The sequence below is a fragment of the Carex rostrata genome, chromosome 11 (assembly GCF_964058835.1).
Source record: "Carex rostrata chromosome 11, lpCarRost1.2, whole genome shotgun sequence".
Taxonomy (NCBI): Eukaryota; Viridiplantae; Streptophyta; class Magnoliopsida; order Poales; family Cyperaceae; genus Carex; species Carex rostrata.
Window position 1 is genome coordinate 1,533,875 of NC_135928.1, and position 72,089 is coordinate 1,605,963.

The following is a 72,089-nucleotide window of genomic DNA, read 5'->3' on the forward strand; positions in this document are numbered from 1 at the left end:
AACCTGTGATGCCCTACTCAAGCTACCTTTGGATCCGAGAAACCCGTGTCCGTACCAACCCCCCACTCGTGCGGGTTTGACCCGTACCCACACACCACACTGCGTGGTCTATCGTGCACCGTGCCAAAATTAATTATTTTTTGCTGCTAAGGGGATTTGAAGAGGGGTCGTATGACATGTCACCCATAAGCCTCTACCACTACACTATTTCAAACTTGTTATTATAAGAGGGTACTTATTCTATTTAATGTATATTTTTCGCTATAGTGTTATATTTTGTTATTTAATTTTTATAATACAAGTATTTGAGTTAATAATATAATTAAAAATATTATATATAATATGCATATCGTATTCTTAATTTTTAAAAAATACCGTATTGTATCCGATACGATACCCGTACCCATATTCATGCAACATAGCATCTGACTAGTGTTTTGCAAACGGGTTGGGCAAGGCGCACTGGGTTAAACCTGGGCACGGGCAAGGGTGGGCACGGGCGACACGAGTACACGGGTGAAACGGTCCCGGTAACACGGGTTTTTTTTTCAAAAACCTACCCTTCCCGTTTCAAACTCGTGCCTGTCTTGGGTTCGGGGGCAGGGCGGTTCGGTTCGGTCCGGGTTCACGGGTAGACCGAGTTTTTTTTTGTTTTTTTTCCTCTTTTTTTGTGAACCAATAAATTATAAATCCAAATTCATTTAAACTAAAATTCATTTGACATGGTTGCATATTTGAACTCAATAATTTTTGTTATAATAAAATATAGGGAAAATAAATCAAAATTACTAATTATTTTAAAACAATGTTGCTTAAATCAATTACTTTAAATATAAATCAAAATTACTAATTATTTTAAAACAATGTTGCTTAAATTAATTTCTTAAATCAATTACTTTAAAATATCTTAACTCAATTACTTTAAAACAATAAAATATAAATCAAATTTTTTTAAATCAATTACTTTCAAAATAATTATGAATTATTTTAAAACAATAGATTAAAAAATAAAACTTACCCTCCTCTTTTATTCCGGGCTTGGGATCGGCTATGTAAAATAACATAGGCGGAGTTCTAACTTTTTTTTTGTTAGTAATTCTTCTTTAAAATGAATAATTTAAAAACTAATTGAAATGTTTAGAAATTTATAATTTAAAAAATAACCATAAAGATTAAAAGATGTTAGAAATTGATACCGACACTGCCTATCTAGAAGTTCTCATTCATATACCATTGTTCGTTTGATAGGCCTAAATTATATACATATTCGATATGATTTTTATCTTGAAATAACACCAAATATCTTGTATTTTGAATATAAAGTGAATAAAATACACCTAGGATCAAGTTACTGCATTCTTTTTTTGTAATTTGTAGAAAATGAAGAAAATTGAAGAAAAATGCTCAGTGCAGACGCACGGTTTGTGATATGACCGCACTAAGTACTTAGATGGATTTCTGGATGCGCGCTAATTTTAAAAATGTATAATAAGCTATGCATAAAAATCCGTGAGGACGCACAGATTTCAATGCGGCCGAAATCTGGTCACACAGGTAAAATCCGAGCCCAGTGCAGGTGGCCTGGCCGCACTGTAGCTGAACGCATAACTGGAGCCTGAACTTAAAATAGCCATAACTTTTGACTCGTAACTCAGTTTTGTGCTTATGACCACTTTTCGGAAAGCTAGCAAGAAGATCTATAACATGAGGAACTAAAAAAAAAGAAAATTTGGGATCAGTCGGGGCGCACTGGACCCGTAGACAGCCAAAATTACACGTTTTCAATACGGTTTCTATTTTTATCGCACCAAGGACCTGTTTTGACAGTCAAATGTGGACAAGACAATCTGGGAAATAATCCAAATATAACACTCACTAACTCCACTTCCTAGCCTCTTAATTGGGCATAACGCTTGGTTATAAAAGAGGAGGTTCATGCACATTCAATAACACAACTCTCATCTCTATCTCTCACCCCTGGGTGCATGTCCATCCATAAAACACACACTTAGCGTAAAATTCAGCAGCCAAGGAAAGCTTTTCTAGGATGGAGAAGAAGGAGATTCGAGCAAGAAGTCGGCAAGATTGAGGGTTTTGATCCAAGAAAGGGTGTAATCATTTCTTCTTATTTTTGCCAATTTTTGTAATGGATCTCTTCAAGAGGGAGTAGATCTCTATCTAGGGGTTTAGGTCAATGCATGAACTTGTTTAATTCTATTTTATTTGGATATTTGTTTTTTTTATGATTGTTTTATGGGATTTGATTGTTAATTTTTGTGATTTATCATTTGTGTTAATTACATAATTAGTGCTTGAATTGTAGTTATCCCATTTTGGATTCAAAAGAACCAAAATTGACTAGGATCAATAGGATAGTACCAAATTATGAATGCAAATACCTTAGGTTTGGATTATGATTTAACCAATTTGTAATATAAACCAGAACTACAGAAATTAAGGTTAGGGACTTGGTCCTCCTAACCGTGAAGTCAAATCCTAATTAGGACATCTCAAGTCGAATCGGATATTGGTATGATGGACTTAATCGTGAAGTACCAATATTTGAGGAGATGAGAGACTAATAATAGCTTATGGTCTAGGTAGCTAGGGTGAAGGACCTAATCGTGAAGTCCGAATTACTTTGACACGTTATTAATTCACGAAAGTGACCCTTAATGACATATTAGGTTAGAAACCTCATCAAATCATACATGAACTTAAACAAATACCGAATAGATGGAATTATCAAGGGATTGTAGACCGAATACCCCTAGATCTTCTCAACTAGAAAGCAAACCAACTTTTATTTTATTTGTTTTTATTGTTTTAAATTCCTTTCTTCGGGTATTGAACCCAACTTTAGGATTGATAGAACAAAACCCCCCAATTTACTTTATTTACTTTAATTTCTTTTATTTTCTGAAATTAATTATTAAAGTCTAAGCTAAGTATTTACCATACTCTGTGGTTCGACACCCAAAGTACTACAAGGATAGGTTGTGCGCTTGCAACTAACCTTTCTTTGAGTATTTAGGTTTATAAATTTAAAAGTCTAAAGAGTATAAAAAAATTCTCAATTCCCTATCTCCAAAATACTCATCATCGCTCTCTTCCGCACCGTCTGAATCCGAATTAGCCTTGGGCTGCGCCTCGGTACCGCTTTCTTTAGTGTCGACTTCGAATGATGATACTTGTTGATCTTGATGTTGCTTGCAATTTTCAGTATCAATCCAATCCTTCAAGCACACAAGTCTCTCAAAAACATGTGCATCCAACTTATTGCGTTTATCGGAGAGGATCATCTTCGCCGAACTAAAACAACTTTCGAAATGGACGGTTGACACGGGCACAACAAATACATCGCGGGCCATCATCGCCAGTATTGGATAGGTCCTTGCATTCCTCCTCCACCACGCCATAATGTCAACCTGTTCACTTTCGTTGCGCATCGAAGTATAGCTCAATAACTTGTTTGTGAATGTGTGCGGTTCGCTCTCAGACTGAAAATCTGCTAACAATCCATTACTACTAGTGCTCCTAAAAGTGAAACTATTAAAAAATAAAAAAAAATAGTGGACAAATCTTGTTGCTAGCATTATCGAATGAAATAGAAAAAATCTTGTTTTTCATATCCCTCCTAAGGTTATACTCTTGTAAAACCTCAATAATGAATTTGTAAATTACATTTGAAGTGTGCGGGGAATCCAACACTCGAAAACTTAAAACCATTTTTTATAATACCCAATGATCATCGATCCAATGCCCGATAATATAAAAGTACCCAAATCCATGTTTACTGGCAGTCCATATATCAGAGGTAATTGAGACCTTATTATTTTGATATGCAAATATAGCTCGTAGCTCATTTTTGTAGTGGTAAACTGGTTTTTTTTTTATTTCATTAACCATCTTTCTATGATGTAACCTCTTCTACATTGGTTGACCACGCCCCCGAATGTCCAACTGGGCAAAACTCATTGTCACACCCCGGAACAGGGGGTCGCGCAGTTTTGTTTTAAAATGCGGTTTTGTTCATGCATGCGGATTTATATTTATATTATTATATTTTTATGTGGGTGGGCCTGATTCTATTAGTATGCGGGGGGTGGCAGGGGGGCGGCAGCCCCCTGCGAGCGTTGTCTGAGGTTACGAAGCACCGCTCAATAGAGCCCGGAAAATTTTATTTTGGAGAAATCAAATGGTATGAAAATCCTTTAACCGACGGCCCAGATTAGTCAAATTATCTTATGATTTGATTTAAAACAAGTTTGGTTCGAAACCGAATTAATTTGACTAAGTTATACCCTAAAACAGCATTTTTCAGAACCCATTGCGGCCCGCAATAGGGCTGTTGCGGCCCGCAACACTTCCCAAAATTTCCAGCCTTTGAAATTTGCCTCTGTCTCCATTCATTGCGGCCCGCAACAAATTCCAAAATTCCCAGCCTCTGCAAAGCGCTTCTGCCTCCATTCATTGCGACCCGCAACAAATTCCAAAATTCCCAGCCTCTGCAAAGCGCTTCTGCCTCCATTCATTGCGGCCCGCAATGACCTGGTTGGCTTTTTAGGCTGCGAATTTTTCTCTGTCTACTCTCATTACGGCCCGCAATAGGGTTATTGCGGCCCGCAATAAGGGTACTGTTTTTCATTTCTTTGCCCATTTTCGTGAAATTTCACCTCGTTTTCAAACCCGATCAAATCCCCGTATAACTAAACAATTATTCCCCATTCACTAGAAATTTTAATGACGTTTAACATGCAATTTCAACATTTAGATCATAACAACCATTTAAAACATACCGTTAGGGTTTTATAACATAATACGGTTCGATAATAACCTATACATCAAAATAACCGACTACGGGTTCAACTACACATTCAAAATGGCATAAAAAGGGTTTGGCATAACCTATTAGCTCGGCCTATACTCACGAGTCGAGCCCGAGTCCCACTTCACTCGCGTTTACCTGCACATATCAGTTCAAAGGGAAAAATTCCCCGAGGGGAGGGGGTGAGAAAACCTGTCATCCGTTTTCTCAGTGCGGAATTTTAAAGGGCTACTGGATTTGTGAGAAATCCATCACCAGAACTAAATACACTAGCAATAGGGCATCTATTTATTTATTCACCAATAATAATAAATGCACATGTACCGGGAATAGATTCAAACGGATTTCAATTCACATAAAATCAACATCAATCAACGAATTTCCAGAAAGATTTGGTTTCACAGATATAATATATATAAGTCTGGTTATGAGGTACAGATATCAACTATCGGTCACCTCCGGCTTAACAGTTCTATTTTCTGGTTTCAAGTCATACAATCTCATCAATTCATCACTTAAAATATACACGGGCATATTCCGCGAATATGCAACAGAATATCACTTTTCTCAAAAAGAAATCACTGACACTTTCACTGAGTCACTGAACCACAGTTCTACCTAAAATTACACTGCACTTCCCTTACCCAACCGGTACTGGGTTCACTAGGGCCATTCTCCAGATGCGCATAAGGGTCCTGGATGAAAGTCTAGTAGCTAGCTAGACTTTCCACTATGATACACTGTTCACTTCACACAATCAATCCAAGTCATACTGTGGTTCCACTCACTTATTCAAAATGACAGATCAACAATCGATAAACCGTACCAACATGAGAATCATAACAGTTATACAATTCAATTACACTAATATTACAATTAATGCAATGCGGCAACAAATGCTTTCAATCAGAGATTCAACATGCTATGCACAGTTTATTTAAATCAAGCAATCAACATAAATATAATAATATGCACCGTTATTTAGTTCTACGAATAAACCCCAAAACAGATCTCGTGAACCCCCGCACCTGGTTATGTAGGGCACGGAGAGGGTCCGCGATCTCGCGACTCGGTAAGCTCGTCAATCCCGCTAGCCGTGCTCGTTAGGATCTATACATAGGTCAATTTATTAAATTCCGGCACTTTTACAATTTAAACCCTAATCGATTTTTGGGCAAATCCGTAAATTGGAAATTTGGTCGCACTTTGGAACACGGAATCAGTCAATTTACACTATAGAAATAACAAAGGCACGGAATAATCAATTTGGTACGATTCTACGGGTTTTCACCGAAACCCTAAAACAAGGAATCAAGAAACGAGAGAGAAATAGAAACGAGAATTACCAATGGAACGGATGGATGTGCGAGATTTGAGCTCCTTTTCCTAGATCTCGGTTTTCGGGCAAAATGGTCACCGGGGTGTCTCTCTCTCACTCTCTCTCTCTCTCGTTCTTTCTCTCTTGGCGGAAACAAAGGAAAAGAAGAAAAGAGATGGGGGCAGGAAAGGAAAGGAAGGAGGGGAAGAGGAGGGAATGACAAGGGGCCCCCACTTGTAAGTGGTCTTTTTGCAAAATAAACCCTCCACTTGTTCGATATTGTTTAAATGATTTATATAACACCTATTGTTCCTCTTTCTTAACACAATTAATCGTATAATTATTGTTCACCATCCACGTCACTAATTTCGTATATACGTATATATATATATAATTCGATTTAACCACTTATTATTTTAATTAAATCTGAATTTTAAAAGTTCACAGTGTTACACTCATGCAACCACCCATAGCTATTGGTTGTTCTTTGTGGGTAATGTATCGGGCCAATTCACTAAGCATTTTTTATTCATCGTATTTTGGGTTGGTTATGGAACCATCTGGGTTCACAAGGGTTTGGATTTGTCTCGGTCCAGCACTTTCACTTGGAGCCTCACCCTTTTTTTTGGTGCATTTTGACATGTCTCTTAAAGCTAGTCATACCAATATGTTTTTTATACTCAAAATTCGGTCTCTTGCAATTTTTTACCTTACATTCTAGATATTGCATAGTGCCATCCTCCAGGTAGGTCACATTATACCAGCTCACCCACCACTGATTGTATTCGGGTTATTTTTTGGTCTTCTTTCCTGCTGGTTCTTGTGGGGGGACACTTGTCGAAGGAGGAACATCTTCGGCTTGAATTTTAGGGACACTTGTCGAAGGAGTACCTCCTATAGGGCTAGGGGCAGTGAATTGACTCGATGCTACAGAAGAAGTGCCTCCATATGCATACGATGGTGTCGATTGATTTCTTGTGGAATGAATATGTTTGGATCATTTGAACTATAATACGGTGCACTCATTTGGGGGGGGGGGGGGGGGGGGTGGGTTGTTGATAATTTGGTTGTAGCATTTGGTCCATTCTTTGATAATTTTGTGGATAATTAGATGGTGGAATTTGGGAGGAACTACCAGCATAATGACATTAGGGAGGAACTACCAGGATAAATATGTGACATATCGACGTCAAACAATTCATGGGACACTCTCGCGATATATTCTTCCACCGATTCGCGATGAGGAGTTGTCATTTTTTAAACCTATTCAAAAAAATAAATGTAAATTACTTAACTTATTCAAAAAATAAATTTAACATATTTATTTAACCTATTAAAAATAAATCCGAATTTAAAAAAATAAAATCTAACATATTAAAAAATAAATCTAATTAATTAACATAAATCTAACATTTCAACAAATTTAGTCTAATAATCTACCATATTAAAAAATATTTCTAACATTCAAAATATAAATCTAACCTATTTTTTTAACATATTAAAAATAAAGATGAGCTACGGTGAGTTGCGAAGTAAAGCGACTATTTTACTTCACGCTCATATTTTGCGATTTTAAAGTTCAAAACGTCGATCCGCACCGTTCATCTTGTTCTACATATTGAAATGTGCTTGGAGACCAAATTTTATATTTTTTTGGAATTTTTTTACTATTTATTAAGCAATTTTGAAAGTCGCTGATCTGATGGTCCAGAAAATTTTACTGTTTTTACTGTTCACAGCAAAACAACAATTTTCAAAAATGCTTAATAAATAGTAAAAAAATTCAAAAAAAAAATGTAAAATTTGGTCTCCAAGCACATTTCAATATGGATTAAACATCTAATGGTTCGGATCGGTCGTTTGGACTTTCAAAATAAAAATACGGCGTGAAGTAGAAACGTGTTTTACTTCACAACTCACCGTAGCCCATCTCTTAAAAATAAATCCGAATTTGAAAAATGAAATCTAACCTATTCAAAAATAATTCTAATTACTAAACATATTCAAAAAATAAATCTAACCTATTAGAAATAAATCCGAATTTAAAAAACAGAAATTAAAAATAGAAAAAAAATATGTTGTTGCGGCCTCTGTTTCAGCCTGAAACAGAGCCCAAAATAGCATATATATATATTTTTTTTTATTAATTTCTGTTTTTTTAAAATAAATCTAATATTCAAAAAATAAATCTACCATTCTCAATAATAAATCTAACCTATTAAAAATAAATCTAACATTTTCAAAATAAATCTAACTTATTTTAAAATAAATCTAACATTTAAAATCAAAATAAATTCAAATTAAAAAAAACTAACATTTTGAAAAATAAATCTAATCTATTTAAAAATAAATCTAACATTTTCGTAAAATAAATCTAACCTATTCAAAATAAATCTAATATAACATATTTAAATTTTAACATTAAACAAATTTTAATCTAATAATCTAACCATATTCAAAAATATTTATAACATTCAAAGATTTCTAATTATCAAACCTATTCAAAAATATATCTAACATTATAAATAAAATATAACATTTACAATCAAAATAAATCCGAATTTAAAAATAAATCTAACCCATTCAAAAATAAAATCTAACCTATTTTTTTAACCTATTCAAAAATAAATCCAAATTTGAAAAATAAAATCTACCTTATTCAAAAATAAATGTAGTTACTTAACATATTCAAAAAATAAATCTAATCTTTTTATTTAACCTATTAAAAATAAATCCGAATTTAAAAAATAAAATCTAACATATTAAAAAATAAATTTAATTAGCATACTCAAAAAATAAATCTAACATTTTTAGCAATCCACTAACATTCAATAAATCTAACATAAACTATATCTAACATTCAATTTAAATTCTAAATTTCTCTACAAAAATAAATCTAACAAAAAATAAATCTAACATCAAATTTAAATTTTAAATTACTCTACAAAAATAAATCTAACATTCAATATTTCAATCTAACAAAATTTAATTTCGAACAATTTAATCTAACAAAATTTAATATAACATGAAATAAATGTAACCTTTAATCTCACGGGAAAATCTTGGAGAATACCTTCGTAATTCCGTTTGCGTTTGTGTATTTGTAAAATGAATTAAATTAACAACTATATTTTTTTAACAATAAAATTAAAATTGGAGAATAATGAAAATATTGAGATTGAGATTGAGAGATGAAAATATTGATATAGAGATGTGAAAATTTGTGAGTGATGAGGGTTTATTTGTAGAGTTTTGTTTGGAGGGATTGAAATTTGAATTTAAAAAAAAAACTGAAAAAAGGGTCAAATCAGGTAGGCTTTTGTTTGGGGGAAATGGGGTATGAAATTTGAATTTTTTTTAAAAAAAATCTAAAAATAAAAAGGGTCACGGGTAGGGACGGGTACCCGGGCACGGGTTCACGGGTACACGGACCGGTCCGAACGGGCACGGGTGTAGCTCGGTCTGGGTTCCCACGGGTTTGTTCCCTAAATTTTGTGACCGGCCCGTTTCAAACCCACACCCGTGTACCCGTGCATACCCGGGGCAGGGGCACGAGCACGGTCCGGTCGAGTAACGGGCATGGGCGGACCGGACCGGATTTGACCCACCCGAGTTTAATCAATACACTACCTATGACGCACTCACAGTGATATTTAGGCATATGCTTCTATGTGCATCATAAGTAAAAAAGATGTAATAATTACATTTACAACTAATTAATCGAAAGACTTAATATTTCTCTTATATAAGCTATTAATTTTTTAAATAAAAAATAAAATAGGTATTTTATAAATTTAAAATGAGTTTTAATATAAAAGTCAATAATTTTGTGAGTTACTTGAAATTTAGAAAGGTAATATGATATAATGAAATTTACAGGAGAAATGCGTAATTTCAAAATTTTTATGGGGCGTGTATAAAATTCTCCCTAAAAAATAATATTAAGAATGTTAATTATTATGATAACTATATTAAGTACGAGAAACAATTGTTTTATTGAAAGAAAAATGCAAAAGTCAAGTCTTCAAATTTTATTAATTTGGATATCATGAGTGTTATAAAAAAATATGACAGAGATATTTTGACTTCATATGTATAGGGGTGGCAACGAACCGAACCGAACCGAACTTACCTTAGGTTTGAGTTTGGTTTGAATTAATTTTGAACCGAACCTGGTTTGATTCATTTCGAACCGAACCCATTTTGAATCGAATTAATTGCGAACTACACATTTTTCGAATCGAACCCAAATCGAATCACGAACTAAATTATTTTTTAGCAGCCCTAGTTATACCGGTAGTTTATACATTATTTTTTTCTCGCGGGACAAAATTCACATGGCTTCCTTTTACCGGTATGAACTATGAAATAAGTGTTTTTAAGTTGAAAAATTGTTCATGAAAAAGTACATCAGAGACGGCTTTCCTAGTATGAACTATGAGAGACGACCGAAGAGAAAGGAGAGACAGCCATCTAGGCCGGAGAGAGGAGTGACAGCCGGAGAGACAGCCAGTCGCCGAGAGCGTCGGCTAGATTTTAGAGCTAGAGGGAGAGTGAGTTAGGGAGAGGTGGAGAGAGAACTAGGTTATTGAGATTTGAGAGTGAGGGAGTGTCGGCTAAGTTAAATTATGACTCTCTATCTTGGATTTTAATTTCATCAGGTAAATGGATGGCAGGTGATTTTATGAGATTCGAACCACAAAAAAATCACGAACCTATTTCGATCGAACCAGGCTAGGTTTGAGTTTGGTTTGAATTAATTCCGAACTGAACCTGGTTTGGTTCGTTTCAATTCGAACCCATTTCGAATCGAATTAAACTCGAATCAAATCCGAATCGAATCACGAACCTCGAATTTTTTTGCCAGCCCTACATATGTACGTATATACCAATCATGCACTTTTTTGTTGTTAATGTATGAAATCAAAATAACTCTGTTAATATCTTTACCCAAACAAATCCTGTGTGTCTAGGCTTCTCACATGTTAAAAGCACTAACAGACCATAATATTGATTCCATCATAAACTTCTACAGGATACTACTACCAAACTATCCTTTAATTTCGTTGTCTCAGCACTCAACAACTAATATATATTTTGATTTTCCTTGCAAAAAGTAATGATATGTTGTGGGTATAACACAATCTCAAGTCTCAATTTGCGCATTACGCATCAATTAAGGTATGTATTATGTCACATGTACTGTCTTTATAGATCCCACTTCTAGAACTAGTCGTTCAAAGAAAGTGATACCGGAACAAGAAGCAAAGAATTCTTTGGTTGATGCATACTTTTGGAGTGACAGAACATGTGTTATAATGTTTAACATGATAAATATTTATTTATTAAATTATAAGAACAATATTCTTTGATGATAATTGAGTTCAGAGTTTTTATTTTTGAGATTCGCGTATAATTATCTGATTTTTTTTAAAGATAAAGATGAAGATAAATCTTCCACCTCTAAATATCTATTAAGAAATTTTCATCTGAATTTTTAAACATTCGAATTATAAACATAATATTTTGCCTTTTTTTTTTTTACAAAACATCATACCAAAAATTAAGAAATTAAACATTCAAGTTAATCGGGCAAGCGTCCTATTATGCCACACGCTTGATTTGAAGATTTTTATATTTAAAAAATCGGCCAAAGTTTTAACAACCAATTCAATATCAGAAATTATCCACAGCCTTTTGTCCACCGTTTGTCCACAGCTTTGACTTGCGCGAATACTGTAAAATTACTTCTACATGCTGTATAATTATACAATATATCACATAAAATATATCAGTCAATCACAAAACATCCAGTAACTATTTGAAGTGGTCCCATGATAGTTAGAAAAATATTACAACGAGAAAAGAAATGTACTTTCAAACTGTACTTTCAGAAATTGCAGTTATAGGAAGTTATTGGCAGTTAGAATTAGTTATTAGCGGTTATTGGCAGTTAGAGTTAGTTATTAGCGTCTGCACTGGGTTGAATCTTGTATACTGTAAAATTGAATCTTGTATACTGTAAAATTTTCAAATAATACTGTAAATTTTCAATTGAATCTTGTATACTGTAAAATTTCTAAATCTAAACCATCAAAATAATACCATGTATACTATAAGATAAAATGTAAAAAATGTTACATTTCAGCTTAAACTATAACCTGCAAAGAATCATGTATACTGTAAAATTTCAAAAATATAAACCATAAAATAATACCATGTATATTGTAAAATTTCTAAATCTATACATACATCCATCATCTGTTCAACAAAAATATGTTCACCACACAAAAAATTTGTTCACCACAAACAAAATCTGTTCACCACAATGTTTGACTCTGGTGATTCTTCAATTCCTACATCTCCCACAATATCGGGTTTGGCATTTAAATCGATTTCCACAACCCTAATTTTTGCAACACTATTCACGCTTGAATTTTCACTTGCCAAATCTTCATTCAAATCAAAAGCCATTGGGGCAAAACTATAAAAATCAATACTAAAGAATGTTAGACACAAAAAAAAATATATAATGATGTACATCAAAATGTTCATAACACTGTATTTGTATATCTTAAATACTGTAAATTACTTAATATAACATGTAACATACACATATCATAACAAATAATACAAAGTGCATATCAAAACATTACTTATATACTGTAAAATTTGTCACCTATACCGTAAACCAAACTCATTTGTAACATAAAATGATATATATAACATTTAAAAAATAACAATATATATCATGTAAAACTGACTTGCGTCAATCCTGTAAAATTCCTAATTCAAAACTGTAACTTATGTCAAACAATCTAATAACAATTTTCAAACATAAAAAAAATGTCATTTCACTTGCACCAATCCTGTAAAATTCATCATTCAATGCTGTAACTTAAATTACAAATCTTATAAAAAATGTCATTCAAATTTTCAAACATTCAAAAACTAACAGTACAATATGAAATCATTTTAATATGCACCAATACTGTAAAATTCATCATTCAATGCTGCAACTTAAATAACAAATCCTACAAAAAATGTACTTCACATTTTCAAACATCCAGAAACTTTCATAACAGTTTGATATCCTGTAAAATGAGACATATATATTGTAATTCATATATATATGTACTGTAAAAAAAGACAATACAAAATCATACGAAATTACAACATACGAATAATATTTAGATAAAAATTCAGTCAAAATAATAAATCTATTACTGCATACAATGAAAAAAATAATTTCAACAGAAAAACTTACTAGATTTGAATATTGTCGTCTTTTATCCAATCGAAATACACTCTTACATCGCGATCATGTTTAAACAACGAGATCGAGTCAGTAATCTAAAAAAAATCATCATTGCGAATGAAAAATCGTCAGTGCCGGAGAAGTTCGTCGGAGAAAATAGTAAAATCAGCAGCCACCGTTGGATCAACAATTTTGTAAAATACTTAATAAATAGTAAAAAAATTCAGAAAAATATAAAATTTGGTCTCCAAGCACATATTAATATGGAGAACAAGATGAACGGTTTGGATCGACCATTTGGATTTTGAATTTTAGATTTATGGTCCAATGCACAAACCCCTCCATGCATTGCAATGCACCATAGCCCATCTCGTGAATAAATATGTATTCAGTAATTTATATTTTTTTCATTTGGAAGGTGAATATACAGTTTTAACTTTTAACACTTACATAAATAAGGAAACTTAAGCCCCCTTATTCTTTGGGTATGTTTGGTTGGATTCATAATAGGCTATTTTTTTAATTAGAACAAGTTATTTGCCATTTTGATTGTGTTAGAATAACTAGAATAGGTAACCAAATTTGTTTGTCTTATTAGAACAAACTATTCTTACAAAAAAATTAGAACAAGCTATTCTAATAAAACAAATGCCAATTTTGTTATTCTAGTTATTCTAAGATTGCAAGCAAACAAATTCACTTCTCTTTGTCCTGATAAGGGGCGGAGGCATGTACAGTGAATGGGGATCAATTGATCTCCTCTTTTTTTGTATTTAATTATTTATGTATATTTTTTCATATAATTTAGAGTAAAATATCATGATAAAGAGTGAGTCTATGGTACTATGCATATCACGGGTTGTTACCGTGCTACGGCTCTATATTCAAGTTTTCAAATCCTAATGGTCAATCCAAACCGTTCATCTTGTTCTCCATATTAATATGTGTTTGGAGACCAAATTTTACATTTTTTGAAAAAAATTTACTATTTTTTTAGATATTTAGAAAATCACTTGATCTGAAAATTCTGGACCATCCAAAAACAATGATTTTCAATAAATCTAAAAAAATAGTAAAAAAATTTCAAAAAATGTAAAATTTGGTCTCCAAACACATATTAATATGGAGAACAAGATGAACGGTTCGGATCGACCGTTAGGATTTGAAAACTCGAATATAGAGTCGTAGCACGGTAACAAATCGTAATATGCATAGTACCATAAACTCACTCCATGATAAATGTATTCATATTTGATCAATATAGTTAATAAACTTATATTGAACAATATTTCAGTATGAAAATTTTATATGATCGATTTCTATTCATATTTGATCATTATAGTTAATAAACTTATAATATTTCAGTATGAAAATTTTATATGATCGACTTCTAAAACTATTTAAAAACAAAATAGGTTGAGTATCAAATTGTGGCTAGGTTAACTTAGGTAATTAGGCAAGCAGTCAAACTTTGTAAAAACAAACTAGGTTAACTATTGGTGCTTTACCTTATACTGATTTCTTAATAAAATCGGTGAGATATCTTCATTTTTTTATAAAAAAAAAGTATATATATTATTACCTTCTCATTCCTGGATCTTTGATTCAGAGGAGACTGTTGGATGTTCGATCAAAACTGTTCAATTAATATAAAAATTTGTACAAATAATTTTACAGTTCATACAAATCAAATGCACACATATTTTAATATGAATCGAACAATTCTAATTAAACATAAATTGAATTAATTTAACATCCATCGAACCGCTCCATAGCCTCATACGAGTGACTCATATTGATCTGGTTGCACCAAACCGCATATTGAGACTTGGGGGGTCCGAATCTCCTAAAGTAACTCAACTTTTGGGTTTTAGTTCGAGACAGTTTGATTTGAATCCGTCGTTCAAGATTACTTCGCGATTCAAATTTATCTCTCGGGATGTGTGCGCTCCACTCATGGATTCTAATCGGACGACCCCGATTTAAAATTCAAAAATTGAGTTGCTGGATCTGAACTTGAACTTGGGAGAATGTGTATCCTCTATATTAACTCAAAAGGGAATCTTATGAGTTAATCAAATATCAACCGTCTGATTTTAAACGGAGTCAATTTGGCACATGTTTATAACATAAGGGGCCTTTCAATATTAGTGCGAATCTAATTTGTTCGAATCTTAAAACAGATTGGACAGTTGATTTTGATTAACTCAGAAGATTCATTTTGAGTTAATGCAGAGGATATGAATTCGACTTGGGAAGTTGGGAGGGGCGATCAAAGAAAGAACACAGTCAGATAAACAGAGTTGTGATTTTCGGCCGACACCAGGGACTTTTTAGTACAATCACAAACCCACATGCCTGGAATAGTGTAGTGTCGAGCCCACCCGTCTGTTTCCCAAATGGCACACCATTTTATATGTCAAGTACAGGGAACTTTCTATGCTCCAACTCTAGAATTTATGCTCCACTGCCATTGTCAAAAAATTTCTTCTTTTTAGTACATCTTTATTGGTAAAATTGTTAAAAGTTTCTTTGTATTGTTTATTTTTTCTTAGTTTAAATCGTTCTGTAAAATTTCGCTTCTTAATTTCGTCACTTTTAAAAATGAGTTGCTCTGTATTTCTAAACACGCGACTTTATTATACTAATAAGCAATAAGTGCAATGCAGTTTGATTTTTAAAATTATATATTATAATAACAAATTTAATATATAGTCACAATATACACAATTCTTTTTCCAAAATTTGAATGTACACCTTGTTGTTCAAAATTAAAATAAGTCAGATATAATTTTACAACAATAAAAATAAAATATTATACCATATTTGTTTAGAATAAAATTGAGCCACCCTTTGACGAATCCAACAAATTCATGTTCAAAACTTTCTTTTTGTGTCTTGTATTTTGTATTTAAAACTTATTGAAGAAAAAAAGTGAGAGATGTGAAAATCTTGTAGCGCGGATTTTAGTTCCAATTTAGAATTATTCATAACAATTCGATTGAACATTCTATTTTTAATGCGACATCATCCGTGTTGGAGATCTTGAAACTCAGGCTGAAAATCCTTCATGAACACTAAATGAAAATTAGAAGGCTAGACATTCAGCTTTCTATATTAAGAAAAAGTTAATGACAAAGATTTTTTTTAATAATTATCAATGTATAAAAACCGCTCTCAATATTAGATCCATCTAATAATATAACTTCAATTTTGTGCTATATATTTCAAAAAAAGTATACAAAATTTTCTTAGCAACAATTTGATACTTTGTATTAATAAATTCAGTTTAATTTTTCTTTCATTATTTAAAAAAATTAAGTTGATTTATCAATAATTAAAAACAATAATATGAATTGCAAATTGCATTTCTAATACAGTGATAATGAATTTTGTCTATGTATAAAAACATATATATTAAATTTCACAATAAACACCTAAAAAGATATAGATGTTAGGAATTCATGAGATCTTTTTTTGTAAATAAAAACACCACTAATTTTATGAGCAAGTTATAAAAAGCTTATTAGCATGGAAAAGCAAGTATTTAAAAGTTCAACAATTGCAGAGTATTCGAATGATACCAATTACAGGGGAGTCGCCGAACAATAAATTAGTAGATTCCTCTCGGCACGAGGCTGCAGCGCGCGGGGGTCGACACGTCTCCTCCGTCCTTTCCATCTTCCCATTGACCGATTTAATCGCGTCTTCTTATAGTCCTCCCCTCACAACAAAAAAAAATGGAAAAGACGCAACCAAAAATAAAAATAAAAATAAAAAAGAGAAAAGAAGGGAAACAAAACTCCCCTATGAAAGAACGGAGGTATTAGAAAATTGATTACTACTAATTGATCTATGATCGATTTTTCCTTGCGAAACCTCGTCAATTTTCGTTCAGGTGAGATTATTTCTACTAATTGCTGTATGAATGATTGTTTTAACGAGAAGACAGTACCAGGTCGAAATTACATGGTGGAGAAAGTTAGTGTTTAGTTGTTGGATTCTTTTTTAATTTTCTAATTTTAATTGGACTCCTTTTTTATTGCCAGCTTTAAGCTTTGCTAGTTCATTATTAGATATTTAGAAATTATCAGACGCTAGCTGTTTTGTAAAATCATAGTTTAAGGACACTATAACTGTTTTATTAACCCGCCTATAAAGATGCAGGATAAATTTTTTTTTTTTTTTTTGAAGTATTAGACTTTTGCCAGGATCATTTGGTATTCTTATATATGTTCTTTTTTTTTAACCTAATCTTAGGTTTTGTTGGTCCAGGCAGGTTTGTTCTATAAGTGGAGCCATACATTAGTACGATTCGTGTTCTTTTTAACAAAAAGTATGATTCATGCATGTTTTCATTAGTTGTTATGTTCATACTTCTAGTCTTAATTTAGATGTAAATTCAAACATATATCAAATATGGCATTAATGTAAGAGGAGAAAACATCTAGATATTAGTGTCTTTAAATTTTATGACACAAAGCAGCACCTTCATTTTTTACAATTAATCAAACAAATATTGTACCTTTGAGTTACATTCTTTCTTTTCTTGAATTATTTGATCTAGAGTTCTATTGATTACATATTTTTTAAATATCCATGATGCATATTGTAAAAACATTGTGTACTAAAAATGTAAATGTTAATCCTTATGACTTTATATGCCTTATCATTGAAGAGCAAAGTCCTAGTGTCATTAATTGACTCATTTTCATGCATCATAGGGAACATAATAATATTGTTTGCTTTTGTTCAATCCATTTGTTTATTATTAAAAAGGATTACTAATTTCATGATGCATTGTAGGGATTAGGTAATTACATATTTCTTTTATCCAATCCATATGATTAGTACTTAAAAGCTGAACTTTTTTTATTAAAAGCATGCTGTTAAGATAGCCAGATCTGTGATTTTTCTTACAATTATAATTGTAACACAGTACATGAATGCTCAGTTGTGCTTGTTAGACACTTCGTCTAGTATCCACAGTGTAAAGTAAATATAACAGACATCTTGCATTTCTTTGTTGAACTGAATTTCAATTATTCTTTGATGAGTACTTGGGTACATTCACAGTTTAAAATTCGTTCAATTCAAATATTCTTTGTCTGGTGAATTAATGTCCTTGTGAGCTTCATATCCCAGACAAACCTAAGGTTTAACCTTTTCTTTTTAACCTAAAATAGGTGGACACAAGAAAGTGCAGTATCTTGTGAGCGATTCAGGAAAGGAAGGCACTAGTTGGGTTGACAACGAGAGAGAGCACGCTGGTCGGCATTCATACAGAGCTAGGCATGGTTGTCTACCGGTGTGCTCTTTCCCGTTATCATCACACTTTATGTAACACTTCCATTTCTCGGCACAATTTCAGGTATGGGGTTTTATTTTCTTGTTTCATAATTTTGTCGTTCACTTGTTTATTCGTCTTTATTTAGTGACTTAATTTATGCATGCATGGTAGGTAAGAATGAATATTAGCCAGTTGCATCAGTCTTCATTTTTCTTTAATCCCTTTAAGTGCCAGCTGTGTATTGCATATATATATTAATGTTTTAATTGGAATTTGTTATTGGGGTCTTACTGCCAATCTGTCGATGATTAACTTAATATGTTCATTTGTTGTATAATTACCATCGGATGCTCTTTGTTTTATCCTCTTGGTACAATATGAGTTACCTACTATAGGAGTTACTAGCTCTGGATGGCAGGAGACAGAAACAGCTAGCGTTTATGAAACTTTTAGATAGCACGGATTGCATTAGGAAGTCAGGTAGATAATGAAAACTTGATTAAGTCCGCAATTTGTGTTATAAACTCTACATATAAAATAGACTCCATCAATCTAAGCAAACGGCTTCATAATTTTAGTATTAATTCTCATCATGGCTTGAAATATTACAAGAAAATAATAACTCTTTAATCTGTCTTTGAGTTCTCAATTATGAAAAATAAAAATTATACTGTTTTTTTATTGTGGTGAATAATTGAGGTTTCTTATGTGAATTGTGTAGTGTTTACATTTGACTTTTTTTTCTGAAAGAATTTTCGTAGTCCTTTCTTGTAATATACTGTTATTATCTACTCTCAGCAGCATAAAATTACATATTTAAGATGGGGGCACATAAAGTTAATACAAAGAAAAGAAAAATGCAATTGAAGTACTTATTGTAAATTTTAATTAGCATTACTTGTAGTGGTGCCAAAGTGATTTAGAGTTTACCTTGCTTTGTTCAGTGTCAGAAGGATTTAAAGTTTGCAGTGATAGCCAGTTAGTCAAAACTACGGAATAGTGAGAACTATTAGAAAATAGTAATTGAAAGGGCATTAACAAGACGAAATGACAATATATAAACTGACAAATGGATATGATACGTCAGAATCAAGGCAATGAATACGAAGGACGTAGGTTTAGGGTTTAGGGTTTAGGGTTTAGGGTTTAGGTTTAGGGTTTCTTGTAATCTGTCTTTGAGTTCTCAATTATGAAAAATAAACCCTAAACCCTAAACCCTAAATCCTAAATAGATGGGCATACAATTCAGTTCATTTATAGTTTCTTGACTGAATAAAAGGACAGATATTTTAAATCTGCTATCCTACTTATTTTCACAAAGTACTTGCTAGTTAGTTTCTTCTCTTGTAGGGGAGGGGGCAATGGTTTGAATCTTCTCTCTCTGTATATTATATTTTTTCGACTTCTATTTCCGTTGCTTATGGTTGGCTCACTTGCTAGTGGTGCAGTCCACATGTGCGAGATTAACGGTTTGGTCACTGTCATGACCAATCCATGTGAACCCAAACACCAACCTGTATCAGCACAGGAAATGTTGCACATAGATCAGAACCTATCAGTTCAATCTCTGATGCAGGTTGGGTTGGCCTGTTGGGAAGAATAGAGATGTCAATCCTATGTTGGATAAAAAGCGCCCACTAGATGCAAAAAAAGAAAGTATAAGCAAGAACGAATAAATGTAGAAATCTGATTTGCGTGGTTTACTTGAACATTGTAAAGCTTTTGTGAAAGCTAGGGTTTATGAAAGCAAGTACTAGTTTGTCACTAATTTTTTGCCACCTTTTGCTTAAATTCATTTGTCCGGATATTGCTAGACTGTTGGTACAGGCCTGAAGCTGATCATGGGACATGCCATACTACAAAAACTTCAACCAGGTAATTTTTTTGTTTTTATTTATTTCAAAATCACTAACCATTCCATAGATACAATTTGAATGCTGAAATTTATTTTAAACTTTTATAAATCACCGTGGAATATTTGATGTCAGGTACTATAATTTTGCATTAGAGTGAAATGTACTTGATATTTTATTCCTTCAAATACTTTTTCAGTTTCTATTCTCGTCTGAAGTTCTTTACCCGCAAACCAGTGAGCACCTCACCATAATTCTGGAAAGAGAAACATATTTTGTTGTATGGTATTGATATATAGCAAGGTAGTGAATATGATTTCTTGATGATAATTTCTGGTTAGTAATCTACCTCATGCGTACAATTAAATTGTTTAATTTTTTTGTTTCGTTTTCTGTTTTTCACATGCAGTCATAAGCTTGCTTCTTCAAATTCACTATTCAATATATATAGTTGCAAATATTTAATCTATACTGGAATTAGAACCTCAAACCTCAAATTAAGTTCAAATGCTAAAGGGGAAGGGCAAATCGACAAATCCACTGAAGCCCTGACTTTGATTATTCATCTTTTTTGTTTGTTTAGATAGGAACCTAGTGTCTTTGAATTATTTATAATCAGGAGGTTGCTAGTCAATTCTTTTTTAGCATCCTTTGGACCTTGCATTACCAGCTTGAAAGTGTTAATATTCATTACAGTACCCCCCCCCCCCCCCACCCCCCCCAAAAAAATTTTTTTTTTAGAAATTAGAACTCACACTTTTGACATAGATGTACTATTAGAAATTGTAATATTTTAGGCTTTAATTAATAGTTAATTGAGTATGGATTAAGTCTTTTTGGGCTGTATCAAAATATGGACCCGAAATATCTATTTTTCTGATATGATATGATCTAATTAGATAGACATCTCTGAATAGGTGAGAATTGAATGGATGCAATCTGAATGGGTGCAATGTATTATATATACATGAACTGTTCAGTTTCGGATAAGTGACATAAAACTGAAAATATGAGATATTTTCAGATAAGAAAAGAAAGAGAAATAGATATAGAAAAATAGAAGAACAGTATTTTCGGTTTTATTGGATGAAATCGAAAATCTGATCTGTCAGAATTCGCACTGAATCAAAAATCGGGAGAGAAAATCAGAAAGACAAGAAGGGGACTGTATGTTGGTGCTAGCACTTCAACTTGCAATTGTTTGTCAACCTGTTTGTGTGGATACCGATAGAGACGTGGCTGCGGTTGATGTTACGTGGATTCGACACGAGGTGTACGAAGTGAAGAAAGTTACTACTAGGGCTTGAAGTTTCCGCTGTGCATCTAGTGGTAAACTCTATATTAATTTTGGAATTAATTTTATACATGAATTTTGGTTTTCAGGTAGTGAACAAACTAATGAACTAATTCGAATTGTTGCACTTTAACCTATCCGAAATCCCTACATGTACTTCCAGTGGTGATTTCGAGTGGCCAGAATCTTATAAGTATGAATTTACAATTTTGGCCAATTTGAATTCAGATGTGTAAATTTAATTAATTAATAGTTCCAATCACCTGAAAAGGTTTCATTGCCCCTTTGTACTTGTCGATCTGTAAACGTTTAAATCTTTGCAGGAGTTGTTGGATTTTTCTCGTGGAGATTGCAGGAGTTGGATTTTTCTCGTGGAGATTGGTATAGAAGGTTTGAAGCTTCACATTGCTTCGGCTCGTTTAGTTAGTTCTATTTATGGCTTAATTTTCTTGTAACTAAAGAAGACAAAACTATTGTAAATTAAATAAGAATCAGGTTTTAATAATAGAGCAAGCTAGAGTGTGTTCCCCTCACTAAGTAATTTTCAAATTCATTTAGTACAAATAAAAAAAAAATTGGATTTTGGAAATTTTGAAGATTTCGAATTAAAAAACTTATAAATTTATCTAATTTATTGATTTTTCTATTAAAACTCATTTTAAATTTATAAAGTATTTATTTATTTCTCTTTATTAAAAAAATAAATTTACTAATTTTTCTATTAAAACTCATTTTAAATTTATAAAATATTTATTTTTTTTTCAAAAAATAAAAATATATTATCAGTGTAAGAAAAATAGTCTTCTAAGTAGTCAGTTTTAAAGACGTTTGTTTTATTTTGTTTATCTGTGGCCTATGGTACCCGGATACGGCCCTTAGGGCTCTGTACCCGTGTCAGGTGCGTATTGGATACGGATACACACCCGATACGTCCCCGATACGTATCCGATACGTCAGGCGTATCTTTTCTCTCTTGATACAGTCTCTAATACGGGTTGACTTGTCTGGATACGTCTGAGATACGCCTGAATATTTTGACTTCGTATGTAAGCACTTTTTTTTTTTTTTAATGTGTGAAATCAAAATAACTTTGTTAATATCTTTTACCCAAACAAACCCTGTGTGTCTAGGCTTCTCATCACATGTTAAAAGCACTAACAGACCATAATATTGATTCCATCATAAACTTGTACAGGATACTACTACCAAACTATCCTTTAATTTCGTTGTCTCAACACTCAACAACTAATATATATTTTGATTTTCCTTGCAAAAAGTAATGATATGTTGCGGGTATAACACAATCTCTAGTCTCAATTTGCGCATTACGCATCAATTAAGGTCTGTATTATGTCACATGTGTCTTTATAGATATCACTTGCAGAACTAGTCGTTCAAAGAAAGTGATACCGGAACAAGAAGCAAAGAATTTCTTTGGTTGATGCATACTTTTGGAGTGACAGAACATGTGTTATAATGTTTCAAATGATAAATATTTATTTATTAAATTATAAGCACAATATTCTTTGATGATAATTGAGTTCTGAGTTTTTTTATTTTTGAAATAGAGATTCGCGTATAATTATCTGATTTTATTTTAAGATAAAGATGAAGATAAATCTTCCACCTTTAAATATATATTAAGAAATTTTCATCTGAATTTTAAACATATTATAAACATAATATTGTACTTTTTTTTACAAAACATCATAGCAAAAATTAAGAAATTAAACATGCAAGTTAATCGGGCAAGTGTTCTATTATGCCACACGCTTCCGACATTTTTAAAAATACCCAATTAACTAAATCTTTTAATAATAATAACTAGGTTTGAGCCAAATTAATAAAAATGCCCAAACCATGAAAATTTTCCAATATTAGAAATGTTAGAAATGTTAGAAATGTTAAATATATTTCTTTGAAAATAGATGGAATACATAATTTTTTTTTTTCAAAACAGAATTTTTTTTTGTATTAAAATATTAGAAATGTTAAATATATTTCTTTGAAAATAGTTGGAATACAATATAATTTGATTTATTAGAAAGAATGTAACAAATAACCCGATCAACATTTTTCAAGCCAGATTTTTTGCGGCTGTAACAAAAATTAATATGTTTCTTTATGTGTTATTGGAAAAAAAAATGCTGGAGTTCTGAGTTATTGATCCCGGTTCAAAAGTCACTTCTAGGTAATAAATATTGTGATCCTTCTAGTACATTTAATTTTTAAAAAGTTGTATCTATTTTGATAATTCTTTTTTAATAACAATCATTAACTAACTTAAAGTTTTTGTCTTTTTTTCAAAAATAGATACAACTTTTTAGAAATTAAATGTATTAGAAGGATCACAATATTTTATGTATTACCTAGAAGTGACTTTTGAACCAGGATCAATAACTCAGAATTGAAACATTTTTATTTTTTTCCAATAACACATAAAGAAATATATTAATTTTTCTTACAGCTGCGAAAAATCCGGTCTGAAAAATGTTGATCGGGTTATTTGTTGCAGTCTTTCTAATAAATCAAATTATATTATATTCCATCTATTTTCAAAGAGATATATTCAAAATTTCTAATATTTCAATACAAAAAAGAAAAAAAATAAAAAATTTCTGTTTTGCAAAAAAAAAAAAAAAAACCGGTTTCAATGTAACCGGATGAATTCAGGTTTTGGTTTAATTTTTTTTTTTTTACAAAACAGATTTTTTTTGTATTGAAATATTAAAAATTTTGAATATATTTCTTTGAAAATAGATGGAATACAATATAATTTGATTTATTAGAAAGACTGCAACAAATAACCCGATCAACATTTTTCAGATCGGATTTTTCGCGGCTGTAAGAAAAATTAATATATTTCTTTATGTGTTATTGGAAAAAAAAAATGCTTCGATTCTGAGTTATTGATCCCGGTTCAAAAGTCACTTCCAGGTAATACAGAAAATATTGTGATCCTTCTAGTACATTTAATTTCTAAAAAGTTGTATCTATTTTTGAAAAAAGACAAAAACTTTAAGTTATTTAATGATTGTTATTCAAAAAGAATTCTCAAAATAGATACAACTTTTTAAAAATTAAATGTACTAGAAGGATCACAATATTTTCTATATTACCTAGAAGTGACTTTTGAACCGGGATCAATAACTCATAACCCTAGTATTTTTATTTTTTTTTCAATAACACATAAAGAAATATATTAATTTTTCTTACAGCTGCAAAAAATTCAGCCTGAAAAATGTTGATCGGGTTATTTGTTACAGTCTTTCTAATAAATCAAATTATATTGTATTCCATCTATCTTCAAAGAAATATATTTAATATTTCTAATATTTTAATACAAAAAATCAAAAAAATTCTGTTTTGCAAAAAAAAAAAAAAAATCCAAACCGTGGAAAATTTCCACGGTTTGGGCATTTTTATTAATTTGGCTCAAACCTAGTTATTATTATTAAAAGATTTAGTTAATTGGGTATTTTTAAAAATGTCAGCACACGCTTGATTTGAAGATTTTTATATGCAAAAAATCGGCCAAAGTTTTAACAACCAATTCAATATCAAAAATTATTTTTATTTCGTGACAAATAATTTCATTATATGATTAGGTCTCTAAATTCCGACTCAAAAAGTAAATATTTTAGATAATTGGGATAAATTGATATTGAAGTGCCGTGTATTAAACAAAGGAAACTTGAAGAAAGGGGAAATGCAATAAAGGAGCTAGTTAGTGAAAAATATATGTGATGGAGAAAACTTATCATGCACTTGACCAGATTTACCATTTTAAGAAGAATAATTATTTCTGTACCCACGCTATAATACCCGCACAGTAGCCGCGCTACAGTAACTGCATTTAGAGAAATAATGTATTATGGTCCCCACTAATTATATTGTGTCCACTAATTATTATTCTAAAAAGATATTATATAGTCTCAACTAATTATTATTCTGAAATCCTAGCAGCACCCTTTCAAAGCCTCGGCACTAATTTTGCGTCAACATTTATCTAACAAAAATAGTTGACCTCATAAAAATAAAAACTTCAGTGCATAGATATAAATACTTTCAATACTTAGATATTGATACTTTCAGTGTCATATGTAAAAAGAGAAGGGATCAAATTACAAGATTATGGTAGTTTAGGTCCCCACAAGCAGTTATGTAAAAATTACAACATTATTTACTATATAGATATAAATACTTGTGTTCTTTGAACTATATATTTCGAGATTTGACTATTAATATTAAAAAAAAGTTATAGATCTGGAACGATTGCGATCCCCACAAGCAATTATGGCAGTTTAGGTACGGGTACGACGTTAGAAATTTCAAAAAAAGGTGCGGGTACGATTATTTAAAAATAATTAATTTATCATTTACATTGTTTACTATATAGATATAAATACTTGTGTTCTTTAAACTATATACTTCAAGATTTGACTATTAATATTTTAAAATAAAGTTACAGATCTGAAACAGTTGCGGTCCCCACAAGTAATTATGGCAGTTTAGATGCAGGTATGACATCATAAATTTCAAAAAAAAATGTAGGTACAATTATTTAAAAATAATTAATTTATCATTTACATTGTTTACTATATAGATATAAATACTTGTGTTATTTGGACTACATACTTCAAGATTTGACTATTAATATTAAAAAAAAAAAGTTACAGATCTGAAGTGCAGTTGTGGCAGTTTGATCCCCACAAATAATTATGACAGTTTAGGTGCGAGTATTGTGCGAGTACTGTAGCGCGGATACTCATATCATCATCCAAAGTCTGAACGAAACAAAGAAATTAAGTCCGGCTTTATCGGATCTCACGTCTTTATCCAATCTCACAAAATGATCAGACAAAGATTCGGGGCTTATATTTAAACAATAATTTTCGCTTATATATTGGCATGGTTTTGGATCACCAAAACTGTCCCTCTCTTTTACCAACATTACAAGTATTTTCTTTTTTGAGATTAGTTATGCGATTAAACTTTTCAACTTCAATATATATGACCACACAAAAATTGCCTTTTAACCTTTAGATTAAAAACTGATTTTCAAATCATAACAATGTGTATAAATTAAGTATTTATCTTATTTTGCATCAATTTCTCGCAATACATAGTCGTAAGTTGAATTTTTTTTTTTTTTTTTTTTTTTGCATTAGCTTCAAGTAATAAATAAGATACTAATCAATGAATAAGAGAAATATGCATATGGAGCGTGACTTGTGGTGATTGATTTGTATTTCTTCGTAGTTCTAACTTTCGAGAACCCTCTCATTATTTATTTAAAAAAAGAAAAATATAGCCTCCTATATATGAATGTGGTTTTTGAAACCTTATTCTTAAATCATAGTAAATAAAAAGTAGTATTATGTTTGGTCTCTAATTTTTCAGATAAAAAGAACATTGATTTACTACGAGACGCTATGGATCATATGTTGTTTTAAAGAAGCTTGGTCTTCAAGCAATACTTTGCAAAAAAAAAAAAAAATGATTTTTATAGAAACTTAAAATTAAAAGCATTATGTAAAAATGTGATGTGGGAAGGAGGGGCGGAACTCAAAAATTTTAATAGGAGTGGCTGAAAATTAAAATGCACAATTGTAGTAAATGAAATTTGAATCCAACATCTCTCAATCACAAAATGAAACTTTAACTATTAGATTATAACTAAATATTGAGTGAGTCTATGGTACTATGCATATTACGATTTGGCACTGTGCTACGGCTCTATATTCGAGTTTTCAAATCCTAATGGTCGATCCGAACCGTTCATCTTGTTCTCCATATTAATATGTGTTTGGAGACCAAATTTTACATATTTTGAAAATTTTTTTACTATTTTTTTAAATTTATTGAAAATCACTGTAAATATTTGTCATTTATTGAGGGTGGCTAGACTATATAAAAAGTTTAAAGAAAATAAAATTCAATTAAATTCCTATACATATAATTAAAATTTTAAAATCATACAAGTAACTTAGTCACCTTTTGTTAAGCCTTAGATCCACTCCTGACCCCTCGGGTTATATAAGGTGGAATTATTAAATTAAAACTATTTTTTAATCTAACACGAATCTTAAAATGGACCCTCTATAATTACAATAGGTACCCTTTTTTTTTATCCGATCAGAATTAAATCCAGCCCATTTCTTATGAATAATGCATGTTCAATAGTGAGTCTGGCTAATATGATGTCGGTATCACATGATACTAACTTCAAAATTAATTGAATAGACTTCAAACGACTAATCTAAACTGTTCAAACCAATTTACTTTATGAATGATGCATTTACATGCAAATTTTTTTATATTTTCTAGTTATTTTAATATTAAATCAAGCGGTAAAACTGTTAAGAAATGAATGTATTAAAATTAACTTAAAAACTCACACATTTGACCGCTTGACTTGATACCAAATAAATACAAAAAGTTATAAATTTTACATGTAAACGCACAACTAATGAAGTAAATTGAATTGAACGGTTTGGATTCACTGTTTGAAGTCGATTCGATAAGTTTACAGTGGGTATAGAATAAGCCATGAATTTACGGGTGCAAACGGATCGGATAGTGATAAAACTATATCCGTATATGTTTTTATTTTTTGGATACGGATACAAATCGGATATTAAATAGATACGGATGTCTGCTTTTTATAATAGTGAATTATATATATTTTTTCATAATATATATTAAACTATATGATATATATGTATGAGGTGGGCTACGGTGAGTTGTGAAGTAAAACGCGTTTCTACTTCACGCCGTATTTTTATTTTGAAAGTCCAAACGACCAATCCGAACCGTTAGATGTTTAATCCATATTGAAATGTGCTTGGAGACCAAATTTTACATTTTTTGGAATTTTTTTACTATTTATTAAATATTTTTGAAAATTGTTGTTTTGCTGTGAACAGTAAAAACAGTAAAATTTTCTGGACCATCAGATCAGCGACTTTCAAAATTGCTAAATAAATAGTAAAAAAATTCCAAAAAATGTAAAATTTGGTCTCCAAGCACATTTCAATATGGAGAACAAGATGAACGGTTTGGATCAACGTTTTGAACTTAAAAATTACAAAATATAAGCATGAAGTAAAATAGTCGCTTTACTTCGCAACTCACCGTAGCTCACCTCTATATGTATTATTCGAATATAGATAATTCAAATTTGAAATCATATTCGTATATGTATTTGCATGCACGGATATTTGAATACGGATCCATATATGCGTTTCTAATTTTCATATACGGATCCAGATACTGTCGGAAAATATCCAACCTATTTGCAGCCCTAGCCATGATTCAAAGTCAGTGCAATTGACCATAATAGCCTTGAGACAAATTCTTAGTATAAATAACAAACTTCCTTAGGCCAGTTATACCCCGATATGGGACTAGAAGGCGGAAATAAATCTGCTACGATTCCAACAAGAAGAATTGTAGGACCCTCCTTTTTCAAATCTAATCATTAATATTTTAGAATGCACGAATCCCAAAAACAGTTGATTTTCATGCACGAATCTCTAAATAAATGAGTGTTTGAATTTGGAAAAGCAGGTTCCTACGATTCCTTAGAATCGTAGCAGATTTATTTCCCTAGAAGGCTGGTGGCGTACTCTGGCTAAGAAAGTTACTACATCTCTTATTTGAGATACCAAAGCCTGAACATCGTTCATAATAATCCTTCTTACAAATAAATTAAGCAAAGTCTCCCTTTTGTATGAACTTTATGATTAGTCGGACTAGCCCAAGCATTACATATTAAGTTGTTGCGTTATTGTATCAGCTTTGAGATTCGTGCGAGAGAATTTAAATCTGAACCAATCTCAACTGTCCTATGAATTTAAACCATTCATATGAATCTCAATGTGAATTGAACAGTGTAGACCAAACTTCAGACATTTCGATCCGATGCCCATCAGAATCCCTCCTCTCCATTATAGCTGTACCATTTCCTTTGTCAAAAAGGAAGTATGTGGAGCACAAACAGAGAGCAACTAAATTGGGATGGATAATGGCGTTTGTGTTTATTAAATTACAAATGGGCCTTTTCTTTTTTAGGCTTCTTTTTGTTTCTAAACGGGGCCTTTGTTTATAAGAAAACTGGAGAAAGGAAATCTTTGTTGGGCTGTCTCTTTCACGTGAAATGCCTAAAAAAAGATTAGATACTCTTTTCTTTGGGTATAAAGAACCAACATTCCAACAACCCACCTAGCGAAATACCCTACTTAGTGGATCTAATCCTCTCCATTTGTTACTGCGACTGGACTGAATGAAGTATTAAATTGATGTTTTTCAAAGGCTTTTTTTTAGAGATTCCTTTCATTAGTCAATAAGTAGATGGGAATAGAATTATTTCTAAAATAAATCATTCCCAACTCACTTTATCTTTGGAAGCTCAATTAGAAGCGTAGCTCGAATTTTTGCAAATTAATTTCTATAAACAACCGTATTATTTTTATAAGGTCATGTTTTTATAAACATCAGTTTAAATGAAATAATAAAAGTTTTCATACAAATATCATATTCAAAATGTGACAATATATTAATATGAATTCTTTATCTGTTATTATATCAAAAATTGTTATTTTTAATAAATGATTGTGTTCATTAGGATTTTTAACCATAGGACATCCAGTCCCAAGTCTCAACTTTTTTTAATGAATATCACGGTTCAAATAATGTTAGTAAATTAATTTGTGTAAATCAAATCATATTATATTTTTATACTGTCTGATTTTCATAAACATTAGTCAACAGAAAAATATCCAAAATGTTTTTAGAGTTTATCAAATGGAGCTTGCTAATGTTGTCTAAAATGGAGAAGGTCCAAGCTCAAAAATCATATTGTCTATTTCTTAGGTTTCACATGAAAAAGAGGTAAGAGGTAGCGTTGTATTCCTAATTAGGTCAATTATTATACTTCACACCCAAATCCCATAAAATACTGTTTCTTTGTCAGCACCAGTCTGCGCCAAATCTGTTGATGACACTTGTTTTCTATGAAAATTGGATCAACACCAAACAGAGTGGATCCACAGTAAGCTAGTACAATAATAAATGATGTTTTTTTATAATAAAAATAGTTTGGTTTGAACTAATTGGGATAGTTTGATTTGGTTGGTTGGACCATGTAGATAAATTTATAAATGTTAGTGGACAGTAAAGTAAGTGCATAAATAATATCTCGAGGATTCAATAAAGGAAATACATTGATGCATTTTATCATGAAATTTCACTATCAATTATAAAGTAAGCCAGGATTTGGTGTGAGTGTTTTCTTTTGTTAATCTTTGGTTTCATTCAATATTACCCCTCCAATATCTCCATTCTTACATTAAGCACGTAGATGTCTTGATCCACCAATGACTTTGATTAAAAGATGATATTTCAGATTGAATATCAGCCTTCTGATTAAATATTCTGATTTTATACATATTTTTTTATGTAATTTTACGTGTAGAAGTCTTAAGTTATTTCGACGCGTACTTGCCACATGTACTCGACACATGCAAATTGTATCATCTTTCCAATAAAAGATTGGTCGTGATTACTTTCTATTTTTTAAATATCATTAAGGAATGAATTGATTGGTCATATCTTCATTTCTTTCCATATTATTATATCATTTGAGAAATGTTATTTGACATTTAATGTATCATTTTTGTATGATATTTTTTTTATGAAAATATGTCAAAAGGATAAAAAAAAATGTCATTTAAGGAATGTTATTTGTCATTTAATCTAAATTATTTTATGAAAATATGCTATTTTGTATGAGATTTTTATTTGTTATCTTATAATATGTCCTCGTTGCAACGCACGGACATAATATTAGTATGATATTATGATTAAACCATTATTGGAGAACAATTTTGGTATATAATTTTACAAAAAAAAAAAAAAAAAAATTGGCATAGAAAAAAAAAACATTTATGATATTTAAGGTTTGGGAAACAATATATATGAGTTATTTTGACACGAAATGAGAGGTAAATCCTGAAATCACTCTGGGGACAGAAATTGAATTTCATACTTGCATATTTCACATGAAAAATAATGATCTTATAAGTCAACTATATTAAGAGTACATAAGTGATAACTATGATATTTAATTAAAGAAATTAGAGCAAAATGTTAGATTCATGAATGAACCTGAACATGATGGTGTAAAATATATTTTTAATGCAATTCGACAGTGTGTTTGTCTGTCAGATCATCAGTCGGAAAGTACCAGGAAGTCATCTTTGCACTTGGGAATTGGGATTGTGTAAGTTGGTTCACAAATGAAATTTAAATAAATAAATAAATAAAATTAATCAGCTCTTGAAATTTTCAATGTGGGGTGGGCTCTGGCACGTTCCTTCTGTTTAGAGTTTAGACCCACCATTTGGCAAAGTAACAAAAAAATGTCATAGGTTTAGATACAAAACAAAAGTTCCTGATTAAACAGTGTTTCTGTGCTCCCTTCTTTTTCTCATCCCCTTTTTCTTCTTTGTCCCTGATAGGGGGCGGAGGCATGCATGTACAATGAATGGGTCAATGAATGGGGTCAATTGATCTTCTTCTTTTTTTGTATTTAATTATTTATAGAAATAAATTTTGGTAGAAGACAACATTAATTTCACACAGAATATAAATAAGAGACCTTATAATATCACAATGATGGATCTTAATATATATGTATAGATTGCATGATTAGGCAATCATCAAAAGTAAAAGGTTTATAGTCTTGTACATTTGTCCCAACATGTCATGTGAGTACAAGGATCACAAGTTCACAATTGATATATATATATATATATTCTATAAAGATTAATTGTTAAGTTTCAAAGTTTTTGAAGCGTACGTGTCAAGTCATTATGTACTTTTAATCATTAGATCAACCATTAAATATTATCACATTAATCATATGGTATAAAATTTTTTATTTTTTATTATTAAATATTTTATTAATGTGTGAAATATATCTAATTTAATATACGGAATTAATTACGTTATTATAATTAAATTCACCTATTAAAATTTTTATATGTCTTTTATTGTGGATTCTATTTAAAAATTAATTATTTTTGTCAATACATTTCTTTTGTTTTTGGGGACGAAGTACAAAAGAAATAGTTCTAATTTATATATATATCACCCCTATTTGTTGAATGAACTTAGGAAAAGCTTGAGAATTAGTCTCTGTGTTTCACAAATTAACTTATAAGAAAGAGACTAGTGAACATTACGTCAGAGTTATAAAATAGAAATATGATGTATATATTAGCTACACAAAGAAAGGTAGATGAAAATGATATTGGAAGCTATATATATCTATTGATTAGGGACAGAGGGGAGACAAAAACAAATTTTTTTTGGAAGTATATATTAACTAACTGGATCACACGCCATATACTGATATACCTATCTGCTATATATTGATTGTGCTTTAAATTCATTGGTGCGTCGGCACCTCTTGCACAAATTCACATGTAAACAGGAGACACCTGTGTACCATATGTCCATATCCAAAACCAAACAAATTTGTATGTGTACAAAGTTCACATGTGCAAATCCGCTCATGCTATCCAATCCGTAACAAATTAACACATACGGCAAAAGAGGAGGTAGCACAATTAGGTAGAAAAAAGTTCTAGAGTTGTTGTATTCAAAGGTCGAGAGTTTGATTCCCCCTCACGACTTCGCAGCTTCTGCAAAGATTTTTTTTTTTTAAAAATGGGGTAAAATGAAATTGCCAGACCGGTTCATAATTTTCTAAATGAATGCGTGTTGACTTGAAATCATGAAGTGGTCCAATATAAATCAAAATAATTAGTGATTTTATTACGGCGAATCTAACCCAATTTTTTTTTTCATTTCACTTAGATGAATATATTACGTACTTTTTGTTATTTTCTTTAGTATTTCATCAGATTAATTAAATACAAAATTGTATATAGGACCATGTGTTGAGTAGTTGATTGTCAGTGTCCCCAGCAAACAGGAATTCATTAATCTCATCGTACGAATCACGATTCATGTCGTACTTTTCAATTCGATTCTGTGAAAAACAGATGCATCATGCATGCATGCATATTGCATCCCCTAATCAGTTGACAAGTAAAAATGGTTTGAATTCTGTGCTTTCGTACCGGTACTGGTACAACAGTAGCCTGACACGACATTTCATCTAACAAAATTAATAATGATTTTTTTCGTTGTAATAATAGAACCAACTATACTTGTACTTCAAACTAATTAATTAATTCATTTAAATCATTACTTGTCCTATTAGGGTTCCACAAAAAAAATTGTTGTTAGATTATACTTATTTTGGTAGTTTAATTAATGTTTGTAAGTTTGTCTCGCTTGTGGTGTTCTTGATATTGTCTTAATGAGTATTTTTTGGGTAAAGATATCGACAGAGTTGGTTTGGCTTCATGCAGCGCATCAGTCTTATTTTTTTTCAATTTGTTTTATTGTTTGTGTGTTGTATGAAGTCAATAAGCTCTGTCAATATTTTTTATCCCATTTTTCTCACCAGTGTGGATATTAATGAGATTAAATGGGATGTAGCAGAAGGCACAGATTTTTTCCAAAGTAAATACACAAATATTCATGTAAGTGCCATGATAATATATAAATGGTACATCAAGTGATCTAAAAAATAATAATAAACATTGAAAGGTGAAATTTGTAGATATCATATTATCTTCTAGGAAATTTGTACTAATTAGTTCAAAGTTCAAACGCAATGAGACTAAAAAAATTATTTAGTTTAATTTGAGGGTGTCCCCAAAAATGAATCAAATTCCATTACTAGAATAGATATATATATGCTTTCCAATAATTTTAAAAAAATTGGTTATGAAAAATAATCTCTTGCATGCCTAAAAATATAACAATATTAAATAATCAACAGATTCTCTCCTATAAGACTAAGAATCAAAGTACTGTAGGTCTTAGTCTAGTGATTAAAGTCCTTCCTATAGGAGCCCGGAGATTATTTTAAATATTACTAAAAAAAATCTTAATAAATATTTAAAGTTAGAAGCTTAATTTTATTTATCTAACAAATCTTAATCATTTAATTCTGAGACCCATAAAAATTAAAATTAAATTTGAAAATGCACCAAGTAGCCCCTTTTTTTCTGTTGCAAATTAAGAAAAGAAAAACAGGAAATTGCATGCTCAGTAGAAATTAAGATTAAGAAAGATACACCAACCAAACTGAAACCACACTTACGATATGGTAATTAATATATGTATTTCAACCATTCACCATGCATTTAACATTATTTTGTACAAACTGTGAATATGCCAATCGAAACTCACGTGTTGAGGTAACGCCTATTAATTAATATGTCGACTAAGCATGGACTTGAAAGCAAATCTCTCATATAAAACAAAGCTATACAATGTGATCACATGCACCGATTTAAGGTCACAGGAGAGAAAGAGAGAGGCATGTAAGAATAAAAGAAAATAGGAGGGCCAGATTGAAAGAAAATAACTAAATGGTGCAACGCCACTACTATATCATAAATGCACCATGGCCCGTTGAAGAGACACCAGCCATGGCCAGCTCAAGTTGCCTCATGGATAGAGGAGAGGAGAGAGAAAGTATCTGCTGCCCGTGGGACCCACTTGTCATATCTTCATTCCCACCATTGTTCATCCATTTTTGTGTAAAATTATTGTTTGCCATATTATCCCATCCGATGTGCGCCACGTGTTGTACATCGGTTGGTAAACCTATCTCCATCTCCATCTCTTCTTCCTCTTCATACCCTTGGAATATTTGTGAAGATAAGTTCTTGAAGGATTTTACTACCCGATGAAATCCCATGGCAATGAGCGAGGGGCCTCCTTTTGATTTTTCATCGGGATTTATCTCGAGGTCGCCAGCTTGATCATCTTACGAGAAAATAAAATCAGAAATTTTAGTGCACATATATATATTTTACTGTAAGTAGATCGAATGTTTTGTAACAAAATTAATGTCATGAGTTTCATTAGTGCCAACTTCTACAATTTTGATTGTTTAAAATAAATTACAAGTAAAATGAATTATTTACAACATTTACAGTTTGGATAGTTTCAATTTAAATAACAACGATGCCACATACCTTTGAAATGAATTCTGATGAATCAGAGCTTTATTATATTTTTGTGATAGAAACAAGAATTAAAAGGTTAGGGGCCGGGTGATTAATTGCTAATTAATCACGTTCATCATTTCACCTATAATTAAAGGTACAGGTTGCAAAGATTATGAAGTAAGAAAATAATTAAATGATAGGACATCTGCTAATTAGAATTAGAAAAAGAAATGATTTTCTTTGTAAGAGAAATTAGCTCCAGGTTCCGAGAATTAACATGTTTGAGAGAAAAAATAGAAAATATACAATTAATTAAGGGAAATTGCGGGTGTGTTAAGTGTAATTGTGCCAAATAAACGGAATTTTATATACTTCCAACAAAATAAATGGTAATAATAATATTAAGAGTTCTTTATAGAATTAAGATAAGTAATTATTGTCAAGACATCTAAAAATTAGAAAGTATATGGTAAACATCTAAAAATTAAACTTATAAGTTAATTAACTTAATTATATGGATAAAGCAAATTTATAGAAAGATAAGATGTGGTTAATTATTACTTGGATCTCCTTGCGCTTTCTTCGAACGAGTGTCAACAACTGCAACACTCGACTGTGACACGCACCCAACCGAGAACGGAAGTATCACAAATCGGTCTATCCGCCGGTCTCTCATTGCCTCATGAGAGAGAAAGAGAGAGAGGGAGAGAGAGAGAAGGAACTGATGATAAGCTGCCTATAGAGAGGTTATGTATGTTGTGGATATGATAGCTAGAATGAATGAAGAAGTGGAGAGTGGGTTTGTTATATTGGGGGATTTAGTGTGTTGTCTTTGTTGTGAAGCATGAAATGATTTCATGTACACTGTATGTCTTTAATAAGTTTGGTAGAGAAAGAGAGGGCTTTACATAATTTCAAAGAGACTTGGAGCAGGTGCAATTCCTTATTCTTTATTGATTGGTCAGATATTGCAAATGGAACAACATCATATCATATTTAGCTTCATCAGTCAGATACTCAGATATATGACATTAAAATAAGTGGTACCCTGTTTGAAGTAGGTTTTCCGTCTTGCACAACAACAGTCAACAGTACTCTACACGATATTTTGTTTTTATTTTATAATTAAGCTTTGAGTGTGCTTTCACAAGAAGTACAAAATAATATTATTTTATATATATATATAGGCTGTGGCTAATTTGCTGCCGGCAGCATTTCTGCCGGCGGTGCTGCCACTGTTTTTTCTATTTTTTGATATTCAAACGACAAATCTAAACCGTTAGATGTTTAATCTATATTATAATCTACTTGGAGACCAAATTTTACATTTTTTGGAATTTTTTTACTATATATTAAGCTGGTTTGAAAACCGCTGATTTCAATGCTGCAGAAATTTACTGAAATCAGCGGTTTTCAAACCAGCTTAATATATAGTAAAAAAATTCCAAAAAATGTAAAATTTGGTCTCCAAGTAGATTATAATATAGATTAAACATCTAACGGTTTGGATTTGTTGTTTGGACATCACACGGCTAAATATAGCCCCGGCAGCAGCTCTGCCGAAATGCTGCCAGCAGCAATTTAGACAGACCCTATATATATATATAGGAATATGCTAGCATGCTATGCATAGCATAGAGCCCCTCTCCATGCAACGCCTTGGATTTTGACTTTTCAAAATCCTAACGGTCGATCCGAACTGTCCATCTTGTTCTCCATATTAATATGTGTTTGGGGACCAAATTTTATATTTTTTGGAATTTTTTTACTATTTCTTTAGATTTATTGAAAATTGCTGTTTTTTTATGGTCCAGATTTGCTGAAAACAGCGATTTTCAATAAATCTAAAGAAATAGTAAAAAAAATTCCAAAAATGTAAAATTTGGTCCCCAAACACATATTAATATGGAGAACAAGATGAACGGTTCGGATCGACCGTTAGGATTTTGAAAAGTTGAAATCCAAAGAGTTGCATACTTGCATGGAGAGGCTCTATGCTATGCATAGCATGCTAGCATATTCCATATATATATCATCCTTATTAAGGAGCTTAATGTCTAGATCCTGCAAGGGTCCTGATTTACTGTTTTTTTTCGGAAGGATGCTCAGCCGTTGAATTTCCAGATTGCACATAGACGAATTTTCCAAATTATGTGCTTCAACACTTAAGCATGCACTGGTCGCGCCGCATATGATCCCAGCGCCCATAGACCGTGCGCCGCACCCGTGGACCGCGCCTCTGAACCACGCACGACGCCTACGGACCGAGCCTGTGCACCGCGCACCCTTTATTTTCTGCTGAAGGCGGGATTCGAACCCAGTTGGGTTCTGTTGGTGCCAAAATTCTTACTACTATACTAGAGTTCACATGTGTTATCTTATAGATAAATATAGTATTTAACTATTTTTCTCTACAAATTTGATTTAAATTATAATTATATAAATATCATATATAAAATAATAAAAATATATATATATTAATAGCCGTATTGTATTCTTCATTTTTGAAAATTGCCGCATCGTATCAGTATTGTTATTGCTTTGAGATTTGTGCAGCACGTATTTGAACAGTTGATTTTCAAAAAGGTCACGCAAATAATGAAATAATGAAACGCTTGATCTTCTTCATTTTATAATATTTTATAATGAAATAATATGTTTCCGTTGCAACTCACGGGTACGATGCTAGTATATATATATATATATAGAGAGGATTTGGCTAATATGCTATGGGTAGCTAAGAGGCCTCCCGTGCTACGGCTCAATATTCGACTTTTCAAAATCCTAACAGTCGATCCGAACCGTTCATCTTGTTCTCCATATTAATATGTATTTGGAGACCAAATTTTACATTTTTTGGAAATTTTTTACTATTTTTTTAGATTTATTGAATATCGCTGTTTTTTATGGTCCAGATTTGTCTGAAAAACAGCGATTTTCAATAAATCTAAAAAAATAGTAAAAAATTTCCAAAAAATGTAAAATTTGGTCTCCAAGCACATATTAATATGGGGAACAAGATGAACGGTTCGGATCGACCGTTAGAATTTTGAAAAGTCGAATATTGAGCCGTAGCACGGGAGGCCTCTTAGCTACCCATAGCACCGTAGCCAAGTCCTATATATATATATATAGAGAGTTAGGCTGGGGTGCTATGGATAGCATAGAGGCCTCTATGCTACGGCTCAATATTCGAGTTTTCAAAATTCAAACGGTCGATCCGAACCGTTCATCTTATTCTCCATATTAATATCTGCTTGGAGACCAAATTTTACATTTTTCTGAATTTTTTTACTATTTATTAAGTATTTTACAAAATTGTTGATCCAACGGTGGCTGCACAAAACAGTAAAACCGTTGGATTAGCGATTTTCAAAGTGGCTTAATAAATAGTAAAAAAATTCAGAAAATTATAAAATTTGGTCTCCAAGCAGATATTAATATGGAGAATAAGATGAACGGTTCGGATCGACCGTTTGAATTTTGAAAACTTGAATATTGAGCCGTAGCACGGGAGGCCACTATGCTATCCATAGCACCCCAGCCTAACTCTATATATATATATATATATATATATATAGGGTCTGTCTAAATTGCTGCTGGCAGCATTTCGGCAGAGGTGCTGCCGGGGCTATATTTAGCCGTGTGATGTCCAAACAACAAATCCAAACCGTTAGATGTTTAATCTATATTATAATCTACTTGGAGACCAAATTTTACATTTTTTGGAATTTTTTTACTATATATTAAGCTGGTTTGAAAACCGCTGATTTCAGTCAATTTCTGCAGCATTGAAATCAGCAGTTTTCAAACCAGCTTAATATATAGTAAAAAAATTCCAAAAAATGTAAAATTTGGTCTCCAAGTAGATTATAATATAGATTAAACATCTAACGGTTTAGATTTGTCGTTTGAACATCAAAAAATAGAAAAAACAGTGGCAGCACTGCCGGCAGAAATGCTGCCGGCAGCAAATTAGCCACAGCCTATATATATATATAATATCAAATCGATTGTTTCTGAGATTCTGTAGAACTAAGTCGTTTTTTAATTTTTAAAGTCCAAAAAGTCGATACAAACCGTCAGATGTGATCTCTATAATAAAATGTACTTGGAGACCAAATTTTACATTTTTTTTTGAATTTTTTAACTATTAATTAAGCCACTTTGAAAATCGTTGATCCAACGGTGGCTTCTGGTTTTACTGTTTTGTTAAGCCACCGTTGGACTTGGATCAGTGATTTTCAAAGTGGCTTAATAAATAGTGAAAAATTCAAAAAAATGTAAAATTTGATCTCTAAGCACATTTTAATATAGAGATCACATCTAACGGTTTAGATCGACATTTTGAACTTTGAAAATTGAAAAACGACTTAGTTGCACGAGACTTCAGGAACAATCGATTTGATATTAGCCAACCTAATTTTATTGAAATTTTATTTTTCTTAATTTGAAAACTACAAAAGTAGTCCAAAAAAGGCAACAATATATGGAGTTTACTTTAAGATTTGTGCAAACTCATATTGAACGGTTTGGATCTAATTTGACGTGCTCCTGTACCTTGCCTGATCTGAATTCAGAAAAATGTATGTGAAATTGTGAATGCAATGATTTTTTTCATTTTAGTAAGTTTGTAAATTGTAATGGATTGGTTTTGGGTTGGTTGGTTGGGTACCTTACTCAAACTCAGTACTTGTGCTGCTGCTCCAGTTGATAATAGCCCAAAATTGTAGGCCAGACTGAGCCCAACTACCATTCTTTAATGATTAGCCTCTTTCTACAAGTTCCCTTCCTACTGTGCTGCATGCCTTCTCAAATTCTGGCATGACACTCTGCTGTTCTCCAAATAGGAGAGCAGAATTCTATTATTCAAAATCTAACTATTGATTTTTTTTGTGCACGAATCTCAACACAGATCAACAGTCGGATTTGGAATAATAGAGTCCTGCTCTTATATTTGAAAAGCAGCGGAGTTGGCTCGCAAATTCTGACCTTTATCTTTGCAAATTAGTGTCAGATTCTATAAACAAATTGTCATATTGGGTTTGGTTCTCTGTCCTATAATCTAAACAAGATGCAAATTTCCCAAAATGAACAGAGGTGAAAGAAATGAATTGAACAGGATTTTTATTATTATAAATATATTACATATTTTGTCGGAAAAGAGAGAGATGGAAAATGTATAAACGAACTGAAGCAATATTTCTGTTCTTTTTAATTTTTGAATTTTTTGTGTATCGAACTTGGAGACCTGTATCAATGCATAAATGAATCTACTTATAGTTATTTGATTATTTAGAAATGCTTAAAAAAAAAAAACCGAATCACTACCGAATTAATGATACAATTTTTCTAAGATCTCGAAAAAATTACCTTCCATTACTTTTCTGACAAAATATTTATTATATTTTTTTAAAACAAAAATTCTGAAAATTGAAGCGGTGGGGATTTTGCCTTTTGATGTGGCCAGTTGGGAATTTTATTATGACGACGCAATAAAGATTATCATGTTATTATAATTGTATTCTTTCTTTTAGGAGTACCAGTTTGGACCTTGGTAGTTTTTATTAGGTTATCATCTATTTTAAATTTTTATCATACCAGAATTATTTTGGTTGACTCTCTTTTATTCAGAAAGAGATATGGACCAATTTGAGTTGTTAAAGATGATTAGGAATATGGAGATCAAGTATGGACCAATTTGAATTAATGGAGAAGATTTACAACTTTTTTTGTCATATTGTATTTTTAAGAATTTCGAAAGTTATTATTATTTTTTAATTGAAGGGTTTGATACATTCAGCGTCTTTTAGAATTTTTTTCGAAAGTTGACTATGCCTTTCTCTGTAGGGAGTTGATTTCTCGTGTCACTACGCTGAGCTTTTATTATTGTAGTCTATTACTTGAATAATAGTATTATACAATAGTAGATTATTAGAAAATAAATCATCAAGCATTTTTTTTCTTCTGAAAAACAAACTTGAAAATTAAGTAAAATTATTCATTACCATTCTATGGCTAACCATGTAAACAAAATATAATTGCAGGAGAAACCTTATTTCTATGCATTATTATAGAAGTATATGCCTTCTGCTAATTATCAGAAATTTGGGTGCATTTTTGCAATCCTAAAAATTGTATTACCACCACAGGTTATAGCTTCAAATTCTTGCCATGTTCATGTTCCAAGTGCAACAAAATCTCGACTTATTCACGTGCAAATCCAACTGTGTTTAACAGTATCCGACAAATTTCTTTCTCTATCCTAATAAAATTAAAGAAATGTATGTTGAATCCATCTTTTATATGTAAATGATTTCATACCGCTTGATGTACCTCACGGTTTGAATTTGAATCCGGTCCGTTCCTTGTATATTAATTACATTAATCTTAAAGCAGACTCGTGCATTACGAGTAACTCACGACTCGAAACTCAGTTCAGAATCAATTCAAATTCAACTCGCTAATAACTCGAGTTGAAATTGACTCGAGTCAAAACTGACTCGAGTTTACTGACTCGGTTGATTTATGAGTCGAATCCAAATTACTCCCAACTCGGTTCAGAATCAACTCGGCTGGACTCACACCAAAGTCTAATCCATATATTACTAATTTTTACGTCTCCAAACCTTGTACATGTTTTCCACAATCTACTTTATTGCTGCTTGAAACTAAAAAAAAAAAAATCGCCGCTTCTCAAATAACTAAACCTTATCTGTTTTGTAATTTTTAATTATGTATTATTTTGGTATTTTCATAAATTTTAATTATATATTGGCTATTGTCTCATTATGTACTATCTTTAATTATGTATTATTTTGATGAACTATGTAATATTTTTTTTCTTATAATTAAATTAGATTGTCTCACTATGTACTAGCTACATTATGAGTCACGAGTCGACTCGCTTTGACTCGAGTTGTTCGCGAGTTGATTTCAAATTGGAGTTTTTGACTCGGAAATGAATTAGTAACTCAGACTCAACTCGGCCCATGAATTCATGAGTTGAATCCAAGTTGTCCTCAACTCGACTCATAAGCAGCTCTAATTATGAGCGCCTTCCGAATTGATCTGGATTTTGATCAGATAGACAATCCGAATTCAAACTCAAACGATGAGGTATTGTAGAGGATCCAGACTCCCTAAAAATGGCCCATGCATCTTCAAAACTTCAAACCGCAGTAAAATTCTCAAATATATATATATATATATATATATATATATATATAGAGAGAGAGAGAGATGGGCTATGGTGCATTGCAATGCATGAACCCCCTTATGCATTGCACTATAAATCATGGATTTAAAGTCCAAACGACCGATCCGAACCGTTAGATGTTTAATCCATATTGAAATGTGTTTGGAGACCAAATTTTATATTTTTTGGAATTTTTTTACTATTTATTAAGCATTTTTGAAAATTGCTGTTTTGCTCTGAACAGTAAAAAACAGTAAAATTTCCTGGACCATCAGATCAGCGAGTTTCAAAATTGCTTAATAAATAGTAAAAAAATTCCAAAAAATGTAAAATTTGGTCCCCAACTACATATTAATATGAAGAATAAGATGAACGGTTCGGATCGGTCGTTTGGACTTTAAATCCGTGATTTATAGTGCAATGCATAAGAGGGTTCATGCATTGCAATGCACCATAGCCCATCTCTCTCTATATATATATATATTAAAGGATTTCTAGTCAATTTTTTGTAGTTTAATAATTCTGACAATTCTTTATTTTAACAATTTGACAATTTTTAAAAATAAAGTTTTAAATTGTAATTTAATACTATAAACATAATTTATATTAATTATTCACATAGCATGTCTATGATGAGATCTAGTACTGTGTTTCACCGTGACTTAAAGTTTCAACAATCTCAAATTAACTTACGTTTAAACTTCAATTTTAAGTTTTTTTTTTTTAATTATTGTCAAGCTTATCAAAATAATCATTGTCAAGCGATTCATCTTAAATCTATTACAAACGATTTACATAATGTTAATCATAAGCCAGGTTTTGATTTAAATTAATTTGGTACGGACTTTCTTTTTTAGGAAAGGAGGGTTTACGCTCCTTTTTCATAAATTCAAATTGATGCTAAATTTTAAACATGTGATTTCTCACATTAAATATACTGTCTTATTTGACTAAACTAGATGCATGTATTTCTCAACTCAACATAATTAATATATCTAATTTGTGTACTATAAGATTGCGTCCTCGAAAGAATATTCATTTGTGAAGTGTTTAGTCAATAGAACGACGCTTTAGATTATGTTTAGTTGCTACTTAAATTTGAGGAGAATTAAGTTGTTTACTTATCTTACTCTTTTTAAATCATAGCTTAAACTATACAGACTAAAGGAGATAGAAATTAGGAAATAGGTCAATGTATATGACAGTGAAGTTATGTAGGCGGAGTAAGTTAATCTGTCCAAAGAGATAATTTAACTTATTCCATAGTTAGCTCCACATTTCACTTCTGATCTTGTCTTAATTATATCTAATTTGACAACTTAAATGTAGAGTAAAGATATTATTCCAACTCTTACTCCATAATTAAATATAATCAATAATCATAAAATTAAGTACAATACAAATTTTACTGAGATATGACCATCTATTATAGCTTGTTCTAATTACAATTCACATTACGAAGAAGAAACCAAAAAAGAGGGAAATAAATAAAAGATCAAGAATACACATTAGTATAATGATTTTGTACCATCAAAATTTGAGAGTTAGAAGCTATCACTTTTCTTGTCCATATTTATCTCACCAAATTTCAAGTAAAACTGGTAGTTGGTGCTTGATCAAGCGATTTGATTCAAAAGCGTATTAGATTAGAGTAAAAAAAAAATCTGGATAAAGTTTTCTTTTCTTTTCTTATTAGCTGGAATAGAATAGAATACGAGGTATATAATTTCTGAGATAGAAGTTTACTCGGATATCACGATAGTTGCGCTATAAATGTGCTAAAAATAATACAAAGAGAAAAGTAAGAACTGTAGGAATGAATTCTGATGTATTTCATTGCTTTGATTTACTGTTTGCAACAACCTAATTAATTTATGTTGAGAGTCATGAATACAATTATGCACTACATTTGACTAGGTCAACTGTTGACTCCTTTAATAATAATGCATGATATTAATATATGATGATTAGTCTAGCCAGCATTAATTCATGAGATTTTTAAGTAATCTTTTGTTGTATATATAAATCTGATTTACTAGTATAAAGTACAGCTGTTGCATCATAAAAAATTGTTATAATGATGCTACATCGCAACAATTAAACAGTTGTATAACAAATCTTAGTAGGTCTAGATCATCATTTCAATCAAATGATTCAAATCTCATGTGACAACTATCAGAGATTCAGAATCCAATTTAATTAAAAGATATCAATCATCTACAGTTTGCCCGGCATGAAATTGACTCCCCCATAACATAATTTCTGTTATGCAAAGTTGCCCCTTTTTTTAAAGAGGAGGGTTCAAATGCCTCCATGTTTTTGTGCCTCCATCATGCCTCCATTTCTCTCTATTATTTTCAAAGTTCAAACAGTCAATCTGAACTGCTCAACCTATCCTCCATACTAAATATGTTTGGAGACCAAATTTTATAATTTTTAGAAATTTTTTTACTATTTTTTTAGATAGGTACAAAAATACTGTTTTTAGATGGTTCAGATTTACTGATTTTGTACCTATCTAAAAAAACAGTAAAAAAATTTCTAAAAATATAAAATTTGATCTCCAAATATATTTTAGTATGGAGGTTAGGTTGACCGGTTCGAATCGACTGTTTGAACTTTGAAAATGATCGAGAGAGATGAAGACATGATGAAAGCACAAAAACATGGAGGCATTTGAACCCTCCTCTTTTTTAAATGTTACAAAACTAAATGAAAATGGACAATCATGCTCAAATATAAAAGTGTAGCTGCTTTTTGATGCCGTACAAACATAAAAGCAAAGGATAGATACTGATTAATTAAGGAAATGGTGCAAGGTAAGAAAACCCGATCGAAAAAGACAAATTAACAAATTAATCAAGGAAAGATTAGCGCAATAATTGGCATGGTTATTGTTACAAAAGTGGCTCCTGATGTTGGATTTTAAGTTGGAGGTCTAATTGAAAGCTTTATCGGTGATTAGGAAATCAAGATTCTACTGTATACACCAGATGTTATACATTTCTTTTCTCAATTTCGGCTGATGACATATATATATTAGACATTTACAAAATATATATATATATATTAATGCAGATATGTTACTTGCAAATTTCAATTTTAGAAATATGAATCACTTGCTACATGCTGAATTAACAATTCATCCTTTTCTCAAAAAAAAAAAAAACAATTCATCCGAAAATGTTACAAATTTTTTTGCAATTGTCTTAGAACTGATATGTACATCTCAGGGTCCGGATCCCCTGAAGTAACCCAATCTTTGAGTTTTGGATCGAGACCGTCCGATTCAAATCCGGCGTTCGAGATTGCTTCACGATTCGAATTCATCTCTCGGGATGTGTGCGCTCCACTTCAGATAGATTATCACGGATTCAAATTGAACGGTCCCGATCCAAAACCCAAAGATTGGGTTACTTCACTGGATCTAAACTCTACATCTCAAGGGTGAAAATGAAGTGGATAATGCTAATACCATATCTGTATCTGTCTTTCAATGAACAGATACGGATACGGATATTAAACATATATTAAAATTTAAAATCAAATTCACCTTAAACAGATACAGAACAAATAATCTACGAATACATATTCAAATACAGATACGAAACGAATAATTGTCAGATAATTGGATTATACACTTTAAGATACAAATAAAAATATGATAAATAAAAAATTATAATTAACTAATAAAAATAATATAAAAGACAAAAAATGTCTTGTTGTTGTCTTCAAACAAGAGCTAAAACCAATTTAACAGAGGCTATTGTAGCGCCATTATCAGTGAAAAAGATATTAAATTGAAAACCGGATCGTATTATCATTTATCCCATAACCAAAACTGAAATGAATATAGGATAATTATATAACAACTTCTATCCGGAGCAATAAAGTCGAAATTGGTTGGGAGCAATTTCGGATCCAGATAAATCCGAATATTTGCCGCTTTGTTTACACCTTCATGAAACTATATGTATCCGTATCCGTCATTATTTCACCATATACAAAAAATATATGTATCCGTTAATTCAGATTCGGATAATCTCCGGATACATAGTGGATTATCGGTATCCGTTTACACCCCTTGTACATCATCATTTATGCAATTATAAAATATTACTTTCTTTAATAATTTTCTTAAAATTAATTCTTTTGTCGCATAAGTAAAATTTAAATTGCAAGTACGAAACATTTGAATTCAATGTGATAAAAAATTATTAAGTTACTAATGTGTAAATAAATTCAAATTTAATAGAAATGTCGATGTACTTGAAGTTTTTGTCTTATACAAGTCCAGAACCATATTTTTCCGTAGGATATAGCCATACAAAAAGTTTAAATGTAATACAAATTCAGCACAACACAAAATTATTATGAACTCCGTATAAATGCTAATTACCGGTTTACGGAAATATCTTTCTTTTATCTGTTCGATTACCTTTCTTTTATTTTTATAAACCAATCTTTCGAAACCTACAAGAAGAGGAACCAAATCAACTCTGAAAGGAATGCCATCTTTCCCGGCAAAATGAAATGCCCCAAGTATAGAAAATTGTATAGACCCGGTATCCCATGAGACATTCAAAGTGCGATCCAGTGGGACCCTACTTCAGTGAAACAAACGAGTACAAGGCGCCTCAGATATTTCTAACGACGTCTGTTCATAGAAACAAAATTCAGATTTTCCCGGGCGAATAAGATTTAGATATTTTCCATGCGCCCGGAGTATTGGAGTAATAACGAGCTCATTCTCTCGTTATATATTTTCGGTGTCTGAAAATGTAAACTTTGACGCCCCAATTTGGAATAAAAAATTGAAAACTTCGTATGGAAATTATGGAATGTTTCCTCTTTACTAAAGAGTATTTAGTCTTTAGCTTCCTTTTTTCATCTTACATTTTAAAAAAAATTTTGGAGCGAGCAAACAGAGATCAGACACGGACACGTCTCCTTCCCTGCCTCCTCCTTTGCTGTCTACTTCATCGGTAAGAAATTTCTTATTAAATTGGTTCTTCGCATTTATCTTGCTATATCTATCTTAGATCATTCTCTGTTATTTGGAGTTCTATAGATATAGGGTTTCAAGCAAAAGATGTTTTTATCTTTTATTTCTTTGAATCTCATACATGAATTTTGACTTGTGGGGGAACCGATGTATATTATGAAAAAATTCTTAAAAAATAGTATAAAATCTTGAGAAAATGAAATATCAGGAAGATTTCTAGACATTGTATTGGATTCCAAATGAAATGCATATATTTTTAAAGAACAGAGTAGTTTATGAACATTATTTGAGATACTTGAAGAGTAGAACGGAGCCACCTAATTTATTTGATTTTTTTAGTTCATTTCTTCCTCTAATTTTTCTGGAAAAATAACAAATCAGGCAATGTCACTCAACAACATAAGCACAGATGTCAATGCTCTCCGTTGTAGCAGCCTTTCAAAGAGGGTCCGGGTGACGGGTCCAATGGATCAGTACATCACCCGTTCATCTCCTCCCGGCCCGTCTTTAGACGAAAGGAGAGAGCAGGCAAAACTATATATCTACTGCATTGCTATAATGGGGAACCACCCCAAAAAGTTCATCAATTCCAAGCGCTCTGAAGAACTAATTGAAGCCTTGGCCCAGTATGGACCCAGCTCATACCCCTTTCCGACTGAACAAGAGCTAAAAGGGAGGCTGCTAACAAATGAGGTGAACCGGATCAAGAAGCAAATGCTAAATCATAGAGAATCATGGGAGAAACACGGGTGTTCAATCTTGGTCGATGCTTGGTCAGATCGAAGGTCACGCTGTTTGGTGAATGTTTATGTGCATTCCCAGTTCGGCACAAGGTTTGTTCACTGTGTTGCCACTGCCAAGCACTGTATTGAATTCTATATGGTGGAACTGATAGCAAATTGCGTGGAATCTGTGGGGGCTAAAAATGTGGTGCAAGTTGTGTGTGATACGACGCCTTTTTGTGTCAAAGCTTGTGAGTCAATTCAGGAAAATTGGCCTCATATCTTTCGGACCCCTTGCGCCTCGTACCTGACTGATAAAATGCTCATTTCAGTGTGTGCCTTGCCGCGAGCTCGGTCAGTACTTTTCAAGGCCAAGTTGCTGGTAGGGTTCATTTATAATCACAAGAGCAGTTTGAGATTGTTGGAGCAGGTCATTGGGAAACAGGGTCTTGTTCGGGTTGGGATCACCGGACCCACAACCACCTTCTTTGTCCTGCGAAGGCTTCTGATGGTTAGGAGTAAACTGGTAAACATGTTTACAGAGGAGGATTGTAAAGGGTATAAATGGTGGGGCCATCCAAAGGTGGATGAAATTATAGGTGTTGTTCGTGATTTTGAATTTTGGAGGGACTTGTATGTGACTTTTTGTGTTATGGGGCCTTTGGTCAAGGTTCTTTATGTGGTACATAGTCTCAAAATGGCACCAATGGGTTTCATCTATGCAGCCATGCAACAGGCAAAAGATGAAATTAAGAAAGTTTGTTTAAACCGAGAGGAGTTGTATGAACCGGTGCTGGAGATAATCGACAGGATATGGGGTGCATCGGCTGACAGGCCATTGTACATGGCTGGGTATTATCTCAACCCATTATACTTTTATGGCAATCGAGAGATAGAGAAGAATGAAAACATTGTGAACGGGTTGATTGAGTGTGTACAGCAAATGTATGCTGATGATGTCCCTGTACGGGATAAGATAATTGCGGAGCTGGGCGCATATAGAGAGGCTCAGGGGCCTTTTGGTAATAGCATGGCTGTAGGCCAGAGATCCGACCCAAATATAAATCTAGGTATAAATTATTCAATTTTCTTTGTTTCCTTTTGTAAGATGGATTGATCAAGTCAAACTTTGTAATTGCCAGTTCAGATACTGAGCGTACTAGTCATGTCTAGCACTCCTATGTATTTCTCTGTTTGTGTGTGCAAATTCTTGTCTGGTAACATACACATGATGCATAGATATTTATTATGCTGCTACATACCTGTTAGACATACCAGTACAGACTGGTCAGGTATAGATCCAACATGCACCAGCCATTACATATCTGGTTTTTATACCAAGTATGATCAATTGCATTGTACAGATAATTGGTGGGCACTGTATGGATACAAGACGCCGCATCTCCAAGCAATGGCTCGTAGGGTTTTAAGCCTCACTTGCACTGCCTCTCAACTTGAAAAGTGCTGGAATACTTTCGACAAGGTTAGTACTCTGTACTGTAATCAGACACCTTTACCAACTGGAATCATCCGAGTTCATAATTTTTTATTGATTGAACGCCAAGCGCAATTCGTATTTAGTTGTGTATATCCTTTTTACAATTTATATATCTATTTTCCAGGGGAGTTACATTTTACTCTTATTGTAGGTCTTTTGGGATAAAGATTCCGAGCCTGATTGGAAAGTGCGCAGCAAACTTATGTTTGCTCATGCTAATTTGAAACTTGAAAAGAAATGGGAAGAAAAGGGTAAAGACACATTAGCCGCGTATCATGTAGACAATGCTTATGCATGGATAGCTGATATAGTATCAGAAGATGAGGATATAGTTGCTCCTGTTACAGGGCTGGAGTGGGACCCAGATTCAGATTTGAATTTGGAAACATATCAGGATTCAGATCCAAAATACAGTACAGAGTTGAAGGTGACAGACGAGAGCTATGATTCCAGTAATGAAGGGGGTGATGAAATATATGTGGAGGATTATTATGATGATACTCTTGGAACTGGAGAGGAATGGAATGGAGAAGAAGAGTATCTTTGGTGTTTGGACAAGGTAGAGGACTGGAATTGAGTTTGGGTTTATGTTTGGTTTCATTTTGGTTGATTGGTTCATTTCGGAACTAAATGAATCTGTGTTAATGGGGAACTTAATTTGGTCACTTTTTTATTGCACTTCTTTCTATTAGGGGATGTATGTGAAACTCTTATTTCTGAAGATATTAATAGCAGTAAGACTCAACTAATTTCTAGGCATTTGAAAGGTTAATGCGTTGAAATGAAATTATAGTCTCTTTTTGTTTGCTTCTATTTTTAGGTGATTTTGGACTGCTTAAATGTGTCAGAAAATTGTTTCAAAACTTAATTAGTTAATGCGTATTTTTCTCAAGCAATGGTGATTTTTTTTTATTATTATTACTACTATTTACATGCATGGATTAATGCATCATTAGCGCAGGGGATCAGCACCGACGGGTAATTCATTGATTATATTCAACTACTAATATCTTATTAATTGCAGCAATAAAAGCTGAATTATATCCAATGCAAATCAATGCCGTTGTAGACTTGTAGCCGTCGGTGATAATGAAATAATACTTGCATTACAAAAATAGTGATGATCATCGTAACACAACCAACCCCAAGAAAAGCTATTCCTTGGTGTCGACCTCCTATATTTCATATGATAAATTTCTTTTTATTCTTGTTTTTTATATGATCAAATTTCGTATTTAGAACGAACAAAAATCCCAACAATCGGGAAAAATAAACATGCTTCTGTAGTCTGTACTGACTAAATTTTTATGCTATGTTAGATGAAACAAGCTTCTCAATCCTCTTATATTACATTATAAACTATTGAACTATCTTATTAATATCGTTAACAGATACAAGACGAGCCTTTGTTCGCCAAATCAATATTTCTTTCCAAGATTAGTGAAAGGCCACGGAAGTACGATCTAATATACTTGTGAAAAGAGCGAAATTGGATATCCCCATAATATGCCTCGTTCATTTTAATTATATATTAGTACACAAATATAAATAACATAAGACCATTTAGCTACACATCTAATACATGTTCCAGCATAGGCTAAAGTAATACTACCACCCTGTCACCAATTAATACAACAAACCTGCTAAAACCTTTCGTTAGTACTAATCAGAGAGAAACACCATCATACAGAGATAATAACAACATCATCCCCCTCATGCAACATCTTGATCTCCTTGAGCATTCTCACCACATCAAGCATGTTAGGTCGCCTCCATGGTTCGTCACACGTACAAACCCTAGCCACAGCCAAAACCCTACTCATCTGCTGTCTCTCGGGGCCCATAGCTGGGAGACACGGATCAAAGACCTCATCTTCTCTGTTTTTCCCGACCATCCACCGGACCCACCCAACCAGGTTTCCGCCCCCCTCAACCTCATCTTGACCAGTCGGTGCCCGGCCTGTTAGCATCTCCAGCATCACAACCCCAAAACTGTACACGTCTCCTTTCGCCGTGATTTGCATAGTGAGCCCATATTCTGGCGGGAAGTAACCAATTGTACCTGAGATTAGAAGTTAGTGTACCAGTGATAATCAATAAACGAGTAAAGACCATACAACAATTTGGTTTCTTTTGTTGAAAACAAAAACCCATCACTTAGACGACAAAGGAATAACTTCATGAATGCCCATACGAAAATGAAAATATAATGTGGCCTGCAGAAAGATAAATATTCTTTATGCCTCATTTGTAACAACAAAAAACATGTGGGCTAGTTTGTCTGTGTAACATGACGGATGCACATGATATTTCAAAATATTACAATGTCATACATGACACACTAAGATGCCTTCAAAATGAAGTGACTATGTTCATTTCTGGGACATTATCTCCCATACATAGCAAATAACTATAAAACTAAAACTCATATTCCATACTTTGTCAACCATATTAGTCAAGACAGACAAAAGAATAAAAAAAATAATGATTAGTTACCTGCAATATCGGTGCTGACATGTGTCTCACATGCACTAATGATCCTCGCAAATCCGAAATCCGAGACACGTGGTTCGAAATTCTCGTCCAACAAAATATTACTTGACTTCATGTCCCTATGTATGATATGTGGCACAAAGCCATGGTGCAAGAAAGCCAGCCCCCTTGCCGACCCCAGCATTATCTCCAGCATGCGGGCCCACCCAAGCCTCTCCCTCACCACATCAGCCCCTCCCTTCCTCAGCCATTCCTCCAGGCTCCCGTTCACCATATACTCGTATATCAAGAACCTCTCATCTCGAAATACACAATAGCCAAGCAATGGTACGAGATTTTGGTGCTTCACTTTGCCAATGGTTTCCATCTCGGCCAGAAATTCACGATCCCCACCTCCGAAGTGGGTCCCGTGCAACCTCTTAACCGCCACAGCCCCACTTGACAGAAGAGCCTTGTACACTGTGCCGTTACCCCCATCACCTATTATATGGGCCTTGCTGAAATTGTCAGTGGCTTGCAAAATATCTTCGGCAGTTACACGCAAGAGTGAGTGCTCAAATGTTGCGAGATTTATGCTCAGCGGTTCTCTTGTTCTTTTTCCTAAGAGTTCATCACTTGATACTGGCTCGGTTGAGGAGCCGGATTTTGACTTGGTGCCAATTGATTCAAGGGTTGAAGGTTTCTGTTTTAAGAGCTTCCAAGCAAGGAGAGCCATCAGGATTGCTAGGAAACTGGCTACAATGGCAAGAGTTGCACGCCAGACCGAGGACCTTTTTGGGGGGTGAGGTGGCAGTTCTGCAACTAATGGTACGATATGGCTGGCTAGGCATGGATTGTTACTCCCAAAATCGGTCTTAAAGGCACAGTTCTCCGGGTAAAATCCGCAAAACCTGTTACCCGAGAAGTTTGCATATGAGAGGCTATCTATGGCGCAGATGCCACATGGAATTAAATCCTGGAAGTTGTTTTCTGATAAGTCAATATACCTCAAGTAGTCAAGCTTTGAAATTGACATGGGTAAAACACCAGTAAGTTGGTTTCCATGCAAATCAAGTACCGACAGGGAGGTGAAGTTCGAGATGGAATTTTCTAACATTCCTGAAAAATTGTTATTACTGCCCTTAAAAATTAGGAGTGAACTTGTGCCCGTCAAGTGAGAAAAAGGTATGGTTCCGGAGAGGAAATTCTGACTAACATCAAGATCTGTGAGGCTCTTAATACTGAAAACCGACACAGGAAGAGAGCCGGTAAATCGATTGCTCGATATATTGAGCTTAAATAGACTTGGCAACAATGACCCAATCTCATCTGGTATTGAACCCGTTAACTCATTATGGGACAAGATCAACCCTTGGAGCTTATTGAAGGAGAAAAGGTGCAACTGTCCAGTCAGAGAGTTATAGGAGAGGTCTATGTAAGTCAGGTTGGTTAGTACAAAGAGCTCAGATGGTATGGTACCAGTTAGCATATTACCTTGCAATCTCAATTCCTTAAGCACCGCACACTTCCTAACACCAGTCGGGATGCGACCTGTTATGCTATTATATGAGAGGTCAAGAACACCATAGTGCTGGTAGAACTCGGAATCCGGAATGTTTGCAACTGAACTGTATCCAGTACAGATACCATCTGGTATCTCACCAGAAAGCTGGTTGTTAGAAAGGACCAAGTTGTTAAGCTGGATCAGTAGAGAGATGGAAGCGGGTATAGACCCAGTAAACTCGTTCGAGCCAAGATCAAGTGCAACAAGATTCGTGCAGTCAAAGAGCTCAATTGGGATCTCACCAGATAATTTATTTCCATGGAGGGACAAATTAGTCATATTTTTCATTTTACCAATGGACTTAGGTATCAAGCCTGTAAACAGGTTGTTATCCAGCTGAAGCCTTTGCAAACCTGAGAGATGGCCAACAGATGCCGGAATCTGACCTGTCAACCCATTGCTGCTCAGTAACAGCTCCATGAGGGTTTTGGACTCGAATAGCTTATCAGGTAGAGGCCCGGTAAAGTTATTTTGCAACATTTCAAGTGTCACGAGAGGCAGCTCACTCAAGTAACCAGGTATCTCCCCAGAAAGTTTGTTTCCAGACAAAATCAGATCAGTTAGGTTTCTACACTCCTTGAAAGTCTCTCCTATAGTCCCTGTTAGTTCATTTCCAGAAAGAGAGAGGTAGTTGAGAGATGTAGCTTCGCAAATTCGGGATGGTATTCCACCAGAGAGTTGGTTCGCATCAGCTGAGAAGGTTGTGAGATTTTGCAAAGGCAGAGGTGGCAATTCACCTGTGAATTTATTCTTACTGAAATATAGAGAATTCACCACCTTCCAATTTTGAATCCATTCTGGAATCTGACCTGATAACTGGTTTCCCTCCACTATAAAAGAGCCGATGGATCCCAACCTGGCAAGAGAACCCGGTAAGGGACCGGAGAAGAAGTTGAAAGAGAGGTCTAAAATCTTCAAATTGGTACACTGCCCCAAGCTTGCTGGTATTCGACCAGTCAAACCCGCATTTGCAGCAATAAGAAACATTAGATCCTTCAATTCTCCAATATTAGATGGCAGTTCGCCTTCAAATTCATTCTCCGATAGATCCAGATCTGTTAATGCCTTGAGATTGATCAACTCCCCCGGTATAGACCCAGTAAGCTTGATACTAGTTAAGGAGAGAGTTCCGAGCCTCTCCAAGTTCCCAATCTCGATAGGAATTGTGCCTGTGAACCCATTAAAGCCAAGCCAGAGAGACTCAAGTTTAACCAATTTCCCTACGCTGCTCGGTATAGGACCAGCTAACCCATTCGAGGAGAGATCCAGTGTTTGAAGATTAACCAATGACCCAATACCCGGAAATATATTGCCAGTAAGCCCGTTTCGGCTAATGTCCAGGTGCACAAGCTTACTGAGGTTTGCAAATGAAGATGGTATTGACCCTGTGAAATTGTTGGCACTAAGGTCCAGTTTCTCAAGCTCCTGCAACAGGCCCAGCTCTGGAGGTAGGTTTCCAGAAAAGGAGCCTTCAGATATTCTAAGTATTACAAGATTTTTAAGAAAACCGATACTCGGTCCCAGATTTGCTGAGAAGGAATTTGAACTTAAAACAAGCTGATTTAGCGATGTTAGACTTGTAATCCAATCGGGCATCGGCCCGGTTAGCCCGTTGTTGCTCAAATCAAGAACCTCCAATTCACACAAATTAGATCCAGGCAATTCAGGCAAAGGGCCCTTTAATCCACACCTACTAAGGTTAAGATCTCTGAGGGACCCAAATTCAGTGATTAATTGTGGAAAAGGGCTATTGAGTGGAATGTTGAAGAGGTTTATGGAAATGACACTGAAGTTTATGCATTTGATCCCGTGCCAGGAGCAGGGAGGGATTTCAGAGTTGAACCAGGATGGGAGGAAGTCTTTGGCTTGAGAAAAAGAGGACCGGAGAGACCTGAGTTTAGAAATGTCAGATGCCTTTGTATTAGCCAGTTCGACGGGGGAGATCAAGATAAAGAGTGTTATGGTAAAAGAGAGGATGGTGTAAGCTTTTGTGGACATTTTTGGGTGATTTTTTTCACATAATCCTCTTTTGGATTGAAGGGAGACTATCTGCATTTAATAAGAAAAATAATCACGCATAATACAGAGATATTATCCTAGCAGTTAGATGCTCGCAGTAATAATAAATAGTAAATTTAATGGTTTCATTTACGCATGAGCTTTGTACTTACCAGTACACAAGCTTACCAGTAAATTTTATTTTTGTCTAAAAGGTGCATTGTGCCGTTTTTCAAACTTTTAGTAGCATATAAACCTTCATGAACACAAAAATAAACCAAGATATATTACAATCATGCATAAATAGCAATGGAATGCTATACAGGTCCTTGGAATTCAACAACATATCAGCACGAGTAATGAATGTTATGCTAACATAGAAGTACAGAGCAAGGAGCATTTATCCACAACCAACAAGACACTACCAGAGAAAAATGGCACTCGTCGTGGGCTTTCCAAGGAATAAGAAACCGTTATATTTTTATTTATTTTTTTTGGGGGGAGGGTGTTGTCCTTGTCTGCTAGATTCTTATCTGACTCATAACCGGTGCTATGGTAGTATGCATCATTTTTTATGGGAGCACATGTGAAGTCCAGAGTAAGTACTAGATAGTTATGTTTTAGTAATGTATGGTTAATTCTATCTGATCCAGAAAAAGCCCTCTAACACCGAGCCAGGCAAAGAAATAACAAAATTAAATACCAACCTTTGAAAATTGAATTGATAGAATCCACTTTGCAAAGAAGTACAGAACAAGTAATAGCTTCAATCAACAGAAAGAACCTGAAAGAGAAATTAACTAGTTAAAAAAACAGTTGCTGTCTTATAAAAGAGGCTTCGGCAACTAATTATTATTTCATAATAGGATTGACACATGAGGCAGTTTATCAGCTCCATACTTGGTATGACCACTATGTACATTTAATGAATGCATATACTTTATAATGAAAGTCAACTTTACAAAATAAAAATGTTCAAATGATTTTGGTCTTGTTCCCCATCTTACCTCCGCATTTCAAATTTTGGTAAAGTGAAAATTGAAGCTCATAAGAAAAAAAAAATCATTAAATGCGATTAATATTACACTTCATCTATATGTGTCATATTACAGCCCTGTCTAGATAGGCATCAAAAGTATGAGATAATATCGGAGTTTTTTAAACACACTAATAGAGAAAGCTAATAAAAATTACCGGCTTTATTTTGTCCTTTAAATATAGGTAGTTAATATTGATTGTTTAAAATGCAGAGACACAGTATAGAAAATGAAACCTGAAGGCATTTGGACCTCACATGTACATACTTAACAAAGAAATACTACAAGAAATATCATCTTAAATGGTGTGAAAATGTCAAACAAAGAAAACTCTCATATATTGATGTCAGCAAAAAAGAGATCTAGTGGAGCAAAAGTACCAATGAGTAGAACATGAACCCGAAACAAGAAATCAATAAATGAATAGCATGTAAAAATGAGAATTGATAAAAATAGATCTATTAAATTAGTAAAAGTATGCTTTCGTATATGACACCAATTTTTATTTATTTGCAGGTAGCATGGAAAAATTGTCACTAGTATTATCTGTTGAATGATCTGCACTAATTAGAAATAGTACAAGAGAAATGCTAAGGTGCTTTATAAAGCACGGATCGTTCCCCGCTTACATCTAAATTTCAGTATTCAAAATTTTAAACAATCGATCCAAATCGCTCAACATAACCTCCATATGAAAATATCTTTGGAGACAAAATTTTACATTTTAAAAGTTATTTACTATTCTTTTTATAGGTAGAAAATCCATTATCAAAAGATTCTAGCCTACCCAATAGCTACCGTTTTCTATCTATCCAAAAAATTAGTTAAAAATATTCTAATGAATGCAAAATTTTGAGGTCTAAAGGGTATCTCATATGGAATTCACGTTGAGCGGTTTAGATCAGCCGTTTGAACTTTGAACTTTGAAAATTGAGATTTGGATGTAAAGCACAGACGGTCCTGCTTTATGAAGCTACTTAGCACATCTGAAATTAGAATATCAAATAATTTTAGCCCAATTTGGAGAAGTCCCTCTCCAAGCTTTATGTAAAAGAAATTCACCCAGCACTATCCACAAAATGCTCGGGCAGCAAGTGACCCAAGCAGTACTAGAAAAGAGAATCTTACCACTAAGGAAGCACAAAATAGCACTCACAACCCTAATGTTTTATTAAATTCGAAGACAAACTAGACATCTCTCCATGCCTCCCTCATTAAAGTCAACAACCTACTTGTATAGTTCCCTGTACAAAGCTTTAAATTCTAAAGAAGGAGGTTCTCTCTATTTCAATCTGACCACTCGAGCAGAGAAAGAAGCTAGAAAGAGAAATATGCCCAACAGAGAGTGATCCATTTAACAAATACATCAGAGGAAACCCGTGCAAAACAGTAAATAATACAAACCCCAAGGCCAATCTTGTTTAACACTTCTATTTGATATAATGGTTCATATATTGGGGTAATTATTTAATACATCGAATGTCCTGTTCCCAGGATCACTGTTAGTGGGCTCCTTAAACTCTAAATCCTAAACCCGGCTCCACCCACCCTAAATCCGACCCCACCCCGCAGTGATTGAGGAGGTAGAATTTTCCTGCACTCCGGAGGGCAGGTGATCTGCTTCCATTATTTAAACCTCACAAAAAAACAAAGAGAATGCCAAGGGCCCAAGAGGAACAAACATCTAGATAAAAAATAATAGAAAAATGATTGTAATTTGTAAAGACCTTTGGAGAGTTCTTTTTCTAGGGATCAGAGATAAGAAATTATACTTTTGCTATCCCCTAAACACCTGAGAAAAGCTTCAATTAATTACAAGACCCCACAACATAAAGACCTTTTTGGCTAATAAAACACTTTCACATATCACTAAATCTTATCTCTTGGAAAATGGGTTTAATGAAAAGGGACCTGGGGCCCGGGGGTGTATAGGGAAGGAGAATAAGCGCCACCTTTGCATACCATTTGTGCGCTTAAACCCACACGAGAAACAATATTTTATTTTTAAAGTAAAGTAAGAGGTGCATAAAATATTCGACGGTGGATAATAGAGACAAGAATGGATGTCTTTCAAGTTCTGATTCGGCACAAAAAATAATAAAATTGTAGGGGAGAGAATGAGAGATTCATATTCTCGCGTCACTTCCTGAGATTGGGATTTTAAAACAATTTCAAAAACTTCTTGACCTTAACCATTACCCTAAAAAAAAAAAAGAAATAAATTACATTACCAAAGGCAACTTCGTTTTCAAATTTTAAGCAATAGTTTATTCTGGTAAGTTTAAATCCATAAAATTCATGCACTCTCGCTTGTACCCACCAAAAAGGAAGGAGTTGCTTCAGTATAAGTTGGAAAATAAAGGGAAGAAATTTCCACTCAGCATTTCAAAATTTACGTATTTCACCATAGCTAGAGCATGAGAGATTTTATTTCTATGGAAACTAGATCTCTAAATAAAACAATTCCTATTAAGTAGTATATACCATTAAACACACACACACAAGCACACACATAACGACAGAACGAAAGCGAACAAGAGAAAGACTAACCATTACAAGAGCTCAGAGAAGGGAAGTGTTTCTGGCTTTTTGTTTCTAACTCCACACAACGCTTCTTCTTCTTCTCTATCTGTTTCGATCTCTTTTTTTCTTTCCGTATTTGAATATTTTTTACCGGATCGAGCACATGAACTAAACGTGAGAGACGAAGCAAAGGTTTTAGCTGTGTCCAGCAAATGCGCGCCTATCTCTACAGGTTTTGGTTTGTAGGTCTCCGAGGTAACATAAATTTGAGTTTACATCCAAACCGTCCGATCAGAATCTGAGCCAATCCGGTCCGAGGTGGAATTCACGGGGTCCCTTTAATATACATATCATAGCAGATCGGACGGTTGGACCTAAACTCAAAATTTATCTTACCTTAGGTGATATGAATTCGTAGGCGTCTCTAGTCCCGTCCTCTAAAACCCCGACTTTTTTACGTGACCACTGACCACTGGCCATTAACAGTAAAAAGCGCATTATCCCGGATAATCTGCCACGTCAGCGCACCTTAACTGTTAAAGACCCTGGAAAAATGGCAAGTCTTTAACTATAATTCTAATGAGATGGAGTGTTGTTCTTGATCGCATGCGGCCATATCTGTATCTGATTCCGTGTAGCTTGGATATATTAACTGCGCATGTGATCAGCTCAGACATAGATATAAATTCACGTCGCTTGAGTTACGTGTTGTGTCGTGATATAACTAAATTAAATTTTCACATGCAATAACTAAAATTATGAAAAATAGTCACGGCACACGAATAACTACAGCATGTTAGTCACGCTATGATCAAACGTTATGTAGCTAGTCACCCTTCATCACGTTATTCATGTATAATTTTTATTTTCAAACTTTAAGTTAGTTTAAGCAAGGAAAATCATAATTATTGTAAAATAAAGAAATAATATTGTAAAATAAATTATGTGTGAAACACAATTTATTGTGTGAAATTTAAATTGTCATTTGAGATAAATAATAATATAAATTTTATATTATTTTTGTCGTGTGTAGTCGTGCTTTGTCACATTCCGTACTGTGTCGTGTCTCGTATCGTATTGTGTTGTAATTAACTGTATCAGTTTGTGTATCATGCCATACCCATGTCATGACAATAATTACAGGATGTGCCACACAAGTTATTACATTGCAATTATGCAAAAAATTATTGTAAGTGAAATACTAAAACCTTTTAGAAACGGACATACTTTTTTAATATTTATAAAAGATCAGGTACTTATAGAAGAAAAGTACTACTGGACTTCAATTTGTCAGGTTGGAAGCTGTTAGAGCACATGGAAGATGGAGCTTTACTAGACCCGGTGCATATCAATCACTCTATTCTTATTTAGTCAGACCGGTTTATACAGACCGGTCTATACAGACCTAGTCCTGTAAAATCTGATGAGGCAGGAGGTTACAAGTTACAACAGTGAGCAGCGGGGTCGTTTTCTTCATTTAAACTCATTTTTCTTCTCAAACTAGTCAAATTGTTTTCTGTTGTGATCAGAGAAGATTCTATCGGTCACGTGGCGAGAGATTTGGTCAAATGATAATTGGGGATGGATATTCCATGGCAATTATATCAAGTTATTTTGTATTGTAACCGAGGAACCTTTTGCATGCCCGTTTAAAATTTAATTATTATTGCTATGGAGTAGAATTCAGGTGTTCTTAACCTCGTTAAAATTTATTGAATTGATTTCAGACAACAAATTCAAACAGTTAAAAATAATATAGTACACGGAATGTGTGATTTTTTAAATTTTATAAAATTTTGAATTAATTTAGTACAAAAAATGATGAAGAATAATGTATAACAGTTAAATAATAAATTTTTTATCACTTGCCTTTTTACTATATTAATTTGTAAAATTATAAATTTTACATGTAAACACATCAATTGTGAAGTAGAGGGTTGCAAACTTACGGTAATTTAGATTTGTCATGCAATTCGATATATATTTTGATTAGGCTCGCCGAAAATTTGGCGAGCTCAAAAACATCACAGTTCTACTCATTGTTATGACATATTATATTGATTAATTTATAGATAACAAGTGACAACTTAATTTGATTGGCTATTGAAAAAATTATAAATATTTTATTTATGATTTGGATGGTCACATGTTACATTTTATGCAATCTGAAATATCAATTAGTTATCCATCCATCGGTGGTTTACAAATTTTACTATTAAATTTTATCAATGATGTACCAATTTCCAAATTCAACTATGACATACAACATATTTGCACTGTGAAAAGAAAATGCTCAATTTTATTTTATTTTTCATTCTGAAAAATGTTCTACTGGGTTGCCATGGTAATCAAATTAATATGGCTGTCCATAAATTCATTTCCACAATATCTTTTTTTTATTAAAGTTATTTCCACAGTATAAAATGCAATGTCCATTTTTTCCACCGTTTCCAATTTTGCCAATCCCTAAAAAATAACATAAAAAAATAAAATAAATGCTCCTTTTCATGCAACTCATAATTTGTTTGGTACAGATTTGATCTTCATGATGTGTTGGTAAATGAAGTGATTTGCCGTCTTGCATAAACAAACAAAAAAAAAATATTTATATTAACTATGAGGAGGGTTCAAATGCCTCCATTTTTTGTGCCTCCACCATGCCTCTATTTTTTAAAACTTTAATAATTCAAAATTTAAAACTTAAAACTTAAAAAACAAAATAAAACCGTTGGATATGATCTACATCATTTTATCTATGCACATGTAAAAAATTATGACATTTCAATTTTATTTTGATTGTCATCAAGAGCTTGTAAAAAATGCACTAATTTGGATGATTTCTAGACATTGATTTTTGAATTTATTGATTCACATAAAAACAAAATTGAAATGTGATAATTTTTTATGAGCACATAGAGAAAATAACATAGATCACATCTAACGGTTTTATTTTGACTTTTAAGCTTTAAATCTTGAGTTACTAAAGTTTTAAAAAATGGAGGCATGATGGAGGCACAAAAAATGGAGGCATTTTGAACCCTCCTCATTAACTATTACGACTTTTATCATCATAATCGGAAAATGGTTCTGTAATTAGTGGAATTTAAAGTTATTGATTTAGTACACTTCATCCAAACCTTGCTGCGCATATTGATGTACAACCGTAATTTTGTTTAGTTGATCGATGTTTGAAATTATAATAAGTTGATTCATATTTATAATCTTTTTCGAATGGATTAGTGTTTTTTGTTCCAAAAAAAAAAAAAAAACCATATTTTAAGGACGTTGCTATTCTATAGCGCCAGTTACAATGTTGATTGCTCAGAGAATTGTTTTCTTTATATCCGTTTTACCCTTAATTAATATCCAATTTTTTTTACTTTAGACTTAATTATGCTATATAATGCACTTGAAAAGAAAATCATCTGATGAATTCACAAATACTGGTTGCCTTGTGAATTTTTGAAACAACAATCTGTGAGTGCATTTTTTTTTGCTGCTTTCGATTGTGTACATATTTATTTGCTAATTAACTTTCCATCAGTATGAATTAGCGAAAGCTCATTTTAAATCCATTTATCTTTACCTCACATATTCCATATAGAACATATTATTCATGCAAACCATATTTTACTAACACCACAAAATATTAATAGGCATGCAAAGAGTTAACGAAACTGTACAAGAAATTATGAACGCTCAATATCACTAGTCTTGCTAATAGCAAATATCTTCTCTCCCGAGTAAATATATTAACTGTGCTATTCTGATCTCATGCACCGTATGAACAATAAAATTAAGATGAAAAAAATATATAAATTGGAGTAGAACTAGGGTGCTCTTAAGCTCATCAAAGTATTTGGTGAGCTTGACTCTAAAATCCATAAAATCAATTTCAAATGACGAATCCGAACCGTTGAAACCCGCCTACCTTATGTGCGATGCGTCTACATGTGAAATTTTTAAACATTCGAATTAATTTAGTATAAAGTCAAGCGGTCAAAAAACGTTCAAAAAATGAATGTACTAAAATTAATTTATTAACCTTCTAATTTTGACCGATTGACTTTATACTAAACTAATTCAAATGTTTAAAAATTTCACATGTAGACGCATCACACGTAAAGTAGGCGGATTCTAACGGTTCGGATTCGTCATTTGAAATTGATTTGATGGGTTTTAGAGTCAAGCTCACCAAACACTTTGGTGAGCTTAAGAGCACCATAGTTCTACTCTATAAATTGTGCGCTGTACAAAATCAAATCTATATTGTCAATATCTTTATCCCACAATCTGTGGTGGAAAACGAATTAGCGTGTTCTTTTTGTAAGTTACAACTGGTTAATTGAGAATATCTATTTAGTTGGCTACGGGCTTCATTGTTACAAAAAAATATATATATATATTATAAAGAGAAAGATGTATTACCAAAACTAAAGCGCAAAACTCGGCCCCGGGTAGTGATTTTAACAGAGCAATTTTGATTTCACGCAGCGCACAAACTATAGAATCAAAATAACATTTCGCTTATTTGTGGGCTGCATGAAGTCGAAACTGCTCTGTTAATACTCCACAACCAGCATCAGACTCCGGCTCAAGAAAATAAAGTAATAATAATTCGCTTTTATCTTATCAGAAAGATCAACAATTTATGAGCAAATGCCAAAATAACGCTTTTTCATTTTATTTGACCGTTTGAGCGTTAAGTTTCTAGTCAAGGATTCATGGAGGCTTTTGCATTACAATGATTGCTTAGCTGACAGTTAGTAATAAGTACCGGACTTTAGTCCGAGGTTCAAGGATTGGAATCCACTGAAGCTACCATTTCTTTTGAAAAATTAGTAATTTTAGAAAATAGAAAATAATAATAATAGTAGAGAATTTATCGGAAATTTTTATCACATCCTCTGTTAAAAAAATATTACAAAAATGTTCCCAAAACTTCTTTTTTTTTCAAAAAAATGTCTCTACCGTTGAGATTCTCAACAGTTGTCTTTTCGAGACAATTACTGAAAAACTCAATGGGTTTTTTCGAAATCAACCGCTAAGAATTTCGGTGGTTGTCGAGGATAACTATTTTCTATTTATAAAATTATGTTTTTTTTCTCTCCTCCCACTCACAACTCACTTAACCCAAACTGAATAGAAACTTAGGAGAAAAGAGGAAGAAGGAAGAAAATTTCTCCGATAACTACTGAGACATACATTCTAATCGTGGGGAGGATTAGATAGGAGTTGAGGTATAAATTCTAATTGTCAACGGTTGAAATCTTCCTTGTTACTTAATTATGATCTACCAGTAGTTAGCATTGGAAAATCTTGTTTTCTTGCACTAAATTATGGTGGGGATTTTTTTAAATTAACTCAATTATTTAGTTTGCTCAAAATTAGATTGGGTAAGAAAAGGACGGAATTTTTATTAATAAGAAAATAAATAAACAAATATCGAGAATGGAAAAGGAAATGATGTAAAATTGAGATATAGGAAAAACGTGATAGTTTATAAACAATCACGGCTTGGTTAGTCTGCTCTAATTACGCTCTAATTAAATCACGAAAAAAAAAATTCTGGACTTCATAGACCATCACAGCAAGAGGTCTTCGTAGACTATAACGGTCAGAGAGGTACAAGTTATGGACTAAGAGATCAGAGATTTATCGAATTCTTAAATAATAAAGATACTTCGACTTGAGATATGTTTTAGTTTAAACTGATTTCTATGAAGTCCATAACTTGTACCTCTCTGATATCGTGATAGTCTATGAAGACCTCTGGCCATGATAGTCTATGAAGTCCAAAACTTTTTTTGTGTGGTTTAATTAGAGAGTAATTAAAGGAGACTAACTAGTTTGTGATTGTTTATAAACTATCACGTTTTTTCTAGATCTCAATTTTACGTTATTTCCTTTTCCATTGTCGATATATTTTTTTTTCTATTAATAAAAATTTCGGTAAGAAAAAAGGGGTCTAATTGGAATTTACAGGAAAGTTTAATAAAAAAATGAATAGTTATAAAATTTGTGCTATTTTGTAGCAGCCAATTTGAATTAAGACTTTATTTTTTTAGTTTCTTTAGAATTTCTGAGTTCCTCAAATAGTTTTAATAAAAATGAACAGCTTTAAAATGCGTGCTAGTTTATAACGACCTATTTGAATTCAAACTTCGATTTTGTAATTACTTTAGAATATATGAATTCCTCGTTTTTATGGTGCCAATGATAAAGAATTATAACCTTTTGGGCAAAATGATTTTTTTTCGAAATCTTTACAAGAAATTATCATTAGTTATATCTTATCCAATGATTCAACTTTTAAAATGAAACATTTTACTGTCTCAGATATTTCGAAAAAATAAATTGCATCAGATATAATAGTGTCATTGTGGCGCGTATGTATTATCATAATTTTGAATAGTGCGTACTAAAAAAATCGGTTAGTATTTAATATTTATGTAGAATGCATTCAACGTTATAATAATTATTGTATACGATACGAGTGCTCGATCTGCATCATGACGTGTTTTTCCTCTCCTTTTATTGGGACTTTTGACTGCGAAACAAACTCAAACTTCTTCGTTTGGATTATCTGTTTTGCCTTATCTTATCTGACTTCAAATCAAACATGCTCACAAGCAACAGAACACAACAAATTAAATATACCTTCTGAATTTTGCAGAGAAGTCCTTTTGTTTAGGATTGAGGATTAAATTTTGCAGAGAAGTCCTTCTGAACACAACAAATTAAATCATCATTTTGTTTTATAACGATCGATGGATGATAATTAAATTTGGAATCCTCACAAATTATCCTTCCAACTGTAGCAGATAAAGTACATCGATCGATCGGGCGTATATATATATATCATACTTTCGTTTAATGTTTATAAATGACTCATGAATTAATAGATTTCAAACAAACAATTTCCACACAAAGAATGTTGTTATTTGTTACTAAATTAAAAACTAATTTTCAATTTAAAAACTTATTCTTTTACTATAATTATATTATTAATTTAAATTACACTGGCTTAATTATATTTATTAAAATGAAAGAACTAGCATCATTTTTGATGTTGTGTGCATCATTATCAAACGTTATGGATCTTCCGGTATATGGATCCCTTCAAAGTTGAACAATAAATTTTAGATTGGAAACTGAAACTTAAAATACATAATGTGACAGTTGGAATATTAAGCAAAGTTTTCACAGTAGAAGGTGGAATTCTAACTCCTAAGTTACAAGCACGCATTTAACATTTTATTTAGCATTTTATAAGGAGAACGAGCTATATAAAACTACCAAAAAAATCATAAAAATGCTTGATCACCTCCGACTTTAGTGTACTAATTGCTAATAGGTTTCCATCCTTTACAGTTGCGGTTGATGAGTTTCAGTGCAACCATTCTGAATTTTCAAGGAGGGGTAATTAAGGGGATGGATAACAAATCTCGGCAAAACATGATTTTGGAAAATAATATGCCATCCATTAATTTGACCCATGCTAGAAACTTTTGGTAAGACATTAATTGGTTTGGTTTGGGCTTTTTCTATATATATATAAGCCGTGTGAAGTCGGGAATATTAATTGAAACGGAATAAACTAAAAGTGTATAACTATGTGGATTTATATTGGGGAGTGCTATTTTAAGCGCTCAAATTGTATTAATAAGTGCAAAGAGAAATTTTTATTTTATTATACCATATTTATCCTTATTTAATGGGAGTTGATATTAATACTATAAAATTTGTTACTGACACAACACAATTCAAATTTTTTATCTGATGGACAAAATTGCCCTTCGTTAAGCAATTACTTCTTTTTGCTCCCTTAAATAGTAAATTTTTTAATGTCTATATATCTTTTAAAATACTTTCTAAATCTGTTTATAATCTTCATAGAGAGAAAAAAGAAGCAACATAACAGAGCTATCAATGATTCTATTATTAAATTATTATTTATCAAGCTCTTCAAAGGTCCTTAATATTTTTGCATCTTCTACTCTCTTTTTTCTAAAACAAACTAATTTTTTCAGATCACCTTCTATTTATCTAAATTGAAGCATTGTTTATCAGATAAATAACAGGCAGCACATATACCCTCTCTCATCACCACACTCCAAAAATAAAAAAATAAAAAAATGTATATATATTCCTCCCTGACAACAAACTAATTGTTTTACAAATTAAAGAGTTTAATTATAACACAAATCTTCAAAATATTACAACACAACACATGAAATATTCATCTAAAGGATATACGTACCAAATGTTTTGCATTTTTCTTGATTTTCGGTCTAATTATACCAAATGAGTTTTATTATGTATGAAAAATATAATAATGGATATATCCAATAGAAAATAATTAAAAGATCCGGTCTTAACAAAATAATATTCATGAAATTTATATACAATTACTACTGATAGATTTATTTTCAATTTTTTTTTGCCAAAATAACTTTTCTCTTTTATTTAAGTAGATACTTGTGGAGTTGGGTAATATAAATGTATATATTGATATAATTTTAATAATATAATAAAAACTTTCATTCTTGTAATATATTTACAAATATTAAAATATGATGAAATATAAATAAGGAATATTATCAAATATTTATTTAATTTATAGATCTAACTTTCAAAGAAAGAGAATCATACAATAATGTGGGAGAAAGAATATATAACTTTCTAAAAAATTAAGGAAACAAAATCATTATTATATTATAATAATGAATGAGAGATACAGTTTTTAAGGACATAGTTAATGAAGAGTAAATTTGACTATATATTAAAATATTTAGATAGTGTTGTGTTAATAAAAATATTAGTAGTGTCAATATCATCACCCTTATTTAATACACGCTTCTTATATTTTGAACGGTATAAAAGAGAATGTTTTTAATGCATTTAATATGGACTTCCTATTGAAGATGACATCAAGCTTAAATTTTCTCAAAAAACCATGGTAATGTTAAAATTTTCCATAAAAACTAATAAGACAGCTCTTTCATATAAAATGCATTAAATACATTCCTTTTTATACTGTTCAAAACATAAGAAACATGTATTAAATAAAGGGTAAACATGGTATAATGAAACAAAATTTTCTCTTAGCACTCATTAATACAATTTGAGCACTTAAAATAGCACTCTCCATTTATATTTGCTGCTTCTTTGAAAAGAAGAGTAGGACTCGATTATTTGAAGTCAAAATCAAAATTCGAGGTGAATCTGATTCGTTCATTTAAATTCATACCATTTCATTTGAAATAGTAAAAAATAGTGGACCGTGTACCTCTTAACGACTGATACAAGTAAATATAGTAATATATATATACTAAAGCAAACAAATTGGAAGCCATGAACTTTAGTCTTTTCTTTTAGCAGAATATAAGACGGTATTATTATATTTCTACATTTTTGAGTGATTATTCATTTTGTTATAGGTTTTAATTATATTTATCTCTTTTTTTAGGGTAATTATATTTATTCATTTTATTAGAGGTTTTAATTGTATTTATCTCGTCTGTATATATAGTAATGAAAATTGCCCTGCTAACTTCAGTTACCATTTAAAAAAAAAATATATACAGAGTTGACATTTTTTTTTTTTTTAAAAATCACTTTTATTTGGTACGCATATATTAGCTTTGCACGACACAAAAGATGGTGCACAAATAAAGTTAGTGCACAAGTATGATTTGCGCAATCATTTGGTCAAACTCGTAACAAGAAATGATTGTATACATAATACATGCGTACCGTGTAATTTAAAACAAAATGTCAATTATGTATATATATTTTCTTAAATCCACAACACAAAGCACTTGCAAATTACAATTTTGTACTGTGTATATTCTTCTGTGATTTATTAATAAAAAAATTAACGGATGTATCTTATAAAAATAATACGCATAATAGAATTAACCAATAAGTACATTATACAAACGCTTCTTAAATTATAATTGGCTTATCATCTTAATTCTTAAAGTTTCAAAGTATTAGTTTAATCTTATAATTTTTAATTCGCAACATAGTCATATCATCAACACCAGATGCCATAATAACACTATGGATGATATATATGTAATTTTTATAAATTAATTTATGATAGCACAAATATTGGCGCCACAATTTAATTAATAGTCATCAATAATTATATAGTTTCGTATTGTTTGTATATTTTTAATGAGTACATCCGTATTAATTTTATTGCTAATAATAATGATATGATAGATGGAAATATTTTTTTAATATATATTAAATACATGACTTATTTTGCACACAATTTAAAACAATTAAGAAATATATTTTTTTTTATATTTTTAAATTTATATTTGATTTAGTAACAAAACAATGCATTCTGTGTGAAGCTGCAATTTTGAAATTGAAATAAAAAAAAAACTTATTATAAATACTAATAAATAGTTAGCTAATTTGCATCTCCTCATCATCTGCTTAAAAGTTAAAACACTATATTTTTCTGGACCAAAACCCAATGTATAAAGTAAAGGTCACTGTTTCTACTTTCTACAACAAAACAAAAAGACAGAATAGAAGTCACGAGTAATAAGTAATAACATCTATTACGCTCACCGGGTGGTGATTGTAGCCGTACTCATGCAAAACAAAAGTGACTTGCAAGCCTCGCTGATCGAGGCCATTCATTTTTGCACGGAGAGGTGGTCAGAGAAAGGTTTTTTGTCCCGTGATATAAAATCATAAAGTAGACCCAACCTTTATCCTACGGCTTACACATCTCTATCGATATATGATATATCTATACATCAAAGAAGATATTTTCATTTTTGTATTTTTGTATTTTTTCTAACGTTGAATTAATTTAAACCTAATTTTTTAGTTATCATTTAAAAATAAATACAGAGTTCAATTTCATTCTTATCAGATACACAGCTATCATTTGCACATTGTCAAAATATAACATGTATATATTATCTACGCATTTCAAATAATATGACAAATTGTATCAACTTTTACGAATTCACTGTGCATATAATATTTACGTGCTACCTCTAGAGAATGTACAAATAATACCTACATACCAGATAAAAATAATTTTTTAAAACAATATGACAACTCTGTATTTGTGTTTTTTTAATGGTAACTATTTCTTTTTTGTTGAATTAAGGCCATCAGTACCTGCAAATTTTATGTGTATAACATCGTGTTTTAAACTTAAAAATTTATTTTTGATGATTATTTAAATTGTGAAATATAATAATCTTCAATGAGTCCCCTAAAAATAACCTTAGATCTCTAAAATATAGCACACATTTCACATTACCCTTTGTTGATTGAAATCATTCCAGAAATCACAAACGTCAAACTTAACAGTATATGTTTATATATATATAGATTTACCAAACAGAATAAACCCACTTAAATCTCACATCAAATTTTCGGACAGATGAATCTCTGGTATTGTAATTTAGGTGTTCTCTTAGACTCTATTCGGCTGTCAGGCGGGAACGGGAACAGAAATGAAAACAGATTCAATTTGAATGGCTGAAATATTGTGCGCGTGGAAAAAAAAATTCATTATGAATTTTTTTTTCCACGAAAACAGAAAATGGCCGAACAGTTAAATTTCCCTCTCAAATGCAGAAGAAGAAACCAAAAGGATAATGTTATCTGATGGATTTCTTTTTTTCCTTGCTTTATTTAATTTGATAAGGGCATATCTCATGGGTTGTTTTTTTTTTTTTTGAATGATTTTTCCGTAAGAGGAAGATGCCTTGTTGGCTTGTTGCAACGCTATTTGCGTGGTGTGGACTGTGGAGCGTTGTACCCTATTAACCGAACCTTTCTTTACACGGTTACACCTACTCTACAATCATTTCGTTTGTGAAATTTTCTGTGTCGAGATTTTGATTTTGCTCACTGGTATTTATTTTTCAGACAACAATTTAAAATAAAATGAACTACAAGTTCTACATAGAACTGTACTAATTAACATTTCAACTGGAAGGGTTTAGATTTTTGAAATTTCTTTTTAATATATTTGATATTCCCACCAATTTTATAATGAAATAAAATAAGTTGCTATGGTGATCAACTAGGTCCTGCGGTTCTATTTCTAGGTGTGGTGATCAATTTTATTTTCAAAGTTTA

At 32.3% G+C, this 72,089-nt stretch overlaps 3 protein-coding genes across 3 annotated transcripts; 1 reads left to right on the top strand and 2 right to left on the bottom strand.

The window, feature by feature from the left end:
- Positions 1 to 35,257: 35,257 nt before the first annotated feature.
- LOC144561386 (CRIB domain-containing protein RIC4-like) lies at positions 35,258 to 36,902 on the bottom strand. The gene is made up of 2 exons (XM_078310354.1): positions 36,505 to 36,902; positions 35,258 to 35,758 (listed from the first exon to the last, which is right to left on the bottom strand). The coding sequence occupies exons 1-2, from the start codon at positions 36,617 to 36,619 to the stop codon at positions 35,376 to 35,378; spliced, it is 498 nt and encodes a 165-aa protein (XP_078166480.1). The 5' UTR covers positions 36,620 to 36,902; the 3' UTR covers positions 35,258 to 35,375.
- An 11,723-nt stretch (positions 36,903 to 48,625) lies between these two features.
- LOC144561912 (uncharacterized) lies at positions 48,626 to 50,953 on the top strand. The gene is made up of 3 exons (XM_078311015.1): positions 48,626 to 49,938; positions 50,233 to 50,351; positions 50,518 to 50,953. The coding sequence occupies exons 1-3, from the start codon at positions 48,705 to 48,707 to the stop codon at positions 50,941 to 50,943; spliced, it is 1,779 nt and encodes a 592-aa protein (XP_078167141.1). The 5' UTR covers positions 48,626 to 48,704; the 3' UTR covers positions 50,944 to 50,953.
- An 882-nt stretch (positions 50,954 to 51,835) lies between these two features.
- Positions 51,836 to 60,133, bottom strand: EMS1 (Leucine-rich repeat transmembrane protein kinase). Its single transcript, XM_078311584.1, has 4 exons — positions 59,988 to 60,133; positions 57,108 to 57,184; positions 52,863 to 56,451; positions 51,836 to 52,428 (listed from the first exon to the last, which is right to left on the bottom strand). Exons 3-4 carry the CDS (start codon positions 56,398 to 56,400, stop codon positions 52,049 to 52,051), a joined length of 3,918 nt encoding a protein of 1,305 aa, XP_078167710.1. The 5' UTR covers positions 56,401 to 56,451; positions 57,108 to 57,184; positions 59,988 to 60,133; the 3' UTR covers positions 51,836 to 52,048.
- Positions 60,134 to 72,089: the final 11,956 nt, after the last annotated feature.

Excerpts from the sequence above, each read along its gene's own strand:
- LOC144561386 (XM_078310354.1), bottom strand. The coding sequence starts at position 36,619 with ATGAGAGACCGGCGGATAGACCGATTTGTGATACTTCCGTTCTCGGTT. Across the intron at positions 35,759-36,504 it reads GAAAGCGCAAGGAGATCCAA|ATGATCAAGCTGGCGACCTC; the intron begins GTAATAATTAAC and ends TTTTCTCGTAAG.
- LOC144561912 (XM_078311015.1), top strand. The coding sequence starts at position 48,705 with ATGGGGAACCACCCCAAAAAGTTCATCAATTCCAAGCGCTCTGAAGAA. Across the intron at positions 49,939-50,232 it reads CGACCCAAATATAAATCTAG|ATAATTGGTGGGCACTGTAT; the intron begins GTATAAATTATT and ends TGCATTGTACAG. Across the intron at positions 50,352-50,517 it reads GCTGGAATACTTTCGACAAG|GTCTTTTGGGATAAAGATTC; the intron begins GTTAGTACTCTG and ends CTCTTATTGTAG.
- EMS1 (XM_078311584.1), bottom strand. The coding sequence starts at position 56,400 with ATGTCCACAAAAGCTTACACCATCCTCTCTTTTACCATAACACTCTTT. Across the intron at positions 52,429-52,862 it reads TGTCAGCACCGATATTGCAG|GTACAATTGGTTACTTCCCG; the intron begins GTAACTAATCAT and ends TTCTAATCTCAG.